Source organism: Suricata suricatta, chromosome 3 (genome assembly GCF_006229205.1).
Source record: "Suricata suricatta isolate VVHF042 chromosome 3, meerkat_22Aug2017_6uvM2_HiC, whole genome shotgun sequence".
NCBI classification, from domain to species: Eukaryota; Metazoa; Chordata; class Mammalia; order Carnivora; family Herpestidae; genus Suricata; species Suricata suricatta.
The window spans coordinates 28,009,037-28,076,951 of NC_043702.1; the positions used below are offsets into that span (position 1 = coordinate 28,009,037).

At 42.0% G+C, this 67,915-nt stretch overlaps 2 protein-coding genes and 1 pseudogene across 7 annotated transcripts; 2 read left to right on the forward strand and 1 right to left on the reverse strand.

Moving 5' to 3' along the window:
• Window positions 1–17,636: 17,636 nt before the first annotated feature.
• FASTKD2 (FAST kinase domains 2) lies at window positions 17,637–32,870 on the reverse strand. 5 transcript variants are annotated; one of them, XM_029933972.1, is made up of 12 exons: window positions 32,819–32,870; window positions 31,114–31,939; window positions 29,230–29,333; window positions 28,435–28,543; window positions 28,016–28,139; window positions 27,596–27,735; window positions 26,306–26,478; window positions 22,944–23,107; window positions 21,795–22,004; window positions 21,328–21,415; window positions 19,536–19,650; window positions 17,637–18,381 (listed from the first exon to the last, which is right to left on the reverse strand). In XM_029933972.1, exons 2-12 carry the CDS (start codon window positions 31,828–31,830, stop codon window positions 18,262–18,264), a joined length of 2,064 nt encoding a protein of 687 aa, XP_029789832.1. In that variant the 5' UTR covers window positions 31,831–31,939; window positions 32,819–32,870; the 3' UTR covers window positions 17,637–18,261. The 5 variants fall into 5 exon arrangements, with proteins under 5 accessions (XP_029789832.1, XP_029789833.1, XP_029789836.1 ...); XM_029933973.1 differs by lacking the exon at window positions 32,819–32,870 and adding an exon at window positions 32,074–32,203; XM_029933974.1 differs by lacking the exon at window positions 17,637–18,381 and adding an exon at window positions 20,406–20,521 and having other exon boundaries at window positions 19,582–19,650.
• Window positions 32,871–33,086: 216 nt separating this feature from the next.
• On the forward strand, window positions 33,087–57,164 carry MDH1B (malate dehydrogenase 1B). 2 transcript variants are annotated; one of them, XM_029933977.1, is made up of 14 exons: window positions 33,097–33,196; window positions 37,070–37,182; window positions 40,344–40,478; window positions 40,673–40,815; window positions 42,447–42,943; window positions 45,683–45,824; window positions 47,245–47,408; window positions 49,547–49,686; window positions 49,989–50,040; window positions 52,446–52,526; window positions 55,178–55,231; window positions 55,530–55,583; window positions 56,393–56,459; window positions 56,730–57,164. In XM_029933977.1, exons 1-13 carry the CDS (start codon window positions 33,175–33,177, stop codon window positions 56,431–56,433), a joined length of 1,638 nt encoding a protein of 545 aa, XP_029789837.1. In that variant the 5' UTR covers window positions 33,097–33,174; the 3' UTR covers window positions 56,434–56,459; window positions 56,730–57,164. The 2 variants fall into 2 exon arrangements, with proteins under 2 accessions (XP_029789838.1, XP_029789837.1); XM_029933978.1 differs by lacking the exons at window positions 55,530–55,583; window positions 56,730–57,164 and having other exon boundaries at window positions 33,087–33,196; window positions 56,393–56,706.
• Window positions 56,904–60,636, forward strand: LOC115286946 (annotated as a pseudogene).
• Window positions 60,637–67,915: the final 7,279 nt, after the last annotated feature.

The window sequence follows — 67,915 nt, forward strand, 5'->3', positions numbered from 1 at the left end:
ACAGTCCCAGTTTAAAACAAAACAAAAATGCACAATCGCACAATCTGTTTTTCCCTCCAAGTCATTTCAGTTGCATTATGCGTGGAACCTTCATTCAAGTGAATGGTCAATGTTCACTGCTGTCCCTTCTCAATCCCATCGTCTCCTGTGCTCGCAATAGACCATGAGAATGACCCAAAGAAGTTCCTTGAGTAGCAAATTCCCAGCATGGATTTTTTTTGTGCTGGGAGGTTAAAGACATGGAAGGTGGAAAGTAGCCCAAAACATTGTGTGACAATGTGAATGCTTTCTCCTTTACAAAGACTTGTAATGAGAGGTGGGGAGCACCAAGAGTCATAATTGGTTTCGATGTTAGCACTGCCATTTTCTTGATATCTGGGTCTGAACAAGTCCTTTATGCTCTCTGAGCTTCAGCTTCCTCATCTTTAAAACAAGGATTTTAACTTTTGTCCTGCCCATTTCACAGATCTGTTGTAAGGATCACATGGGATCATGTATTTGAAAGCCACTATGTCCTATTAAAATATTCGTCTAAATTCTTATGAATTTTTATTCACATAACCAGTACTAAGAATCTCTGAAACATGAATATTCTTTATTTTCTGAATCTCGTCTCAAGAAGATAAATGCTGATTCATGTCTTGGGTATCTCAGGGTTTAGAAAATGGATTGAAAGAAAGGTAAAAACAAAAAGATTAGAATGAAATCCTATTTTATAAACAAAGACCTGAATTATTGCCTCTGATCAGTTTCCAAATTGCAAAGCCTATTTGTTTGCAAGACCATACACAGAAAATGGCTGCATTCAAGGCACATCTCTTAGCCGTGTATCCATCCATATGCTCACCGAGCTCAAGGAGCAGCAGCATTTTGTGAAGACAAGTGAATCTACTGACTTGTTCCTCTCTGTGCCGTTTTGTAGCAACTTCTCAAGGTCAGAGGAATGTTAGTTGTTTTCCTATTCTTGAACAGTAGCTTTCAAAAAGGATTTAAGCATGGCATAACCCCTGTTAGATATGGATGATTATATACAAGACAGACAAATATGGTAGAGAGGTTTTTAAAGACTGAGACCCTATTCGGTTTCCAAGGACTTTCTGTTCATTCCTTCATTTGTTCACTTAACAGACATTTACTGAAGAGTCGATTCTACTCTATTTCAGAAAATAAAGGGAAGAATCAAACATGTTTGCTCTCATGAAGAGCTCTCTAATTTATTGGGGGTGGGGGGGGGTTATACACTTCTTTTTTCTAGCATATGGGCAGGAATGAATGAGGGGAGCCATCACGGAGAATGTGTGTTTGAGCTGCATTGATATAGGAGGTTGCCAGGTAGAGAAGAGATGGCAGGGATTTTGTAGAGTAGCAGGCTTATTGAAATGCTTGGGAAGATGTGATTGGAATGTTGAAGACCCCTGGGTCAAAAGCATAGGACTCAAGGATGGGGAATAATGACCAAAGAATCTCAAACAGCAGGTTCAGCCTGCGTAGAGTATGCATACTGCATGCAGTATGTGCATAAGCACGAAGGAGTCCTGAACATTTTAAATAAGAAAGAGGAACGATGTGTCACACCTGGGTTCTCAGGAGGACTCTTTAGGAGTATCCGAGTCAATCAAAGCAAGTATAAGTGGTCAAAGTCACTGCCATGTCCAACTGGAGAGCCTGCTTTCCTCAGAGCAGGCTTAAAACCCAGTGGCCCTGAGGATACAGAAAGCCTGGGAAAACTGCAGGAAGGAAGTCAAGAGTCACTGATCTTCACAACTTCCCGAAGAGTGAGAAAGAGTTTGGAAGACTGTCGGCATTATCTCAGAAGGTGAGTACACAGATTACACAGTATCACTGCCTTCCCAAGCTTGGCAATGATACAAAAATGCGGTCAATTCCCTTCACTTCAAGTAACTCACACCAGATGCTGATGCCCTTTGACTCTTGCACAGCTACGGTTCCCAAAATCATTTCTTTCCAGAGGTCAGGCATCTGGAGCTCATTAAATCCCACACGCCAACATTTCAACTGTGTAAAACTTTTTATTTGCAGTGCTATTTAATGTTGAATTTGATTTTCGAAGCACTGTGTATTCTTAGTTCTGGGATGACAGCCTGCTTGTCTAAGAGCTTAAATGGTGGTTTGGGGCAATGGGGAAGAGGCCGGAATTGGAAATCTAGGCTTATGCTAATCATTGGTAAAGAATGGAGAGCTTCGTGTCTTAGAGAAGGTCTGTATGACCTCCTTGTTATATACGTAAGGAAAGCAGGACCCCAAAAATTAAATGACAGAGGTAGAGGCTGAAACTCAGGCCTCTTGATTACCAACCCAGTGGCCTTTCTTCGCATTCCCCGGCCTCTCTACAGTTCCAAACATACACACACACACACACACACACACACACACACACACACACACAAAAGAGAGAAAGAAAGGAATTGAAAAGAGATGAAATTCATTAAAAAATGAAAAAAAACATTACCTATGTATAATATACCAGCACATTCATATCTTAGTATAAAAATGAGAGGAAATTGATGAGATTTGTTTGAAAATGACCAGCCTCTGATTGTATAAAGTTATGTAATACGTGCAATATGGCTCTCGAATCAAATCTGAAACATTAAGTAAGTTGCTCAAAGTCACATGGCTCATGAATCTCGGCCTGGGTTTTTTCATCTGTAAAATGGGCATAATAACATATACATCAAAGTTGGACTGTTTTATTGAATTAATCCTTGAGAAAAATGATTAAAAGACAGTGGCTATTATTGTGCTGTATGTATTATATATGTGGGCTTGAATCTAAAATAGTTTCCCTGGGAACTCACCCTATATTCATTCTCATGATGCTGTCCTTGTTCAAAATATTTGGTACATTTTCCCTGTGGAACTGCTTTTATATCTTAGGAGAGAATTATCCCTTTAAGCCTACATTTTGGCCCAAAAGAGTTTTACTCAGTTTTATCAACTTCATTCACCACTGTTAGCTGTAAAGAGGTTTTAACCATTTGTGAAACCACAGCTAAATACAAAAGACAAAGATTTGCCATGACTGAAGATACTCAAAAGAATTTGCTTCCTCGAGGGGAGGGGATGCATTTTTTATTTGCTGGGCCAGGTCCACAAACCCCGGGAAAGACACAAGCTGTGGAACCAAACCTGTTCCAGAGTTGAGAAGGTGGGAAATGGGGGTGTTGATGACTCAAGGTCAGCCCTTGGGAAGCTGGGACTTTTGAGATAGAAATATTGCCTCTCAGAAACGATTACATGTGGATTTTCACAAGCAGGAAAGATCATTGTAGCTCTGGGAATGATTAATTCCAGTTCTCTGTGAGGGATAGAGGGAAGGAGAAGGCTTGTGAGGGCCACTCCTGACCTTGAATGCAAAGCAGCCTGCGGAAGACATAAAAGAACACTTCTACACCATCCTTATTGAGGATAAACTTATCCCCACGCCTCTTCATTGAGACAGACAGACACAGACATAGACACATGCATGCACATACACATGCATGCACACATGTGCACACATACATGCACAATAAGATGCACACATACATGTGCATATATACATGCTTGTGCACATATACATGGGTACACATACATGCATGCACACACATGCACATGTGTGCAAACACACAAATACACGATTACAAATAGACTTCGTGCCTCTGAAACTTTCAGGTTCTAGGGTTAGCATCTTGCCTGAAAATTGCACGTCAAATATTTTCATTCTTCATGTTGTTATCATTATAACCCTATCATTACACTGCTGGTTAATCATGAATAAAACAATAAACATGGAAAAAATCCTTTCCCTGGTGAGCATAAATAATTGCAGATGAATACCTCTTGTTTGGGCCCCGCACCACGTAACGTCACATGATATTATGAAAAATATCAGAGGATGTTTTATTGCAAGGAATAATTTTTTCTAATTGTAATGTTTATTCCCTTCAGACTCCAGCCCCCTCCTGAAGGCCCTGCAAAGTTACTGAGAGCGAGTTTGCAGCTCTTGCCCACAATTTATGGAAATATCCTTTCTCTCTGATAATAATCCTAATGTGAAAATGTGAAACCAAGCAGAAGAGGGCAGACAATTCTTCTTTAACCAGAAGTAAAAGGAAAAGCACATAGGATATGGATTCCGGAGTGAGCTTAGCTCTGGGGGCGAAGGAGCAAGGAAAGGAAATCCAGCATTTCCTTTGAAAATAATCATGCACTTGAAAGCTTTTCCAAGGTGAAACCAGCCTATCATAGGGCCTGGATCAGAAGTTAGGCTGGAAGCAGCTCATTTCTCTTCCCTCCCCTGCCCACCATTCTAGCTCTGCCAGTTCTCCCTCCTCACCCAGCAAGTGTACCTCAGACCCACACCGGAGCTTTGGGTTGGATATTAGAATAGCCTCATGTTCAAGTATTAAAAGTTCATCTACTGACCTATTCTCAAAACATTCTAATCTCTCACTCATTTAAGGTTCCTTTTCTCAGCTTAGTAATGAGCAAGTCTCTGCTTCTGCCATTTGTCCATCCTGTTCTTTCTCCCAGTCCCCCTGCCCCACTGGCTGTGCTGCTTCTGGCTCCTGCAGGGTCAGGATGGAGAGGAGGGACAGGGATACAGAGAGAAGGTCTAGTAACTGATGACCTCGTATTCTGTGAAGATGCTTTTTGTGTGCCATTTTCACAGGTGCTGGCTCCTCCACACATGAGGGATTTTGAGGTCCTTAAGAGACAACTACTGCCCCCTTTCCACTGGCCGCCACCCTCTGACACCACAGTGTCCCTGCTGTGACCCCCACAATGCCCCTGCACGCTGACTGTGAAGACCCACATGGCGGCTCTTTGTTGGGTTTGCTACACCCTGGCAGGGTCCTGTAGGGTGATGGCTCTCTGGACGACTCAAGCAGATATTACACATCCATGCCATCTCCTCCCCAGTGAAACGTGGAAGCCTAAAGGCCTCTCTCATTGCCCTCTGCATTTGCTCAGCCAGTAGGAGCAGCTCCAGGCAGGTGCCTGCCTTTGGGGTCTTCCAGGCAAGAGTCAGGACCCTATCTCCAGGCTTGTTCACAGGACTCACATCAAGCTCTCAAAAGACTTCTGATCAAGATTTCTGGAGCGTCACTCCATGAGTCATGGCTGGACCTCACTGAGTGAACGATGAGTCCAAGACACCAGACATGCCCTCCGTGGTGACAGCCACCCCCCTGCCCCTTTCCCCTCCATACACTGCTCCCTGTGTGGCAGGTGGCTCTGGCTGGGATTACAGATCATATTTCTCTTGAGAATATATCAGCTTTTGATTTAACCAAACATTTTAAGCATAATATCCTTCTCTAGTATCATTTTAGGCAATTTATAGAGATAAACATGATTTCAAAGCTCTAACACATGAAGTATGGATTTTTAGATTAATTTGAGTATATAATTCTGACATATAAAAGTTTATACTCATAAAAAGTATTTCCACAAGGCTCAGGTCAAAGATGGTCTCATATTTGCAGTAAAATTCATCTCTGATCAATTAAAGTGAATCCAGAAAACCTAGCCAAACATACATAAGACACAATTCTTTCATAATTTCTTATGAAATGGATGAATAGGTGGATAGATGGAAAGATGGGTCAATGAAATATTTCTAAAGCACCAAATCTAGGAGGTCAACGTGAAATTAGAGATGGAGTTGGTTTCTGATTCTTCAATATAATCGTTGTGACCTTGGGAAATGCCATTTCACCTCTTCACATCACAATGTCCTTGTCTGTAAGTAGATACAAATGCTGTAATCATCACAAAGACTTACTGGGAGCACCAGATAGGATAACCTTGGGAGCTGGAAAGCTTCATGTAACAGAAAGGTGTTCGTGAGATGGAAGGAGAAGTTCTACAGCTGTTGCCTCCAAATTTCCATGTTTCTGTGACTCACTTTGACTCCCTGCAAAACAGACATGGATGGAAAGACATCTCTCCAGCTTTCTTTACAAGACAGCTCACATAGGGCATAGGGGAGGCCCTTTGATTTCAGGCCCCAGTAAATCTAACTAGCTGTACAGCCATGGACCATTCATTAAAATCTCTGTGCTACCGTTCTCTCCGCTGTTTAAAAGTATAATGATGACCATGTCAGAGAGCGGCTGTGAGAGGCCAATGTCTTAACCAAAGCGCCTAGAACATAGACATCAGTACTCAACGTAGGCAAGTATTAGAATCAACAGTGCCCTGTGAATCTCCGGTGAAAAATACCATGGGCTTACCTCTCCCTTCATTGCCTAGATTCAGTCATTTCTGAATAAGCTCCGTTGCTATGGTTACCTTCCAAAGACACCACATTTGAAAATGTGTTGGGAGATACGGATTGATGGCAGAAGGCTTCAGTGGAGGACACAAAGCAACTTCAGCAACTGAGACATTTTAATACATGTGAATCCTTTCTCTTGGAAACCAAAGTCACATTTTGCCAAAATGGAAATGAACTCAGGAAGTGGAGTTTCAGAAGTTCCACATTTGGCCAGCCTCCTTCTCCCATCACTGGGACCTCAAGGACAGGTATATCTGGCCCTGAACCAACTCCTGAGCCTCTCAGTTTTCTCCCCTAGGATCTGGCAGTCTGAAGGATGTTGGTTGCCAGACAGAATTCATCAGATTCACTTCCCAGATGCTATCGCTTCTGATGCCGAATAAAAAATAGGTTGCCCAGAAATTGAGGTTGGAAAGGACACGTACGGCTGAGAAGTGCACACTGTTATATATGCACAGAACAATGAAGGGCTACTCGTGAAAATTCATTAGCATATATATTTGAATATTCCAGGGGTCTTCATATCCCTCAAATCCCATACTCAGTCCCTGCAGGGACCAGCACTAGCATCCTAGGCTAGACTATCCACCACACCAATGTTGTAAATGGTTTTCGATCTGTCAAAATCAGTCACAGCTCCAACAGGGAATGAATAAAGGTTGGCCTGACTGCGCTTCCTGTTTCTAACTACAGAACCCAAGACCTGACGGGCAAGAGTATTGTACAGTCAATCCTACTAAAAAGGCTCTTTCTTCCTGGTCATTTATTCCCAGACATCCCAGGGAGCTGTCCTGCTCTTATTTGAAATTCAAACTAGAAGGAAGTCACCTCTAAAAATACCAAGGTTCCCTGCTTTCCTTTTCATGATGATGCAGCACCACCTAGGGGACATTTTCATTCATTGCTTGCTATTTGCACCAAAAAATTCCTTTTAAAATGTTCCAGTCCCCGCCTCCTTATCTACATGAGAAAGGGACAGAGGCTTCTCTGAACACATTTTTCTAGATTCAGCTCCAGACTTAAATCAGCTTGAAACCCTGGCGGACTAATTTATTACATGATGGTCACTGCCACGGCTTGTGGTTCACATTTATAATCACCAAGGAAAATGTGCTTTATTACTCCAAGAACTACCAATTAGTAAGCACCCACCACATGACAAGGTATATATATTTATTTCTAATATATACAATAGTCCTTCAAATTGGCCATGAGCATCCCCATTTTACAGAGGAAGACATCAAGGCTTGGGGAACTTTTGAGAAACTTCCCCAGGATCCAAGACCAGGGTTGTCTTACTCTTTCCACTGTAATATGCAATCTCTTTATCCTAACGTGAGTGAGTCGTGCCTCCACGGAAGAGAGGCTGCTCATTTTAATGATTATAAAGCAGAACAGTCAAATAACTATTGTCTTTCAAAGGAGTCACTTTGAAGCCTATACTGTCATTCTAATGACTAAAGCTCCTAACACTTCTGAGAGTATTTTGTGGAAGCTGCCTGAGGAGCTGTGGGCGGCACCACACAGCCCCTGCTTTATGATGTCACATTTTTAATGAAAGTATGGTGGACATTCCATGATGTCAAGCAGTGTAACTGTAAGGCCCATTCCCTGTCGATCTTGATTCAGTACATGTAGGAAAGGGTCCAGGAATTGGTATTTTTATGAGGATTGTAAATAAATGCAATCTTTAGGAAAGTCTTAGAAAAACAAATGTAATGATACCTGCAGGAGCTTTGGGGTGACAATGACTTGGGTTGTGGATCTCCCTCTCTTTTCTAATTGTGTACCCCAAGGAAAGTTCTTGCGTGTTAAGTTTCTCATCTATAAAATGATGTTAATATTTATTAATAGCCACCAAACAGAGTTGTGGTATGGACTGAATGAGATTATAGATGTGAAATGCTCAAGGCTCATAGGAGACACTCATAAATGGTCATTGCTACTGTAACGTAAGCACCTTCTCCATTCACCAGATTTGTTCTATGTGACAAATATTTCCAAATAGTAAGTCCATGGTGAAAGGATATCAGGACACACAAAATATACTACAGTAACATGTGCTTAATTAGAAAATAAGCAACTAAAGACTCATAAGAGAGGAGATGAAAGATAATAGATCGATAAGGACAGAAATATGTAATCTTTAGGATGAGAAAATGCTCAAGAAATGAGAAATCAACATTCAAAACAATTTGACACTCAAGAGAATAACACGTTTCTGGAAGAAAAAAGCTCACACACATTATACAAGAGATGGAAGCAACCAAGTGTCCATGGATGGATGATGTACATACAATGGGATACCATTCAGCCTTAAACAGGGAGGGAATCCTGACTTATGCTACAGCCTAGATAAACATGAAGGATGCTATGCTCAGTGAAATAAGCCATCACACAAAAGGACAAATACTGTATGATTCCACTCATGTGAGGTGCACTTAAAAAATGGTTCCAGGGCCTCCTGGGTGGCTCTGTCGGTTAAGCATCCAACGTCAGCTCAGGTCATCATCTCATGGTTCATGAGCTTGAGCCCCGCATCGGGCTCTGTGCTGACAGTGCAGAGCTTGCTTGGGATTCTCTCTCTCTCCTTCTCTCTCTGGACTCTCTCAAAATAAATAAACTTAAAAACATGGTTCCAAAATATGTGTTTTCTACCACAATTAAGAATATTTTTTGTCCAGTATTTTTATTTTTTTATTTCTTTTTATTAATAGTTTATTACCAAGTTGGTTTCCATATAACACCCAGTGCTCTTCCCCACAAGTGCCCCCCTCCATGGCCATCACCCCCTTCCATTTCCCCCTCCCTCTTTAACCCTTAGTTTGTTCTCAGGATTCAAAGGCTTTCATGATTTGCCTCACTCTCTCTCCCCAACTCTTTTCCCTCCCTTTCCTTTTCCCATGGTCCCGTTAGGTTTCTCCTGTTATACCTGAGTGAAAACATATGGTATCTGTCCTTCTCCGTCTGACTTATTTCGCTTAGCATGACACCCTCGAGGTCCATCCACTTTGTTACAAATGGCCATATGTCATTCTTTCTCATTGCCATGTAGTACTCCATTGTGTATATAAACCACATCTTCTTGATCCACTCATCAGGTGATGGGCATTTAGGCTCTTTCCATGATTTGGCTATTGTTGAAAGTGCCGCTATGAACATTGGGGTACATGTAAGAATATTTTTAAATTTAAAAAAACCCACATGGGGGTCAAAATCAAAATCAAATGTGGCTTAGAATTGTCTTGCTGGGTTTGTGTTTCTTAAACTAAGAGTACCACGTGAGATACTCTGGCTTAGAAATGCATAGAGTACGTTTATTTACTTTTTTTAATGAGCAAGTAAATTCACAAGTACTTTTACATATCCACATTCTAGAAACTGTGACCAGCACCACCTTGCTCGCCTCTGTTTTTCTTTAAAGCCACCGGGTTACCCACGATCACCTGAGAAATATTACTGGGCAAGGCGGCAGGCTGCGCCTGGCAAAGCCTCAGTGTTCTGCCCTGGCCTGAGCGGGGCGTTGAGGAAAATGGCTGTGGAAGGCGGCGCTGCTGCCGAGAGCGCTGAGGGAGCCTCTGTGGCCGCACCGCGTGCGTGCGTCCTGCACGGGGCCGCGGGGCGAAGCGCGGGCACCTCAAAGGCCCAGGGCGCCCAGGACTGGACTGTGTGGGCCCCTCTCAACTACAGTCCCTACAGTGGCTACAGTGATTTGCGCCACACGCTGGAGAGGAGGCCATTGCCCTGTTTCAGTTAACTGATTTTTCCTTGACACGCATTTAATAACATAGATGGGTGTTTTCTGATGAGTTTACGTGACATCGAAGCACTTTAAGGTTCCAAACTATGATAGCATTGGGTTTTTGTCTAATTTAACTTAAAAGTTAAGACAAGATGAAGGCTTCATGTATTTATCAAAGTCCACCTCTTTCTCCATTTGTCGCACTTTGGACAAAAATAGGCATGGATTTACTGAAACAAATGGGCAAAAAGTTCGATGCCACTCTTTCTCTCTTCAGGGTGCCTGGTCCTTGCGGACAGAGATCACCTGAGACGGAACTGTAGAGTTCCCGGGTTGAAAACCAGAGAAGTATGGTGACAACTGGGTGCACAAGTAGAAAATAAAGCCAGGAGGGCCAGTTTTGCCTTTCAACTGCCAAGGAAAATGTATTGCTGCCTGAAAGAGCCTCCTGGGGGTGAGGTTCGTGTAAAACCAGCTGGCAGCGCACTCAGATGGTCCTGGTGGCTCTTAGTCACGTGATGTGTGTCTCTAGCCTTGAGTGAAGTTCTTTAGAGCAAAATTCAGAAAGTGTTTTTAAAAGGTATTCTGGTTTTGGCTCTATGATAGATAGATAGATAGATAGATGATAGATAGATAGATAGATAGATAGATAGATAGATAGATAGATAGATAGATGATAGCTAGATAGATATGTTACAGTATCTTCACCCATCAGCACGCAGGAGCTGTTAACAAAAACCCCTCCATCTAGCTCTATCTAAGCTTAAACCCCATGTGATGAAGTTAACTTCTGGCCATTCACAGAACTTCCTTCCTCTTAGCAAAGGGATCAGAGAGCTAACAGATCAATCAGATCTCTGACTTACGGGTGTGGCTCTCAGACCCCCACCACAGAACTGGCCGTCCGGAAGAACTCCTATCTCTGCTGACAGCACAGTCATTGGAAAATCGTGATGCCGCCGCTTGCTTGTTAGTTCTAGAGCCACAGAACCTACCAGCAGAACGCTGCCCCACGTCCCCCTGCACCACGCCCTATTTGCTATTCCAGAAAAATCAAACGCTCTACAATCGTGGTCAGACATAGCAGAAATCAAGGTTTCCATCTCCTCTGGGCTTCCTAATCTCTAACAGGCACATCTACTTGAAGGAAACCAGGTCACATCCGGAACTCAAGCCAAAGGGGGTGGTTGGGAAATGCATAGACTTCAGTTCCCTGGGCCCAGCAGTGAGCCAGAGCGCATCCCCGTGCCACAAGTGTGTTAAAATTGTATCAAGAGATCTCTATGGCCTCTCAGCCTTGTGGGTAGCCACAAAGGGCTATGGAGCCAAAGCAACTTTTGGCCAGTAACCTCTTCACCTAGTACTCTGTAGAAGGGGTAGCCTGGACAGAATGGGGCCTGATGGCTCACCCCTCGGTTCCTATGGATAAAGAATATGAGCTCTCTGTGCTGTACTGTGCTGCGTTGAAGCCAAGAATGTGTCCACTTACCTGGACAGCTACTTAAAAAGCCTGCTGCTGGGGGAGCTGCTGACCGGCATGGGCAAGGGACCCTCCAACTGCTGGGTAGTTTCCTGGAGAAGTGCAGACAGTGGGGTTTGGGGAAGGCCCCAGGTAGATGCCCCAAATCTCTTATGTTTACTTATTTCTCACTCGCAGGGAGACTAGTCTAACGACACAGACACTCAGAACTTCATCAGTACTTGGAAGTACTTGGTATGAAAAAAATTCTATTGCAATTCAAACCCATTTGTATCATCACAAAATAATCAACATCACATTTGTCAATGACAGAATGAGAGGAGCTGTTAGGCTTTAAATAGAATTTCGATTTTTGAATGGTTTTTTAAAAATGGTTTAAAATTGTTTCATCAGCTACTTATATAAACCAAGCTTCTTGTCAGTGGTGATTACCAAGAATTCGAAGACCTCATCATTAAAATATCTTGATCAGGAATTGGATATAGCCATTTAGAGCATATAACTTGATATTTAACAGCTATGACTGAAAAGCAAGATCAAGTTTCTCATTAAGGTGTTTTTAAAAATGTATTTGGGAATTTTGCACAAAGTCAATATTCTTCTCAAATACTTTGGATTTTTACTGATTTTTAGTTTTTATAGCATATGAAGAAAATACAATATTTTGTTCTACTAAACTCCAAATAAAAATCTCAAAATATTCTTTCGCTTAGTGCTATTAAAACATTATCTTTTTCTTTTTTAAAGTTTCTTGGTTACCACATCTCATTCTTTTTAAAATTTATTTTAATGTTTATTTATTTTTGAGAAAGAGGGAGAGAGAGAGAGAGAGAATGTGAGTAGGGGAGAGGCAGAGAGAGGGAGACACAGAATCCAAAGCAGGCTCCCAGCTCTGAGCTGTCAGCACAGAGCCCGACGCCGGGCTCAAACTCACAAAATGTGAGACCATGACCTGAGCCGAAGAAGGATGCTTAACCGACTGAGCCACTCAGGGTCCTCAACAATATCATCTTCTATGTGCACTATGACGTAAAAAAGGTAGGGCTTGGAACGGAGTAGAATGAGTCATATTCTACAAGATTTCACAGTAAATTTAAGAAAATAATTTACTTGCTACATTAACATTCTAACCAGAGGATCATGCTCTTGGCTCCTTTCCCTTTTAAAATTGAGTTAGCAGAATTTATCCACATGCACCACCATCATCACTATTGTTCCATCTCATAAAAAGCCTGCAAAAAACTTTCAGATTGTATATGGTCTCTTTTTGTACATTATCCACTCTTGTTCATTCTCCTCTGTACAGCCAGCTCTGAAAACCCAACTTGGTGACCCTTTCCCCTCTGACCTCCACTTTCCCGTTCTTTGGATCTTTCACACATCAGGTTATCTGACAATGTGATAATGGCATTATATGGCAATAAATAATAATGGCATCTTATCTCATAAGCAACTTGAGAGGATCCCTGTCTTAAGTTCTTTATACCCCCATTATTCTAGGTATCCACTAAGTAAGCTCCTAGTGGTTATTACTAATTGCTAAAATGCTGTTTGGAGAAATCACACGTTAAGAATGGATTGAGAAGAACTAATGATTTGTTTTCTGATTTTAAGTGTAGTACATACTCATTCTTGAAAATATAAAAAATAAAGTATAAAGAAAATAAAAATCACAAATCTTTTTGAAAATTTTAAATTTTTATTTCTGAAGTTTAATTATTGATTTTGAGTGAGACAGAGGCAGCACAAGTAGGGGAGGGGCAGAGAGAGAGAGAAGAAGAGAGAAGGAATCCCAAGCAGGCTCTGTGCTGCCAGCGCAGAACCTGACACAGGGCTCAAATCCACGAAACTATGAGATCATGACTTGAGCCAAAACCAAGAGAGTCAGACACGCAACTGATTGAACCACTCAGAGAGAGAGAGAGAACATGGATGGGGGCACAGAGAGAGGGAGACAGAGGATCAGCAGTGGGTTCTACACTGACAGCAGAGAGCCTGATGTGGGGCTTGTACCCACAGACTGAGGTCATGACTGAAGTAGGACACTCAACCTACTGAGCCACCCACGCACCCCCCAAATCACAATTCTACTCAGAAATATCACTCTCTCCACCTTTATCCTTTTCCTTCCTTTTTCAGCACTTCTAATGAATTATATAAGCTGCTTGAAAAATTATTTATTTATTTATTTATTTATTTATTTATTTATTTATTTATTTATTTATTTTGAGAGAGAGAGGCGGAGTGAGAAGGAGAGAGAATCCCAAGCAGGCTCTGGGCTGTCAATGCAGAGCCCGATTGAGGGTTCGAACTCATGAACTGTGAGATTATGATCTGGGTTGAAATCAAGAGTTGGACATTGAACTGACTGAGCCTCCTAGGCAACCCTAAGCTGCATGTATTAAAAATAAAATTTGGATGCTAATATATGGAGTTTGGGTTTGTTTTTCCATTTAATATAATTGTAAACTTTCCCCCATGTCAAGTAAATGATACCATATTCAGATATTTTACAAATATTAAAATCGTATCTTAGAATAGCGCTTCTTAAATTTACTGAGCATACAAATAACTTGAAATATTGTTAAAATACAGGTTCTGGTGAGTAGATCTTGTGTTGGGTCCCAAGATTCTGCATTTCTAACAACCTTCCAGATGATGCCAACATTGTGGGTCTGTGAACCACACTGAACAGCAAGGGCTTAGAAAATATATATATTCCAGTAATGATAAACTGGAACATTAGAACATAATTTCTAATGTCTGACTCATATGTGGTGAAATATCACATCAATGGAGCAATAGGAAAGAATCCTTACACACAAGGCAGGAGTAACACAAATATTTATCACATATATACTCTGTATGCACATAGGCACAAAGATCATCAAAAACCTAATGCTGGTCAATTTCAATCCATATCAATATTTCTACGACTCTGGATACACACAGCCAAAGGTCATTCCATATAGTCAAAGCAGATTAGTGGTTTCTAGGGAACAAAGGGAAAAGCAAAGAAGGAAGAAATTTTTAGGGGTGATGGATATGTTCACGATTTTGATTATGGTGATATTTTATGTGTAAAATCTGTTAAAATTTATCAAGTTGTCCCTTGGAAACATATGCAGTTCATTGTCAATTATGCTTCAATAAAGCGATTTCCTTTTTTAAATCTGGGAGGGAAGGCATAAAATGTATTCCACAAAGGTATTTACATTCCACCAGCAGCATACACAAATGCGTGCCTCATTACACCTTATGGAAGCATTCTAATTCTTAAAAGGAAAAAATAACACTGCTAATTTGAAAGGCAAACATACCTTATTTGTTTGAATGTGCATGTCTTTGACTAGTAGTAGACTACAATTTTTTCATGTTGATCAGTTCTTTGCTCTTTTTTCTGTTGTTATGTTAGTGTTTCTTATTGACTTATTGGAGCTCTTTATTTAGATATTTGTCAAAAATATGTCGTCTGCATTTTTCCCTCAGCTTGACATTCACCTTTGTGTATACTTGATGGGATGGTAATAAAGGTAGACATTTTAAAGAAGTTCAAGAATAAAATAATAATAATAATCTTGACACTGCTCCAAACACACGCAAAGCTCAGAGTCTGAATACAGAATCAGACATAAATAAAACTGAAGTCTTTTCTAACCACCTAATTCCTTTCACGAGGTGGCTGACTTATTACCACAGGCTACATCACCAGCAAGCCGTGTATATAAACACATCAACTTCTTTCACATTCACGTTTTCGGTTGGTTGATACAGTAAAATAGATTAGTTTCATCCTTTCTACAATGCAGATACTGGTGCTAAGATATAAAATATTTTGTGACTTGATCAAGAGCAGTCAGAATTTGGATTCATAAACTCCCACTTTTTATTGAACCTCTCTCATTGTATGAGAAATGAGTCCATGAAATCAAACTGGGGTTGTGTGGTTGGGTTTTTTTGCTTTGTTTGTTTTGTTTTTAGTCAGTTGAATACCAGAAAAGGAGAATATGTAAATATTCTCCTGGAATGGAAAGCAAATGTTTCTATCCCGAGAAGACGCACATATTATTACTTAAACTGTTCCCCTTCACCATACCTGGAGTCTCACAAGATTGTTTTAGACCAAAAACCAATGAAGAATGTTGATACTAGTAATACTAATTTAAAGAGGAATGCCTTTTTTATCCACCATGCCAATTGGTACAAACGCAAGAAAATGATTTCCCCAAAAGGTAATTACAAGTCTTCATAAAAATTGTCCAATCCTGGGGCACCTGGGTGACTCAGTCAGCTGAGCGTCCAATTTTGGCTCAGGTCATGATCTCACGGTTTGAGAGTCTGAGCCCTGCATCGGGGCTCCGTGCTGTCAGCACAGAGCCCCTTCAGAGCCTCTGCCCCCTCCCTCAACAACAAAAGGAAAACTGTCCAATCCTTTGACTATGAGCCATAATTAGCCACTAGAAGCAACAGATACATACGTAACATTTAAAGAATGAATTTTAGTTTCTTTAACCAAATATTTGCAACTCTCATTCTGAAGCTTATAAGGGTTAAAATCATGTGGCCAAGGCCACAAAGCTAAATGCTCTCCAATCTGGAACCAGATACCTGAGACCCAAGCTAAAGGGCAGTAGAGGATGAGGTCAGTGATGGGGCTTAGACTCCAGGAAAAGCAAGGTCTTTGAGCTTTAACCTCCTCATCCATAAAATGAGAGTTGATTTAAATGAGTGCTAAATTTCCTTTAGCCCCTAACCCTCCTCAATACCGAGTAGGCGGATAAGACCCCCACGGTTGCCGTCCTGTGCTGGAGATCATCAATCCAGGGTTCCTCAACTCTCTTAAGTGCACATCAGCTCAGACTCCCACCCCAGCCCTGCCCTACAATCTGCACGGCCACGGCAAATCATCTGTCCTCATATGAGATAAGGAAATGAGGGCCCCAGGAGGATCATGATAGCAGCCAGATCTCAGTTAAAATAATGGAAAAGCTGGAATACATGTGAATACTTAGCTGGGTCTGCCCAGAGTAAGATGTCCAGTGATTGCATTATCTGTGTATTGAGGTATATTAGTCCATCCGGGCTGATATTAACAGAACACCATCAGGTGAATGGTTTGTAAACAACAAAAATTTCTCAACAGTTCTGGAGGCGAGAAGTCTCAGATCAAGGCCCTGGCAGACTCAGTCCTGGCGGGGGCCCTCCTCCTGGCTCCCAGATGGTCATCTTCTCCTGTGGCCTCAAGTGGCAGAAACAAGGGAGTTCCCTGTGGTCTCTGTACGAGTACTAAGTACTAATGCAATTCATAAAGGCTCCACCATCACGGATCAATCACTTCCCAATGCTCTACCTCAAATACCACCATGCTGTGGGTTAGGTTTCAACATATGAATTAGGAGGGTGACATAAACATCCAGTCTTTTGCGTTGGGGCAAAATAATTCCCAACTTACACGGCACTTGGCTTTCATAAGTGAAACTCACTATATCCACAGTGAGTCAAACACTAGGTAGACTAGGTAGATAGGTATATTGCAAATTTGAGCAAATGTTCTTTTTTTATTTTTTAACATTTATTCATTTGTGAGAGACAGAGCAGGAGCAGGGGTGGGGCAGAGAGACACACACACACACACACAGAATCTGAAGCAGGCTGCGGCCTCTAAGCTGTCAGCACAGAGTCCAATGTGGGGGTTCAAACCCAAGAACCATGAGATCATGACCTGAGCCAAAGTTGGATGCCTAACCCACTGAGCCACCCAGGCGTCCTTGAACAAATGTTTCAATGAAAGAAACGAGAGAAAGGCTAGAAGGGGGGGTGCACATCCGGGTGGTTTAGTCAGTTAAGTGTCCTCTCGATTTTGGCTCACAGTTGTGAGACTGAGCCCATTGGGCTCCATGCTGGGCGCAGAGCCTGCTTGGGATTCTCTCTTCCTCTCTCTCTGTCCCTCTCCGGCTCACACTCTCTGAGAAAAAAAAAAAAAATGAACAAACAGAACTGAAAAATGGTTCTCAGCTCTGACTTACAACATAGTCCAGCTATATATTTAATTTAAAAGACTTCATGAAATGGTGGGAGGGGAGAGGGAAAGAAACGGAAAAGGAAAGACCTCAATAACGGCAACAAAGTTACATGTCAGCAACCCACAGCTATCAGTTTTAATAATTTGGACTCGTTGCCATCTCTGTACTGTCTTTTCTGTGTACCTCTTTGTGTGGCCCACAAGCCACTTCCACCTAGGACGCCTGTTACAAAAGCAGACGCCTGGCCCGCAGCCATTTGTCACATGCCACTTCATCGTTTCTTCCACATTCTGCCATCTGAGCACCTGGTCCAACTGCGACGGGGCCCGGGCCCGAGTCCTCGAGCAGCGCACGCAGCAGGAGTACAAATGCGCAGCCTGGGACCCGAGGCGCCCACGCCGCCTTGGCTGCCGCCCTTCACAACTACGCGCCGGGGTCCGCGCATCAAAGCTCACGAGCAGACGTGAGACCTCACGAATGGGTCAAGTATCTGTGCACCGGAGCGACAGGTAGGGCTGGAACAGGGACCCTGCTGGGGCTTTCTCAGCGCCTTCTAAAGTGCCAGTAACAACATTTCCCCCGCTCTTAAAGTTAATTCTAACAGTGAACTGAAGTGACGCTTTTTGTTATGGTGAGTAGTCACGGAGATTCCACTGACAACTGAATTGTTGTCTTTATTAAAGTTATTTTACAAATTTCTGTCTCCTAATATGAAAAGGTTGCTTCCATCTCAACACGCGCTTTGCAGATTTACATCAGTTGTAGGAAAGACTTCAGCTGAATAGAGTTCGGTCTTCAGAAATGTGACTATATCCTTCATCTCCAGTTTTTCTATCTCCCAATTATGCACCTTACCAAAGAAAGGAGAAAATAATCAGTTTGCAAGACAACATGTAAAATAAAAGCTAGTTTCGAGATCCAAGCATAGGACATAAAATCAAGCCAACTGCTCTTTAAAAGCAAGTGTTATCTTATAATCACTCATATTATGAAGGGTTAGTAAGAGCATGTGCTAGGTTTGAAGAAAGCTCTACCAGGGAAAATTCTAAAAATTTTAAAGGTCTCCTGGGACACCAGGGTGGCTCAATTGGTTAAGCATCCAACTCTCAATTTAGGCTCAGATCATGATCTCATGGTTTGTGGGGTAGAGCTCCATGTTAGTGGCCCTGCTTGGGATTCTGTCTCCCTCTCTCTCCACCCCTCCCCTCTCCTAAAAGTAAATAAACATTTAAAAAACTAAGGTCCTGTAAAGGGTGCAAAAATCCCTTTCTTGGAATAATCTTCCTTAGAATACATACAATATCCATTATGGGAAAAAAAAGTCTTAAAAGAAATATCTTAAGTAGCCCATTAAAAGAAATGTGGCATCTTAACCTCAGTAATACGCATGTAATCCATTTTTGGATAAAAAGTATCATAATGTAAATGTGAATGTTTACATTTCACATAATACGCAGGGCCAAATAAGTGGCAATTACATAGAAGATCCCAACACTAACGTATATATAAATTCATTCCATCAGGTTCTTGCTCCACACAGACACATCTGGAGAGGGTGGCCGAGCAAAGCTGTGGAGCTGGAATGAAAATGAGGTGTGAACTCCCCTCTTCCATGCATCTAGCTTTTCCTGGGGACACACATCCTACAGTAGCCTCACACCAGCCCATGAAAACAAAGCTTTAATTTTCATCTTTCATTCCCCTAAGAAACTCTGGGAAATGAATATAATTTCATGGGTCTCAAATAAAAAAACATATGATTTACCTTTTTCCTCTTAACAAAAAGGATTAAAGTTGACCAATGTAGCATTTATAAAACTCCTACTAAATGATAGCTATCAGCTGAGTAGAAACCAAATCACGCACAGAAATGTTCTCTGCCCCAGAATTACTGCAGTGCTGCCAACACTCCCCTAGAGCCCTCGTGACCGCCCTCAACCACAGCACCTCCAGCAGAGTGACAGTCAGTCACTGAAGAGTATCTCGTTTGCATTTTTTTCTTACCAAGATTACGTGAAAACCCATTACTTTCAAATGCCGCATTTTCATAGCAAGGAATCCTTTGGGGTGGGTTAAATCCAAACAGTAAGCAGATCTAGGAACACACAGCAGAGCTACTCTGAAAACGAAAACGCACAAAAGGAGACCCATTACTGATGAGACCGCACGTACAACTGTGCCGTGTTCCTGCTCTTTGCAGCCTTCACGGCTGAGCTCTCTGCCGGCCAGTCCTCACCGCGCCCTCCCGGCCCTCCAGCCCTCCGCCTCCCTGGGACTTGGCCTCCGCAAACACTGCCGCACACGAAGGCCAAAAACTTATAATAATGCTTTACACAGCTTTCCCTCAACCACCTTCGAGGACGGCTACGCTCTTGATGAGGAAAATACCCGGATAGGCAAGCACTCCCAGGGGGTCCCATGCAGTATTAAATCTCTGACCTGAATACAATTATTGAAGCTACTAGAAGCAGGGATGTAGACAAACGAATGGCACAGGTCTCCTGGTACATATGGCCTCCCAGAGAGAGAAGCATTTGAAAACCAGAACGGAGAGACCAAATACAAAATAGGAAACACAAAGGGAAAGGCCAAAATTGTTAAAAAGATAAAATCTGAAGAAAAAAAGATAAAATCTGTATGTGTAACAAAATATGGAAGGCATAATTTGTTTTTTCATTGTTCTTGGCCTTTTGGAAAGATTAAGTTGGTTGGGGGAAAAATAAGACATCGGTATCCTTACTCTCTTCTGTTACACTTCGGCTGTTATCTGAGATAACAAGAGAATTTTATCTTTTAAAGGAATGCTCATGTTCCTTACTTCTCCGTACTTCAGGCTGAGAGCTACTACGTTATTAGGCCAGAACAATGGAGTACCTGAAAAAGAAAAATCAGCTTTCGCAGAGGCGCAGAGGTCAGAGAAAGCCACTCCTTCGGGGGAGGTGGGTAACAGCAGAGGGGAGACCACAGTGGAAAAGATGGACAAGGAACAACTAGATGGATTCAGAAAAGGGTAAAGTTTACAGAGTCATACGAGAATGGAGAGGGACGAGCAGATAAGAGTTTGAATCCCTACAGATTTTTTTCCCTAAACCTCTCCCGACTGTATTTATGTGCATGTCCTATAAGCAATGGGAATGCAGGCCCCTTGCAGTCGAGATCCACGTCTCCCTCCACTCTGCGCACCCCGCAGCGCCTCCGAACAAGGCTGACTGAACGCGGGGTGCCACGCCGTGACCTGAGCATCCGCTCCACCGGCCCACGGGACAGCCCCTGGGGCGCAGCGCCGCGCGTCTCCAGAGACACCCAGTTTGAAGCATGCGAGTCAAGGAAACAGCTTATGACTAACTTCAACACGGTTTGACCCACCTACAATACAGCTTCATTAAAAAGCTAAAGTTTCTCGACCTTTAGAAAGATCCTGGTGGTAAAACAAAATATTTACTGGGTATTTAATTTTTGTAGAAGTCTTAATTTTTTATGATGACTATTACATTATCTTGTCAAGAGTTTATACTGCATGGATAGTTTCAATTATGTTGACATTATTTTATTGTAGTATTCAGCTTTAAAACTAATTTTTTAAAAAAGCCTATTAAAAAAAAAACACTGCCTATTTCATTAAATGACTCAACTCCAGTCTACCATCTTTAATCATATTTACACCTACGGAGTAGATTAATGGAGAAGTCTCTTAGTCCATTATAAATTCTACACAAATGTAAGGTGTTAGTAGTGTTATTGCTGCTGAATATGAAGTTTTTGAGAATTAAGATTTACATGAATACACGCAAGCAACCTTTGAATATCTGCAGCAGCCGGTACCACGTCCACACTGGAGAACGGAAGCACTTGACTCCTGTTAACATCCATTCTGACTTCAAAATCTGAAAGAAAAGAGTTAGTTTTTCCAACATGGCTCAAAGTGATTTTCTGCTTCAAAAATGTACCTACGGATAATGGCATCAGCCAAACCCCACGTTGACCGGCCACGTGCCAGACTCTGGTCTGAATCTCACATGTACAACCTCCCTCACTCCCCACAGGAACCCTGGGAGGGGCACCATGTCTACTGCTGTTTTATGGACAAGGGACTGGGGGCAGGGGAGTGCGCGAAAATACGAGTACACACAGAGCGAGAACCCAAACCAGACAGCCCAGTCTGGAGCCAACGCTGTACTAATCTGCCACGGAAAACTCATCTTTATCCAAAATAGAGGAAAATACATCAAATACGAGAGAGGAAAATCATATAAAGCCCCATACCGATATGATAATTATGCGGCAACTGTACGTTTTTTAGGAAGCATCCTTCTCCCAGAAGGCTACTTAGCGCGTCTGCCACCTTCGCATTTGAATAAAACGGGGTGGAAGGCAGCGGCGGCAGCGCCAAGTCTCCGGCCTTGTGACAAGAAATATCAAGTTTTAGGCAAGCAGCCAAAACACGAAGCTTGTGAGTGTTCCTCTCTATGTCACCTAAGAAAAGAGAAAGAAAATATATAGTTAAGAAAAAATATTAGTCATTTTTAAGACACCCTATTAATGTACCTATATTTCTGATAATCTGTTATCGAGAGTCTTTGTGTCTCCCTAGTTCCCACACGGTCTAGATCAGTGCCCTGTATTTGATGATATTTTATAGTTTAAAATCTCCCTCAAGATGATCTAGTCTAAACTCTTCACTGAATGATGAGGGAAAGCCCAGAAATGTTCGAGTGCCTCATGATTCACGAAAGGCAAAGTTGGGACTAGAATCCAGGTTTCCTGGGTTCAAGGCTACTTCCCCCACAGTAACTGCTTAAAAAAAAATCAACACGTGGTGCTCCTTCTTCACAATTCAACTTCAGAATTTCCTAACATTGTTTTTCAAGGAATTTAAACTTCTCTATTCTCAGACACATGATCAAGTTTTGTACATCTAGCCAGATACTGCTTTTCTTTGTTTAATATAAAAGACCCAAAGTCAACAATTAATTTCGTCCTAAGAGTAAATAAATACACTTCTTTGGGAACTCTCTGCTTGATCTAAGGGCGTGTATCCTCATTATAGGCCATGAGTGACAAAGTGTTTAGAGCTGTAAAAGCTGACTGAACTTGGCTTCAAATGTGACACCTAAGGATTAGGAAGTACAAACATCTCTGTCAAGGCAAAAAGAACACCTTGAACACTCAGCCTTTGTACACGTGCAGACAGTATAAATAAAAGGAAATGATGATGTGTTTCCAATCCTTGCCTCCATATCTAGGATTGTCATTAAAGGAGGCTGGTTTGCTGGTTTAAGGCACTGACCTTTGACTTCATCATTTTTGGTTCTCTCCTCAGTAGCAGCTGCTCCACCTATGACCCCATTCGGAATCCCAAGGCAGCTAGCAGTACTGACTTACTGCAGTCACCACTGTACACCGGCACCATACCTGAGGTCAGCAGCTCATTGATGATGTCCTTCTGGAGAAGCTGATTGATAAGGGCCAGGGGAAAATGGTTCATCAAGCAAAATGAACACACAGCATTCAACAGGTTTTCAGAAGAGATGTGGTGAAGATAACCAGTCAGGGAACTAGCCAGAGCTTCCTGTAACCTTCAGGGGAACAAAGAAAAGGCAGCTTTCAAACATAAATAGAACACAAGGTCATGGGAAGGCGAGTAAGCTGCCAGAGAACCGATGGCTTTAAGGAGTCCAAAGAAGGGAAGGAAGAAAATCAGACTGGCAGTAAGGATCCACATGTCCCTCAGGTCAGGTGGCTACCTCATAACAAATACATATTCTCAATAAATGTCATCGGTTAGCTACTGTCATATGTCTTACACAGAGTAAACACTTCCTAGGCTTTAACTCTTCAGTTACTACTAAAGCTGTATGGGGAAGGTAGTATTATTATTCTCATACAAAAGAGAAGTAAACAGGTTCACTGAGGTTGAAGAACTTGACCATGAAAAAAGGGCCAGGAAGTAGCAGAGACAGTGCTGGAACCCAAGCTGTCAGGTTCCAGAGCCTTTTAACCATGATACTGGATTTTTACAATGAGTCTGTCTATAAGGCCTGAAACACCACTGCAGATTCTCTAGCTATCAATATTCTGAATTAAAAATAAAAGAACTGCAAGCCTAATCCTACCATCCAGAACCAATGTTATACAGTTGCAGTTAAACGATGGATGAAGAGAGGAAAGATCAAATTAGGTGAGGTCACTTGCCCAGGGTGACACTGGTGATAAACAGCACAGGCAGGATCTGAACCCAGGTCAGCCAGAGTCTGAGACATAAGCTATCTATCATTACGTAAGAAAAAAATGAAGGACATGCAAAGTACTGAGATAGTACATAGCAAAGTAAGTAGATAGAGTTTTGGGGACAAGGAGAATTACCAGCGGAAAAGACGGGAGAAGGAACGATCATTTGAAACTAGGCAAAGACACGGAGCTCTGAAAGTGCACGCTGTCCGTGCTGCTGTAAGAAGCTGGCGGGGCCCAGGTGCAGAGAAAAGGCACATGCGCCCCAGAGTGTGCCCTTTGCACAGCAAGGCTGTGGGGGGGAAAGGGTCCCAGATCAGCTGGGAGGTCCCACGGGCAGCAGGACGGGGTGAGGGAGGCAGCGGGCTCTATGGCAGGCTGAGCAGGACTATGGGAGTTACAATGGGGCGGGAAGAAGGGAACAGATCCTACAGAAGGCAGAGAGGCGAGAGAGGGCGAGCTGCAGGTGACCACATCTTAAGCCCGGGTGGTAATCACCTCTCGAATCTTCTCATCCCACTCCTGCCATTCCTCACGTTTTAGTAGCACCCAACTGCGTGTCCTTCCCTGCACGTGTTCTGCTGTTTCTTTCCCCCCAGACTGAAAATGGAGTCCCTTCTGCTCAGAATCTTCTTTCCTGCTTACCTCACTCTGGTCACCTCCTACTGCTCCATCTTTTAACATCTGCTTAGGAACCACCTCTCCAGGCAGCACTGCTTGGCATCCATCCTGAGCCTCCAGGTCACCGGGCCAGCTAGTGTCCTGGCACAGCCTTCCTCTATTGCCACTTATCCTGTATAAAACTCGTCACTCAATTTCTATGCTGTATTTAATTGCCAAAATCTATGTATCTACCTTACCCATTACACAGAATCCTGGTAAAAAAAGGATTGTGTCTTGGGGTCCCTGTCTGGCTCAGTGGGTAGAGCATGGGACTCCTGATCTTACGGTTGTGAGCTCAAGTCCCAGGTTGGGTACAGAGAATACTTAAAAATAAAAACATTAAAAAAAGGGGGGACGTGTCAAGGAAGTGTCTTATTCATCTTTGTCCAAAGCGCCCAAGTGCTTAGTATACATTTTCTGGCTAAACAAACAAATTTAGATGAGGAAGAAATGAGAAGAAGAATGTTAGTAGAAAAGGATGAATCAAGAATACGGAGTTAAAAGCTCACCAAGTTGGGTACATTAGACATGTAGTTTTTTACATGTTAATCAGATCTCAATAAAGTGGTTTAAAAAAATCACTTCACATAGTATTTAGTAAACAGTAAATAACTGCTGGAGGAGGAGAGGGGAAGAGGAGGAAGAAGGAGAAAAGGAAGAAGGTATTTGGTGACCACATGCAAGCCACAGAAGTTCCGGGGTCCAGGGGCACACTGAGGACCAGAGACGCAAATCTGAGGTTATTTACAGGGTGGTAAATACAGATCAAGAAAAAACCAAAGGACTGAAATGACAGTTTAAACGTTTTCTTGCTTGGGTTTCATACCCAGGAAGGTTCTCTGGATTTAACCACACCCTCCCTCCCAGAGGCCATCACATAAAATGAATAACGTACAACATGTGGATATACAGTATGCCAAGCCAACTCTTCTACCACTCTCTTCCAGTCAACTTACTTCCCAAATGCTCTGAGCTGGCCTGCTTTTAAAATCTCTGCCACTGCAGCCTTAGACCCCAGCATCCTTTCTCTCTCTTCCGTAGCCTGTGCACTTGGTCCCTACCATTTACTGCCTTCCTCTGGATATCCAAGACTTGGACTAGAACAGGGAACACAATGTAACAATTCAGACCAAGTTGTCTCTTGGGATGCTTACACTAGGCTGAAAAACTCCCTGACCACCCAGTGCTTTTTCTCCCAACACCATGGAATCTGCGGCTGTTTCTGGAGTTTTAACCAACACTCAGCTTGACCGTGTTTGTCAAGAAAGTGCAAGGCGTACATGAGAGCCAGCCTCAAAGACAAGCCGGTGAGCAGAAAAAGACTAAATTTGGGGATACTTTTAAACCTTTATTAGATGCCTACTCTGTGCCAGTGTGCTCTGTACAGAATAACAAGAACCTGGGTCTCACCCTAGAGGGCTTTCCAACTGAGAAGCAGAGTCAGGCTTAGTGATAAGTGGTTACAGCTCTCTGACAAGGCTCCACCAGACATTCACAGACATGACAAGCACAAGGGCTCTGATGGGGACAAGCAGGGAAGGCACGGGCAATGCAGCACTGACTGAGTTTTTCAGTTCAATGGCGGGTACGGCGGGCAGCTACTTTTCAGTGGGCCCAGCACTCCTTGGGTTACGTGTGCCAAAGAGATGGGCATGTGACCCAAACTCGGCCAATCAGGCTTCCTGTTCTAGAAACCCCAAAGTAAAAATACAATGAAGTTCTGTCTAACTTCTCAAATAAAGTATACTTATGTTTTATTTCTTGATATAGATACTGGCCATGGATGTGTTCTCTTGTAATAATACAGTAAGCTTATGATAATATGTAATCTTTTCTTCAAGTATGTTATGCAATAAAAAATTAAAAAAAGAACAAGTACATACTCTTGGGTCTGGCATTTGTGGAAGTGATTGAGAGACGAATACACATGAAGGATAGAGATAATGCTTTTCATGTTTAGAGAGGCAGGATCATCTATCACTTTCTTCATGAACAAGTCCATCAAGTCAGTATGTCGGAAGCCAAGGTTTTCAAGTAAAATGAGGAGAAAGAGAACCTTTAAAAAAGAGTGAATTGAGGAAAAACTTTTTAATAATTATAGTATGCCAGTAATTTTTTTAATCTCAAAAAATTTAAACAGCAATAGAATTGTCTGAAGAGAATATTCCCTACAAAGAAACAATTCTCTCTTCCTCAAAATATTTGTTCCAGTAATTCTTGAATCAGATATTACGTTAATAGTATCTTTTTACAAGCTGAGAACCAGAGGATACAATGGTTTTCGTATTTCCAAATCATTTCCTATAGGTTTTTCATACAACAGATAAGAAAACTACTTTAAATATATCTTTCTGAGGTTTTTCAAAATGACCAACTCATTTTGAATTATTTTCTCTTTCAAACCTAGACACTTCCTACATTCAAAACATGTAAGAGACAACTCAAAAATTTCTGTATTCCATATTGAGCTGTACAAATGAGAACAGAGATGAAATGCTATGATTAAATTAAAATTTCCAGTTCACTTCTCATTTCCCTCTTGGAACTTCTCACAATTAGTGCTTCTCTTTCCAAAAACAATTTCCATGGCAATCTCAATATATACTTTACTCTCCAAAGTAAAGTGAATCTAGTCATCTAATGCAATTACCACTGCTTCGTTACAAAAAGAACTTTTTACCAGCTGCTTCATTAGATATTTATATTACTGACACGGCCCCCAAATTTAAAGGTTCCTACCCTGGAGGAAACAAGACAATTTTCCACAAATAGAAAATAGCCATGATCATTAAATAATATTTTATTCTTCCAAATGCATAAGCCTGTCACATCACCCATTTTATTATGCTAAATCTAAAAAAGTGAAAGCAGAAACAGAAATAATCCTAATTATGCAAAGTACCACATAACTGTTTTTTTGAAAAATAGAAGAGCAAACTTCAGACAATATAATTTTTACTTCAGTAAGATAGTCAAAAGATTGAATAGCATATTAATATGTAACTCCTAGACATAAATGACAAGGAGCTAATTTTTCAAAAGTAAATCCAACACTGGAATATTTTGGTCTTTTAACTGCTATAAAGCTGATAGAGAAATACTCAGAATGTCAAATGAATCGGCAGGCTTCTCAAAAGTTTTTGAGGCTTATTCTAAACTGTCAACAAACTTACTTGTTTTAACTTCCAGATGTCAATAGTGGCAGCCACATAATCTGCTATTCCCTTAAAAAGATCTACATTCCGGTAGCGGAGGTCTCTGCATGCCTGCAATATGCTGATCAATACTCTAAAAGGACACCCATGGATATTGCCTTGAAGAATGAGTTAAATAAACAAACAAAAATTAGCACATCCAAGAACGTAACATCCCAGATACTCTACACTCAATACTTTTGTTTCTTTAGGAAAAAAAAAAATAGCACTGTACTTTGTGAAAAAACCCAAAGAACTACAGGCAAAAACAAAATTCAGATCTAATCGTGTCATCAGATAGTGTTTGTATACCAGCAAAGATTTTAAGACAAACAAAACAAATACAGTCCTCAACAGTAGGTCAGATGCTAAAAATCACAAAAGAAAAGTTCCTCTTACCTAGGACCATCTTACTGCATTCATTCAGAAGTGTAACGGAGCGGTGGTTCATGGCAGCTAGGGCCTCAAACATGTGCTGGCTGTTCAAATCGGAAAATCTGTCTAATTCTCGCAAGGCTTTCATCTAAAGAAAATAAACTTTAATTTATAATTTGTAGCAAAGTAAATTAAACTTTTATCTTTAAGTAAAAACGATAAAGTTTGAGCAAAATGATCAAAGAGATACACAGGTTAAATACATATATTTGTAGATACAAAAAATATACACCTACACCTGTTATTTCACTTTAGCAAAGTTATAATCCAAAAGCATGACAATTGTCCTCCTAAAAAACTGACTTTAGGAACTAATAGCAGGTCATAAGAAAATTTTTTTTTCCAAAACTTGCCCCTCTAGAGAAAATTCAAAATGTGTTTACCTCCAGTTTCCTTTTAAGAGCAATTGGTGCACCTTTTCCAACACATTTCATCACAGCTTGTAATGTGAAAACACGTTCAATTTTCCAGACTTGCTGATCAGCTAGTATCCTGTAATTACACACAATAAATACCACAATCCTAGTACCTGAAAACTAAAATTATTTTAGAAGCCATTTGGTCCTGCTCCTAATTCTAGGCAGGGAAGATGAAGCTCATAAAAATAACCTGCCTACCCCTGGGGCAGTGTCAATACTTAAAGATGCAGGGCCAGCCTAGCACTATGTCCTCTCCCATTATTCTGCTATCATTCTGAATAAACAAATCACATCAGAAGATTATAATAAGATATCCCAATGCACAATGAAAAAGGAAATTAAGTACTATCCTCACAGACCTATGACAATAGATCAGTTGCACCAATTTTATAAATTATAAAACTCAAGCCCCTTTCCAGGCCAGGTCAGCATCATGTAACCTCCTCATAGCGCCCAAATAACCGTGATGAGCTGAACACATGTCAATTCTCTCCCAGCCCACATCGGTACTATGTTTTAGATCAATTTAGAATTACCAGTATTACCCACACTTTTTTCTATGGTGGACCCTAAAAGAAGTATTATTTATAGCTTTACCTGATCCAGAGTCAGGATCTGAAGTTTAAGAAGGTACTGAAGACTACAACAAAGCCTGCCACCCACCCAAAAAAAGGCTGGTCAGCTCTCATCTTGGTTTTTGATTGGAGACGTAGAAGCGACAGAGAACGCCGCATGAAGCAGCAGTAAGAGAGGACTCACCACACTCCTGCTCGAAGAGCATCCACATTCTTGCATGGCTCCATTGCCTCTAAAATAGTTGACAAAACTGAAAGACATTTCTCATCACACTCATTGATACGTTCCTATTGAAATATAATTACAAGAACACTGCAGATGATAAGCCCAGAGCAGACGACCTCATCTAAGCAAAACTACTGAACGGACACTTTCAATTAAATTCCTAACTATCAACCCAACTAATTCACGGTCAGCCCGCAAGAAACAACATCTTGGGGAAGTAAAATGTCTTATACAGCGAATTTTCCAAATAACCAACACACACTTCTCTGCACCTACACTTTTTTTCATTCACATTACCACCGAAAATCCATTTGGTGTTGATTATATTCTTCTGCTTCTGAAATAACTTTTATCAAAGATTTTTACTTCTTAGGACTCAAGTTCAGCATGAAGACAACAGATGCAGTAACGTAAGAGCTACTGAGGTTTACACGGCAATCTGTCCATCCCTAAAGAAACTTAGATAGCTGTTCTCTTATAATTTCTCTCGTCCTCTCCTGGGTATCATACTGAATCTTCCAATCCACATCTGCTATCACATTTTACCACTGGGTCTCAAGGGCAGCGCCAGGCCCCAGATCCCTCTTTCAGATGTCCTGGGTTAGGGCACTAATCTAGATTCTAGAAATGGCAGTGGGCATACTTCAGAAAGTTAATAGTAACAACACAGCTTGCCTAGTACTCTACAGTTTAATCACAACTAGTTCATACACCTCACAAGAGTAGTTGTGATCACATGTGAGAAAACCTAGGCTGAAAGAGGTATGCTCTTCTGTTAAAATGGCATGACTAACAAGGCGCAAAGTCTTAGGTCAGAACCAGGTAATGAGAAGAAACGGATAAGGCTGAAAGAAAAAGAAAGGTCTCCTTCCCATGGGAGGATTTCCATTGCAAGTTACAACATTCCGTCATTATCTGCTGTGAAAGGCAAGACCAAGTAACTGAAGGGCAAATTCTCCAATGACATACTGAGCTTTCATCTCTAGCTAAGGAGGATTATATGAAACAATTCTGCTTTCGAACTTTCTCTGCCTGTATTCTCCTCCCCTGTCTTTTCTTCCCATCAGGAAGGCCTTCTCCTGACTAAGCTGTAAGTCTGTTACACACTGTTACCAGACTCTAATTTTCTTTCACTGCACTCAAAGCTCTATGTGGCCATTATTTTGTTCAGAATTACATTCTCTTGTGCTCAGCACAGTACATATAATGTAGTAAATGTATGACTTATTAAACCAATGTTGGTTAGTTTTGTAATTGCCTACAAAATATTTGTCTTCCCTTCTCCATAGGGACAACAGGAATCATGTCTCTCAAATCTTTCTCTCTAGTAACAGGTGCAGTAACTGATACATTACTGGTACCAAATAAATGTTTATCGTATGAATAAATGAATCCACTAACTGTTTGACTTTGGCCATGTTATTTAACATCACTAAGTCTGTTTCTTCATCTGCCAAACTGAGGTAAACATTGGCCTTGCAGGGCTACTGAGAGGATTAAATAAATAAAAAGTGCAGGTACTCAATAAATATTAGTTCTCCCCTCTTCCCTTCTCCCCTACCTTCAACTAACCAACATTTCCTTGTATGTTGGTATCTCTCCTCATTTAATTACTCACTATTGGTCAACTCTAGAGAAGAAAAGAAGGCACAAGTTTTCATAAATTTCCATAGCAAAAGGAAGGAAAGCCCTTGTCAACTTAAGGTCTCTAAATGAGATCCATGCAAAAACAAATATAAAACTACCATTTCACTGATAAGGAGGATACATCTCTATTTCCCCTCCGTCTTTCAAACCATGCCAAATCGAGTAAGATGATATTTAAGTGTCCTTTGCTTTTACCTGGACCACCCTGAGCAAAGTCTGTACGAGCCGAGTGTTCTGAGGAATTCCCAGCTTCACTACAGCAAGAAGACTGAACAGCAGGTGGTCACAGTGCATGATCTTGGCTTCTCTCATCATTTGTTCGCACAGCTGGCTAAACGCAGGGTGGTTAAACATCAGTTGTTTCTCAGCGCGCTTCTGGTCCTCAGACAGCCTCTTGGCAACTGTCCACATGGCTGAAACATAGTTACTACTGGGAAAAGTAGGTGCTTCTGAAAATGTATCTAACACATCACTCAGAGAACTACACTCCTGAGCCAGTTTTCTATAGTTGACAGGGGTCGGTTTTGTTTCCTTGGTGAGAACATCTTCACTGGAGGCCTCAAGATGAAAGTTTATCTTCAATCCATCGTCAGAGACAAGAGAGCGTTTTGAATCAAAGGACAGTCTTCTAGGACAAAGCACTTTGTTAACTGTAAGGACTGTTTCAGTGCTTATGCCCCTTGTTTTAAAATCTCTTGATTTAAAAATTAAGGCATCCTGAAAAAGATATCTAATAGATGGCTGCACCCTATTGCCAAAGTCACTTAAGAGGTTTCTCTGGTTTGAATTGTTTGAAAAAACAACTTTTAGTCTGGAAAATCCCAAAGGATATAGCCTCATAGTTCTGCTTGTTGGAACAAAAGTACTAAATTGTCCGAGGTTCCATAAAAAGGAACTTGCTCTGTTAATCATTTTGCTATCCACTCAAACACTTTCAAATCGCTTTACAGTACTCTACGGAACACAAATGCCACTTCTATGAGTGAAAGAGAAGACATGCCATTGTTTTCCCGTTGTTTTCCTGTGGGGGAAAGGGTTATAAAGAGAATAAAAATCAATGGAAAATTTTTACTTAAAGAAATGAAATGAATTTAACAGGGACTAAAGTGAGAACCTATGGAGACATTAAAGATTAAAACGATAAAACTACTTTACCAGCACAGGCTTCCTCCACTTCCACCGCAATGTATACACTGTCTTAGAGAAGCCAGGTTACTTTGGAGGTAGTCACCGTATAAATGAGTTTCAAAAACAAATCAAGGGGCGCCTGGGTGGCTCAGTCAGTTAAGCGTCCAACTTCGGCTCAGGTCATGATCTCACGGTTCGTGGGTTCGAGCCCCGCGTCAGGCTCTGTGCTGACAGCTAGCTCAGAGCCTGGAGCCTGTCTTCAGATTGTGTCTCCCTCTCTCTGACCCTCCCCTGATAATAATAAATAAGTGTTAAAAAATTTTTTTAAAAATAAATCAATAAAGTGGGGTTTCTGGTGAAAAGTGTTCCCACAAAGGTTCCTTTTAAGAAAGGGATTTTATGTTACCATTGCCTTGGAGAAATCTTCGGTAAAAAAAGTTTTAACGTTGACGGATACTTTTTAACATGAAGATTTAGCAACTGCCAAAGCCTGACTTTTAACAAGAGGGACTGGGACAAGTAGAACCGCTGAGGGGAGGAAGCAATAGGTCAAAGTGTCGCTTGCATGCGGCCTGCGCTTGGGAGGGGAGACATCAGCCAGGATCACCAGATCTCATAAAATGTTAGGAGCCAGGCTTTTCGAAGCCACCCAGTTTTAATCCACCTCCCTAAACTTAATGCCTGAGCAACTCCTGAGACTTTTCTCCAGAAAGCAAGAAGTCTGAGGTAGAGAACTGCCAACTGTTCCCGCCTGTGCCCGTCGTCCGCTCACCTGAGGTCAGAACCCCGTGGTCCCTGCCGGCGCGGCCATGACGGCTTCCCCGCCAGCGCGCGTATCGCGAGGTTTTACGGATCCTTCATAGGTCAAAAAGCTTGCGTTCGCGGCAGTTGGAGAGGTTGACTCCCTGAGAAGAAAGCCTTCCCAAGAGAATGACTAGTTTTCTTGGGCTTAGGGATAGGGACAGGGGAGGCAGAAAGGTTTAAAAGACAGTATATGGCCGTGCACCCCAACACCTAAGAACCGCGGCAGGGCCTCAGACCCCGCGCTCAGCTTCAAAGTGCGCCTGCGTCGCGGTTGCTTGGAAACCGCTGAGCCGCTCTTTCTGGTCCTAGGTCGCGGCTTTAAACATGGCTAAATTCGTGCTTGCGGGTGAGTGATCCTTAAGTTCCCCCGTAGGTCGCTCAAAACACCCAAACTGCTCACCTCCTTTGGTCGCTTGGCAGCGATATTCTTAACTGTTGCTCTAGCAGCCCCAGCATCTACATAGACCGCCCCCAAGCTCCTTATGCATTCATTTAAAGATGTTAATGGGGCAGCGTGCTGTGCAAAGCACTCCCGGACACCTGAGATTCGGTGGGGGAAGAGATAACACCGGAGCCTCCGAGGGGCTTTCCGTCTCACAGAGTACAGAAGCATGTAAACGAGAAATTTAGATCCACTGGAATTCATGAAATAAGGGAGACGTGCACAGGACCGTGGGAGACGTTACAGGAGCTGATTTGTGAAGATTTGCGTTAGGGAGGCCATTCCAGATAAAGGGCTAAAAGAGGCTAGAAATCTCATGGCCTAATGGAGGAAGTAGATATGGAGGAAGTGTCCTGACCTGGGGCTAGAATAGGAGCAGCAGCCAGATCCTTGCACTTAAAGTCCAACAAACAAAGGTGTTTGTACTGTATTTTGAAAGCAATGAAGAGCACGAGAGTATCCTTAATGGGTTTGCAATCTAGAAAGCCCACCTTTGTAGCAATGGAGGGGAATGATTGAAAACGTCCACTGACATCCAGAAAACCACTAAAGGGTCTCAGGAAAAGCAGCAGCCTCCTGTACCTGCCTCCTTCACTTCTCAGCAAGTTTCTTGAAAGAGCAGACTGCTTTTTTGTCTTCAGGCCCTTCCATTCCATCTGGCTGCTACTTCTACTTCTACCTCCTTTCAGAACTTTTGGTCTTCACCAAAGTCACCAATGACTTTTACAGAAGCTGTCCAGTCTTATTTGAACTTTCTGATGCATTAACACAATTCACATCTCCCATCTGCCTAGAAATCTATTTCCCTTGCTTCTTTATTCATTCAGGAGAACATTTTTGATCACTGACTATATGCTGGGAAGGCAGTGGTACAGAAACTTACAGAAAATGGTGCTTGGGTGCCAGTGGCAGGGCAGGCTCTGTAGAAGCAGTGTGGCAGGGACCTCATTTAGTGGAAGCAAAGACCTCCCAGAGGGAGTAGTTTTTTAAGCCCCAACCTGAAAGATGAGAAGAAGTTACCTGGCAGAAAGGAGGTATGGAAGAAGAGAGGGACTAAGCATAGGTGGCAGGGAGTGGGGTTGGAATGAGGAAAGCTAGTTTGATGATGATCAAGAGTGTACAATAAGCAAAAGATGGAAATTAATTTAGTAGGACTGGAGTAAAAGGTACAAAGGGGAGAGAGTGTCAGGCTGAGGCCAGCATTAGTTAATATAGATTCTTGTGAACAGTTTGTATTTTAAACACTATCCAAAGTACATGGAAAGCTTTTGGAAGGAGAGAACATAATCAAAGTTGCATTTTATCTGAATGTTCTTCTCCTTGGGAAGAGAAAGATTAGATGCCAAGACCCTCGTTAGGTGTGATAATCCAGGAAGGAGATAGTGGTGGCCTGGTCTGGGATGGTAGGCAGTGGAAATGTAAGGAAGTGACTGGACTGGAGAAATATTATGGAGGCATAATTCACAGCACTAAATGTCTAATTAGGTTGAGGAAAGCAAGTAAAGGAGAAGAAAGAGTTCAAATTGTTTCCAACCAATGGTTTGGAAAAAATGGGTAGATGGGGAGTCACTGAAAAAAAAATTGGAAAAGTAGGCTTAACACCCTGGATGCTCTTAATTCTCTTAAAGAACTATTTAGGTCAACATAAAGAACACAAGACAAGGAGCAGATTCAGGGGGTGGGGAGAGTTTGGGCAAAATCTGTCCTAGTCATGTTGAGTGCCTATGAGACATTCAGAAGGAGATGGAAAAGTCCAGAAAGGTATAAACATCTTGGATAGTTCTGACCTGGATATACAGACTTCTACTTGAAACCAGGAGAGTGGAGGAGATTAGCCAGAAAGGATGCATGGAATATGAAGGTAAGGTAAAGTGAAGAATGTTCTCCTTTTAGGGACTTGATAAAGGAATAAGAACCTACAAAGTATAGTGAGAATGGCCAGAGAAGTGGGACGAAAATGTGAAGAGTGATCTGACTGTAGCAGGTGTTTCAGAAAGATAGAAGAGGGCAAAGGCCAACAAGAAAATGCCTACAAGAAAAGGATCAAAAAGTATCCATTGGATGTAATGACACAGAGGGTCCCTGATGCCCCTCCAGAGAGTCATGGTTAAACCCAGATTACAGTGGGATAAGAAATAAATGGAAGTGAAAAACTGGGGACGGCAAATGTAGAGGACTCTTTCAAGAAATTTTCATAGAAAAGGGCATGTAGAATGCACTAGCTAGAGAGGGACATAGGCTTTTTGTTTTTTTAGGACTGGAAAAACTTAAATATCACTTTACTATATTTAAATATGATGGAAGAGGAACATTAAGAACAGAGATAAAATGCTAAAAGAGAGCAATTCTGAAGGCAGAAGAGGGCGGTATTCAAAGCATAAATGGTAACATTAGACCTGGACAGGAGGTAGAAGCCATCCTCCATTGAATAGGAAAAAGAAGGAAAAGATGGGTCCAGATACAGACAGGCTTATAGGTATGAGGGTAGGAGGTTGGGGGATTTACCAACTGCTGCCTTTTTATATCACTTGGGTTTGTTTTTGTAAAGTAGAAAGCAAGGTTGTAATCTTCCAATAGTATGGGAAAATAGGGAGAAGGAAGAGGTTTGTAAGAAGTGGACCTCGTTTAGAAGGGTAAATGTGGAGAGCAGAAGAGAGTGCTGGTCAGGAAAACAGAAGAAGCTCCAGGCAGAGTTGACGGCCAGTTGAGGCTAGTGACCATGAATTTATAATGGCGCCTTTCTGCTTGGTTCCACCATGTTTCTCCAGGGGTGCCTAGCAAATGGAATCCAGAAACAGAAAAGGCAGGTAATTGAGTTCATCCAGGGTAAGCCACTTTTACCAGGCTGATTTGCCAGAAGCGTCGTGGGGCAAGATACTTTAAAATATGAGCCAGAGAATGGTTTGAATTCACGAACCGTGGATTTGAACTAAACAGGGAGGCTAACAGACAGGGAGTGAGTGAAGGTTTGATGATTTAGAAGTCACCCTGAAGTTGAAGAACTCATGATTGGAAGTAAGTGGGGAAGATTGTTGCAGAGGGAGCTCTGCCCTTGGCCCCTGCTCTTCCTCCTCCATCAGACACCCAACCCCATCTACTCTGATGGCTTTAACTTCCTGTGGGTTGATGGCTACAAAATCTGTATCTTAATCCCTCACGTGGGTCTTGTACTTGAGACCTAACACGTGCAACTACTTGTTGGGCAGATCTACTTAGATATAACCTCACATACCTCCAATGCACTTGTCTATAGTAAACTTTTTACCTGTCTAGTAAGTGCAGGATCATCTGGCCACACCAGAAAATAGACGTTATCCCAGACTCGTCTCTCTCCCTTCCGCTTCTCCTCCCCCTAGTCCCACTCCCTGCAACATATATCTAATCTACATGTGATTTTACCACCACTCCTCACCTCATACTTTGCCTTCTATTGGCTCCTAATGAGTAGTTCATTATTAGTAATTCATGCAGTAGTAGCCTGGCAGCCCCTTAGAGAAAGTGAGGTCTAGCATAATACTGGAAGAGAGTAAATATCCAATAGTCTCTTTCTTTTTTCCACATTTTATTACTTAAGATTCTGACCATCTATGAAATAATTTTATTTTTACTTCTGTTATAAAAATCAAAAGTTTATATGGTGGCAGTTATACAATAATTATATGTAATAGAATATATCATAACTATATGATTATTTCTGTAATTATATGCCAGATTCTTATAACTGCATGGTAATTTCTATGGGATGTAAGAAAATGTTGCTATTTTGAACTCTTTTAGGTAGAGCAGATTGCCCATATTATGCTAAAGCAGAACTTCTGGCAGACTACCTACAAAAGAATCTTCCTAATTTTCAGATACATAAAATTGCACAGCATCCTCATGTTTGGGAGGTAAGAAGCTTTTCCATGTGTTTTAATTTAATGAAATATTAGCCAGTGTATCAGGTAGGTTTCCAATAATAAACTTCCATGTACTACTGATATTTTAACACTAATAAAATAAGTTCCTACTTACCAGTCTCAAAACATTATGTATTTTCCCCCCAGCGGCGAATAGAACAAATGAGGCCCTTAACCCATCAGTGGAATAAGTTTGACTGTTTTTTCTCCCAAGAATCCAGATAACTTATATTATCCTTTTTAACGTTTCACTGTCCTTCATCTGATTTCTAACGGCATGAGACACTACCATACTGCTGCATCAGAGGGCTCAGCCAGCCTGAACTCTGCAGCTGGGTGGCCCTTCAGAGACACCCCACGTACAGATGAGGGGGCACAACTAACCATCCTTGGATGCCGGCTGCCCTTGGGGTCCTTGGATGCTGGCTGCCCTTGGGGAAGGGACTTAACTCTAGGCAAGGGAACGTCTCTGAGGTCAGCTCCTGGAGAGACTCGGCACTGAGCAGTCAGCACCCAGTGCACCTGGTGGCCCAGGCAATGAGTGTCTTGGTCATGAAGGGGAAATCTGAAAGACATATGACAGGATCTGCTACAGTTCACCAGCTGTGCCTTTGGGAGCCACATGATCCATATAATAACTTCATACCATCTGAGAACAGCTTTTCTGAGGTTCTGGTTGGCGTCTTTCCCTGAGGAAACTTTACAAGAAGATGGTTAGTCAGAAGAACACAGTCTCCACTGCATATCATTTTAGGGCTGTTACTGACACTCATCACCTTTCTTGTCTGTGATTCAGTGTTGATCCCCCTCCTGCTCTGCTGGTCCAGGTGACCTAGGATGTGTGATGAACTAGAACTGTATCTGTAGGGATCTGAGTCCTGGTCTCTGGCACACGTACTCTGGCTGTCAAAATCGAGCAAAGCATTATCAAGGTTTTGCTAATGGATCACCTAGATGCCAAATATTCTTTCCTACCCATATGTCCCAGAGCAGCAATACCATTTACTTTTTCCAGGATGGTAGCTCCCTTCCTTAACTGCTGTCTCTGGGCACAGGAGCTCACAGTGACCGAGCAGCAGCCACAACTTAAAGTTTAATGGAACTCTTCCCAATAGAAACACCCTTGCACCTCTGGAACTTAGAACGTCCAGACCCATAGAATCTAGAGTAAGTGCATTAGTGGAAGCACAAATTCTCCGTGTGGGTCACTGGGAGTGACAGTAAGCAGGATCACTCTTAATTTTGTCCCTTGGTTCCTGGATTCATATATGTTACCCATTAAGGAAAAGCACTATGTTGATTCGTGGTATATATTGCATCCTGAAAGACCGTGCTTCATCCTTACAAGGTAGCAACCTCTAAGCACCTTCAGTGGGCCGTCCTTTCCCTCTATCAGGCTGCTGTGTGGTGTGATATATGATAGGTCCAGTGCATCCCATGGTTACATGCCCAATTCTATACATGCTTTACTCCAAAGCAGTTCAATGTGATGTTACGCAGGATCCCGTGTTGCTAGGTTGAGTATTTTATATGCTCTTGGGCAGGGTGCTAGCCAAAGCCCTACCAGCAGGAAAAGCAATTCTTTACCCAGAATATATGTTGATTTCAGTCAAGATGAACACTTCCCTTTCTAGGCTGAAATGTAATCACCTCGACACCAAGAAGCTGGTTAGTATCTTTGAGGGAAAGTGCCATTATCATGGGGTCAGTGTTGGTCTCTATGGCCATAGGATAACCTCTGTCTCCTTTGTGAGCCCATCATCCCTTCAACTAAGACATTATCTGCTGGTTGTCTTGTGCTTTTATCTGGTGGGCACTGCCCCTGGCCTCTTTTATTTCAGGATTCCATCATCCCAATCGCCAGGGAGTTCAGCTGTAGAACATCATGTCCTTTAATAGCCCTGGCCAGGAATGGACATCCACACCAGGCTTCTCAGTGGTGGCGAAAACATATCACCAGTGCAGCTCTTATCATTGTGGTGAAAGTAGTGTCATCCAGGCCCTTCTGGAAAGTATAACCGACTGGTAGCTTCCATGCTTCCATAATAGCATATCCACTCCAGCATGCCCACTTTGCTGAGCTTTTTGAATCCTTCTCCCATTGTCCTCCATGGACGTTCTGGCATTTCTGTTTCATTTTATGTGAACCATCACTTTCCCATGCTTCAGAGAGCCATCCTAGCTCTCTGTCTTCTGAGGTTCTTGCCAGGATATACACGGCTGTGTTGCAGAAAAGTGATTCATATTGATAAATACTTCCTTATCCAACTGTATGCTCCACTCTTGATTCTGCACCCTCAGGGTCCAGACCTAGGTGTATTCCTCCATCTCCTACCAAGACATCAACATGTCCCGCTTGGTGATGAAGGTCGTTGAGGTAGAGTCCCTTTCCTCCAGAGGCCCGAGACTTCCCTGGTCAGGCTGTATAATGATTAGGGGAACCGTGACAGAATCCTCACAGCAGCATTATTTGCTTTAAGGGGAGATAAAGGCACATAATCAAGAGAAATTAGTTTCTAAGATTTCTTGTGTAAGGTAGTCTCATGACACATGCCTCCAATGGCAAGAGTGCTATCATGTACTTTACTCACAAGAACATTGCCCTCTGGCTCTACTCAGCCTGGTCTACACAAACCAGATAATTATGATTTAAGCTTTTTCTAATGAATATTATTAGAAATCCATAGATAATTTTTAGTTCATTAATGCAGTCTGAATGAATAAACTGTACCCACATATTTGGAAAGTAGTGTCAAATGTATGTGGTCCAATGGCTGGAAATAATCTCCTATGGAAGAGCAAGGGAAGAATCAGTTGAATTTTTTGGCTATCAGAGGAGTTGGAACACTTGGCTTCTCTTTTAAGCTAACCAGTGTCATTCATGGTCTCCTCAACAAAGAGAGCAACTTTCAGTATTGGTCAGCAAATTTGAAGAAGTGTCTTTCTTTTTTGATTAACTTGTTACTTAACTCACTACTGTTTTCTCTATTGACCTTTTACAGGGTAAAGTTCTCTAAATTTTATTATGTAAAACTTTTACTACTCAGTGGTAGTAAAAAGAAAAAGCTAAGTTTGTATTTGAATTCTGAAGTATTGAACTAAATTCTGATACAGATTCAATGGGTGACTTCTCTTGGAATATCATTCAATAGGAGTGGCTAAAAGATTTGTGTGAGAAGAAGAAGTGGAGTCACAAAAACTCCCCCATCATCTGGAGAGAGCTGTTGGATCGTGGAGGAGAGGGGTTGCTTTTAGGAGGCTATAATGAGTTCCTGGAATATGCCCAGGTATATGAATTAAGTTGATTTATTTGCTCAAAGCATTATCATTCTCTCACACTGTTCTTCAAATGTCTTGCTTTCCAAAGTACTCCCTCAGCCCTCCTTTTACTCTATTCTGACTTTAAATAAGAACTTCCCATTATAATTACTGTCAGCTAATTATGCATTTCAGTGTTGACTTTTTCTTTCTTAATATGTAGCTTTACTATGGTGTCACCTCTAGCATGACTACTGAGCTGATGAAGATAATTGCTCAGGAGAACCTGGAGGCACATATAAAAAAAGAACTGGAGGAAGAAGCTAGGAAAGATCTTGTCAAACCCTTGCAGGTCTGGATCACCAGGTGGGACAGACTCCAGAATTCCTGAGGTTGGGTGTTTATATTTAGAAAGAACAATAATGTGGGATTAAGTCCATGGTGGAAGAACATCTGAATGTCAAGTGTGAGATTTGGATGAATGGATGGATGGATGAATGGATGGATGGTGCATGGATGGATGGATGGATGAATGGATGGATGGATGAATGGATAGATAGATAGATATGGATAGATATGTGTATATATGCATATATCCCTCAATATGGCTTCGTATGTTTTACTTTTTAAAGATTTTTTAAAGTCTGTTTATTTATTTTGAGAGAGAGTGAAAGAGAGAGAGGCCATATGTGCATGAGTCAGGGAGGGACAGAGAGTGGGAGAGAGAGCATCTCAAACAGGCTCTGCACTGAGTGGAACCTGATACAGGGCTCAATCCCACAAACAGTGAGATTGTGACCTGAGTCGATATCAAGAGTTGGATACTAATTGACTAAGCCACCCACAAACCCCCATATTTAAGCTTTAGAATATAGGTATATGCGTGTCCACACACATATGCAATCTAAGAGCAAGTGTATAGCGAAGATAATCACATTGATAGCCCTGTCTCCAGCTCTTGTCCCCTCATTCTGTGTCTCTCATGCCGTCCGCCGTCCTCATTCTTACTTTTTGCCTGGCTGTCCTTTTGCCCTTTCCCTCACTTATTTCTCCTCTCCCCCTCCCATCTCACTGCCTGCTGCCTTCTCCCTCATCCCCACTTGCTGGAGCTGACCTTGGCTCTTCCTCTGTCCCCTCGTGTCGTGTGCCTGCCCCAGTAACCAGTGTCGTGGCTGGACCAGCCTGTGGTTCTTACTGTGACTGCAGGACACCCTCAGCAATAACCATCAGGACACTTTGGTTACTTACGCCTCCCGGAAATTACGTGGACACATCTGGAGCCACACAGTGATGTCACCGGCACAGAGAAAGAGAGAGAGAGAGAGAGGGCATGTGAGCACCCATGGGCTTGGGGCTCTGCTTTACTTGAGGTTGATGGTGGGGGCCTAGGGTTTTGTGGGCTCACTCTGTACTGCTGAATTTAACATCTAAGAGTAGAAATTTAAAGCTTGGAAAGAAAAAATAAACAGCCCAGATAGTCAACTACCCGGGTACTTGCTGAATTTTGGAGACAGACCCATGATACCGAGCCTCTGCTGACCTAGGCTTCATTGCAAGGATTTAGAGAAGATAGCCCTTTCCCAAAACATCATTACTTTGTAGCTAAGAGTATAAAGTAGAAAAGAGCTTTGGTTAAGTAAAACTTATTGTTTCTTTACCTTTTTAAGACAAAATATAAACATGTAATCAGAGTAATATGATGCCATTCTTTTAAATTCTGCCTTCTGCATATTCTATTTTATTTGAAAAGCCTTTGAAAAAGGTACATTTCTTATTTTGGGATTGTTTTCAGGAGTCCTAGAGCAAGGGATTAGTAGTGAGCATTTTTTGGTTCAACTTTTGCTTTCTAGTCTTAAAAAGTCTGTGCAGTTGTGGACGCTTATTTAAGCTATTAGATCACCTTATTGCTGCATGTGCAGAAATATCTATTAAGAATAACAGCTTAACAGGGGCAAAAGATTTAACCATTCATAATCTGGCTTTGCATTTTTCCCCAGTGCATCTGTCCCTGCCTGCTACAGCCTAATCCCCATCTTGGTAAGTGGAGAGGTGTTCGGAATGCAAACGGCAATGAGCATACATCTGTTTGACAGTGAGCCAGCGGTCGAAGATCTCCACCTTCTCATGACTGAGACTCGGGACCTGGTGGCGCCCTTGCTCAGGGAAGTCTCTGTCTGCACCCGAGTGGAGGACGCCTTCCTCCAGGCCCACGTGGTCATCATCCTGGACGAGAGCACCCACCAGGAGGTGCACACTCTAGAAAGCTGCATCCAGAGCAGGCTTCCTCTGTGTAGGCTGTACGGAGGCCTGATCGAGAAAAATGCTCATGACTCCGTCAGAGTTATTGTGGGAGGAAAAACCTTCGTGAATCTGAAAACAGTTTTGCTTATGAGATACGCCCCGAACGCGGCACACAATATCATCGCCGCAGCGCTGGGGGTGGAAGGCCGAGCCAGAGCCGTGCTGGCCAGAAAACTGAAAACCACCCCCTCGAGTGAGTGAGCTTCCGTTTCCGTTTCTGGTTTTAAACAGTGTGATTTCAAAGCAGCTATAGGAAGAACACGGTACTCTTCAGGATTATTCTGGATAAACTTACTGTGTGATCTGACTATTGTGCAAACATTTTCTTTTTCTTACTGTTTTTCATGACTGGCTGACTTTGTCCATTATTATAAAAATTAATAAACAGGGGCGCCTGGGTGGCTCAGTCAGTGAAGCGACCAACTTGGGCTTAGGTGATGAGTTCGAGCCCCACATCAGGCTCTGAGCTGTCAGCACTGCTCTGGATTCTGTGTCTCCCTCTTTCTCTGCCCCTCCCTTTCTCTTACTCTCTTTCTCTCTCAAAAATAAATAAGCATTAAAAAATTATTAAATAAAAATTAGTTAACAAATGTTTCATATAATAAGACATTTTTCAAGTTATAATTTGAAACCTAATATTCCAATTCTCCATTATAATAGCCAACTAAGTAATCAGTGTTTTTAAAAAATTAATCAGGGGTATATTTAAGTGGCTCTACCCCACTTTCCACCTTTGTGACCTTGAGCAATCACTTGACCTTGTCATGCCTCAGTTTCCTCATCTGTAAAATGAGGATATTAACAGCACTTACCTCCTGGAACTGATGTGAGGTTTCAAAGGAATAATATTTCCAAAGTGCTTGGAATAGTGCCTGGTGTGTGGTAGACATTTGCGAGGGCCTTCACTTGTCCACAGGATCATATGAGCCATTTGTGCTTCTATTGGTCTTTGGACTGGTAGGCATCAGAATCCCAAGAGGATGAGACCTATCAGAAAACGGATTGGTGTATTTAAAAGGGGAGTGCTGTATTTAAAATATTTATTGTATTTGACAAATTGCAGCTACTGGGTAAAGGAAAGAGTGACATGAGAAGGATGGGAGGCAGTTGGAATTGTCAGCAGAGTAGCAACAAAAAACTCAGCACCAGCAAAAACATTGAAGCAATGGAACCTGAAATCAGGAAAACATTGGGGAGAATCATTCAGCGAAGAGTCCAGATGCCAAGGGGGTAGCAGACCTTTTCAGAATATCCCTGGAGTTCAGTTCACACATAACCGTGTCTCATACCACGAACATTGGCTTAGCTGGAACTCTTTCTGTTGCAAGTGACCAGAAGTCCACTCAAAGCGACTGAAGTCAGAAAGCTTTTTGTCAGGCACAGATGGATGCTGGGGCTCAAATGATGATGTCAGGCCTGGCTGGTTCTCTCTCTTGACCTATCCCTGAGCCCTGCTTTCCTCAGCATTGGTTTGCTTCTCAGGCAGGCTCTCTGTGAAAAGTGGTAAAGTGGCCACTGGTGTCTCCAGACTCACGCATTCATAGCTTAGCCGCCCAGTAGAAAGAGTTCTTGCTTTCTCAAATGTACATAAGTAGGAGGATGATACCTCATTGGCCAGGCTTGGACCACTTGCCCATCTCCAAAACAGTTGTTGTGGCCAGAAATCTGGAATCTGGGTCTCATGCCTATTGATAGACCTGAGGGGTGAGGACAGCCCCACCCAAACCATATGGACTGAAATTGAGAAAGGGTAGTTATTTAAAGGAAAACCAGGATGCTGTTAAAGAAAAACATTAGGAAGAAATGTTAGGAGGGAAAACAGCAGATGTCCACTATGGTTTTCTCTAACAGCTATAAAGAGCCTTCGCTCTGATAAGCGACTCTTCCTACCGCCTGCCTCTGCACACAACCGGTGAGGGTCTGATTCCTGGGGCTGCTGCTTGAGGACCACGGAGGGCAGGCCGGGAGAGGAGCGTCTTCAGAGCGGCTGAGCAAGGCCCGGTGCCACTGCCCACCCCAACCTGTTATTATAGAAGTGAATTCCTTCTAGTTAGGCCAAGGCACAAGGGCATTCTGTTACTTGAAGCCAAACAGCAATCTTACCTCATGCAGCACAGTAAAGAGTTTAATCTCCACAATAGGAAGTGGTGTGAACTTAGAATGAAGTCTCTAAGCAAATAAATAAGTTAATGAGTAAGTCAATAAAATTACTTATTTTTCACTTTGGATACAATATTCCTAAGAGATCCATGGTTTTGGAATCCTATTAAATAATCTTATTAAATCTTAATCACTATTTATCTCTGACCCCCCCATCCTCTTATTTTTCTTTGTAGTACCTATCACTTTGTACAGTAGTGGCTTTGTCACCCACTCCCCTCCACCCCCAGAATGTTGCAAGGATTTGGGCTGATGTGTTTTCTTCCAAATGTACCATCTAAAAGTGCCTCACACATGGCTAATTCACTCATTTGTCGATTAGGGCGTTCCTGGGGTCCTCTTGTTACAACACCCTCACTCTGCAGAAAATGAAATCCACCCAGGAGCTAAGTGATTTGCCCAAATTTCAATTCAAGGACTCATTGTCAGAACCAAAGCAGATAAAAAGTCCTCTTGACGGCAAGCAGAGTGGTAAAAATATCACACCAGTGGTATAATTTTCAGTAGCAATTCTCTGAGGGAGCCATTCCAGTGCTTGAATTCAATCGTATGCCCACGCCCTACACAGAGCATGATTAGGAATTGCCAAACACTGATATTTAAGGAAATTATCCACACCATTTTCACATTTTGAGGGGCCATAAACTAAGATCATTTTATAGCAAAAAGATCAATCCTAGGACAAACGCACGGACAAAAAATAGACTGCAGGCAACTTTTTTTATATTAATGCTCATTACTATGTTAACTTTAAATTTCTTTTTCTTCACAGGCATCAAAAATGTGATAGTCTGGGGCAATATTACTGGAAATAACTACATCGATCTGAGAAAAGCCAGGGTTTACAGATATGAAAGTGCTATTTGGGGACCTCCTAACTATTCACGTCCTGTTTTGAGCTTGATATTTGATAGGTATGGTTTTAAGTGAAGTATACTAACAATGTTGGATAAATATATAATAGTTGTTAAAATCCTTTAAATCATCTTAGAAATCATTGTACAAAAGTATCTTGGCATTATTCACACTCACCTTTGTTAATGCACTCTATTCAAGAAACAGAATCTCAACTCGTCAATCCCCACACCCAATTTATTTGACTTTGCAATTGTGAATTTTTATGTTAGACTATCCTTAAAGTAGCTCACATACTCCTTTAAATTTATCTCTAAACCAAGCATATGTAAAGTAAGTCTTATTTAACACAGAGACAGAGACATGTATCCAAATAGAAATTGGTGGAACCATTTCCGAGAATAAGGAATTAAGATGGTGAGCAGGCCCAGGCCCGGGCTGGGTGCTCTGTCCCAGGAGAGGCAGAACCCAGAAGGGGTGAAGAGCACAGCCTCTAGAACCGAGCCACTTGGATTGGAATTCCCAAGCAGCCAGCCACCTAGGAGCTGTGTGACTTCAGAGAAGTTCCTTAACCACTCTAGGCCTCAGTTTTTTCATCTGCAAAGTGTAAATGGTCACATAGCATGAACCTTATAGGGCCGTTGGGAAGATGAAAGGGATTATTAGTACAGGCAAAGCCCTTAGAAGCAAGCCTGCCACAGTCAGCACTGCCATTATGACGGGGTGGGGGAGGGAGGGGGAAGGAGGAGTGTCCCTGAAGCGTTTTTTTCTAAGGTTTGCAGCCCTTTTCCAGTTGTAGCATTTCCTTCCCATTGCCCCTTCCTCAGACCAGAGGCACTGCCTCCATGCCCGGAAATGATGTGTCCCCGAGCCCACTCTCCTGGAGCGTGCTTCCTTCCTCTGGGTAGGAGCAGAATCTCAGGAGCCATGTCATGCCGGCTTAGTGGGGGCAGCCATTCAGTGCTTGTTCTAGTCTGGCTGGACTACGCCCTGAACTCAAACTTTACAGATTCTGACAACTGAGTGATTTCCCCAGTCTCAGTGTGAATCGCTCAATATCTTATGATATCATTTTATTTAGAATGAAGGATACCACCTGTTCCAAAGATAACATCTACATAGAATAAATTCTTTGTAATGAAAGTAATTGTTCCTGCAGCCCTTGACCACGTTTCTGTGTTTCCTATGTGTTGTCATGTTTTTCATTTGACACTTTGGGATTCCTTTCTGCTATATTTCATTACCTTTCCATTGACTTTTTTTTAATAGTTTATTGTCAAATTGGTTTCCATATAATACCCAGTGCTTCTCCCCACAAGTGCTGCCCACCATGACCATCACCCCCTCCCTTTCTCCCCCTCCATTGACTTTTTATGGGATTGAAGAAGCTTGAATATTTAGATCTATTGATCCAAGGAACATGCTTTTTCATTTGCATTCTTCCCTCCATTGTAAAATTGTTTCTTTGTCTCCTTATAGTGAGTGGGTTAACAGACAGTTTGTGGCGACTCTTAAAAAGTTGACGGAGACAGGAAGACAATTTGGAAGCATCTTAGCTGCACACAGTATAGCCACTACGTTGAAATACTGGTACCAGGGCTCACCTCCCGGGGAGATCGTATCTTTAGGAGTGCTAAGTGAAGGTAAATCTGGTTTGTTTGTTTTAATCTTGTGTTATTTTCACACTTCCATGTATGCTCTGTGCTCCTGCTTCCGTGTCCCCACCTTCTGCCTTACGTATAAACTGTCTGGACCTCCAGAGTTCCATGCCATTTATTCACCATGCATTCCTTCAGCTATCCACTCAGAAATCCAGGAGAGTTTGTGTGAATGCGTAGGGAGCACACGGGGCTCAGACCTGGCCTCTGCCTTCAGGAGACCTGGAGCAAAGTAAAGAAGAGCCAGCTAACAGAAACTAAACCATTCCCTCAAGTGTCTCTCCCTGCATCCCAGCTGAGGAGGGGAAGCAAGGTTGATTTTAGGCAGATGGCAGGAAGAATCAGGACAGACTTCAATAAGGAGGTGACACTCCAGGAAGTCTTCAAGCTTGAGTGGTGCTGACGTGGTGGGCGAGTGTGAGAAGAACATCCTGCAGATGTCACAGGAGCAAAGTCACAGCAGGGGCAGGACCCAGAGGGCCCAGCAGGACACAGGACTCCGGTTCCAGTGGAAACGTGGAAAGCTGCTCTCTACCCACAAATGCCAGACATGCATTTTTACAGCCTCACTGCTTTCATCTGCTAAAACCCATTTCAGAGAACTTTGCAAAGTAGGAAAGAGCCAACAGTTGATGTTCTGTGTTCTGTGGGTTCTACCTAAAGCACCTCTTTTCTTTGTGTTTTACTTTCTCCCTGTGCAAACTCATTCATGCCTAAAGCTTCAGGCCTCAGTCTCTGCTGAGCTGCAGCCTATGAAAACATTGCCACCTGGATGTCATGCTGTCACGTCAAGCCAAAATACACCAAACGAACTTACTGTCTTCCTCTCCCATGTGATCTACTTCTTATATTCCTTATGTTATTAGGAGAGTCACCATCTTCCTTGTTATTCCAGACTATAATGCAGCTCAAGGTAACCCCCCAAGTCCCCCAAGTCAGAACTAATCTGTTTCTCCTGTGTACGCACACACCATTTTGTTCCTCTGTCTGAGAGCGTATCCCAGCCCGCCCTCACCGTGGAATGGTTGACCACGTGTGTCCCCACCATCAGAGCAGGGCTGTGGCTGGCTCTTCTCTGTGCTGCTTCATGGTCAGACACTCAGTGAAACTTGTTTCAATTGCAGTTAAGGTGATGAACACCCTTTTACTGAACGAGGTGAATTCAAATCAGCATGTGACCTTTTTAGTGTAATAGGCATTTAAAACCTTATTGTTATTTGTAAACAGTTTGATTAAGCTCTGTAGGAATTCACCAATAAGCAATGCAATCAATAATGGAGGTGAGGAGCATGCAATCATTGTCTCCCTGAAACCATTTAGGTCAACTCTCTCATGTTGTCTGCTGGTAAGGCTGGCTCTTTACAAACAAAAAAAAGAGGGTGAACAGAGAACCTCGGATGCTCTCTAAGGAAAGGCCTTTTAGATCCCGGTTTCTTGACTGTCCTCTCATTTTTGTTCTACTGACAACATTTTTGATGACCAGGTGGTAAGAATAAGTTTCTCATTTGATTAAGTTTCAAAAAGAGGGGGCAGTTTTATCTGTATGTTGTTCAATTAGTGGTAAGTATTGTTGATCTTTTTATTTGGAACACACCCAAACTGGGCCCTGGGAGCTGCAGGGAAAATCAATCAACTTTCCCGCTGAAGACCCCACCCCGGTCCTCACACCATAGCTACAGACCAGCCACAGCAGGCTAGCAGAGCGAGGCCAGGTGGACAGATGCCTTAGGGTCTTGGGCTACTGAGGCATCAAGGAAAGGCCACAGGGAGCAGACAAAACGTATTCAGACAAAATGGAGGAGAGAGACTGCATTCGTCCCTGAGGCAGAAGCAGGGGATTCAAACCAAGCCAGAGGGGACAGAAGGGACAACAAGAGGAACAGTAGTTCTTTTTTCAGAGAGAAACACTGAGGACAGAGTTGTCAAAACTTGGAGAGGTGCTCAGCCAATACTTCTGGAGTAAATGTTTCAATCCTCCCAGAAGAGGAATTGCCAGAAATTTAGTTCCACCATTATCATTAGAAATCATGTGCAATGTCTGTTCTTTTCTACAATGCTTAACATGAAGGGTTTATTGTTCTGAGTGCTTTTGCTTTGTTTTGCTTTGTGTTTACTCACTACAGGCCAGTTTGGTATTCCTGAAGGGATCGTCTTTTCTATGCCTGTAAAATTTGAGAATGGAACTTGGGTGGTTCTTACAGATCTCAAAGATATTGAAATCAGTAAACGAAAAATGACCAGAATGGCAACTGATCTAATTCAGGTAATGTCGAAATAAATACGAGAGCGCCAACTCTGATACTGACTAGAAACTGACTCCTCTGGGCCAAGGCAAATACTGATCTTGGATTCAATTTGCATCTTCTTCTTAAAAATAGTAAGGAGGCAGTAAGAGTTGGAAGAAATCAACAGAAGAACACTACTCATTAGGTTATATAATTTCTGGCTTGTTAAAAATATTTTTTGGTTACCTAAAAATCAAGACTCAAAGTGTTTTTCTATTGAAGAATGATTAAACTAGCAGTTGTGGCCATTTACTTCTCTGATTATAAAATTTTTCAACAGGAGAAACTTGTTGCACTTGGAGAGGTGATCAGTTTTCAGCCCTATCAATCAGGTAATTTTTTAGATATGACCTTTTATCATGCTGTTATTAAAAGACTACTAAAATAGGTGTTGAAACAATATTATTCAGCCATCAAAAAGGATAGAATCTCACCATTTGCAATGATGTGGATGGAGCTAGGATGTATTATGCTAAACAAAGTAAGTCAACCAGAGAAATACAAATACCACATGATTTCACGCATATGTGGAATTTTAAGAAACAAAACAGATGAACATATGAGAAGATGAGGGAAAAAAGAAAAGAGAAGAGAGGGAAATAATCACAGAGAATCTTTTTGGGTTTTTTAATGTATATTTACTTAAGAGAAAGTGTGCCCATGTGAGCAGGGGAGGGGTATTGAGAGAGAAGGAGAGAGAATCCCAAGCAGACTCCTGTCAGCACAGAGCCTCATATGGGTCTTGAACCCACGAACCATGAGATCATGACCTGAGCCCAAACCAAGAGTTGGATGCTCAACAGACTAAGCCACTCAGGCGCCCCATGAGAGACTCTTAATGACAGACAACAAACTGTGGGTTGATGGAGGAAGGGGGGTAGGGGATGGGCTAGATGGGTGATGGCTGTTAAAGAGGGCAATTGTGATGAGCACTGGGTGTTGCATGTGAGTGATGAATCACTAAATTCTACTCTGAAACCAGTGTTGCACTGTATGTTACCTAACTAAAATTTAAATATAAAAAAATAAATAAAATAAGATCACCCTAATCTTCCACTAAGCAATAAAATAAAATATTTGTTGAAACTGAATCACTATTTAATATTGATAACTATAATCCACATTTTATCACTTTTAAATGAAATTATTGACAAAATAAACTACCAAGTTTGGTGTATCCTTTGAAATAAAATATCTCATAAAAATGCTAAAGAAATTACATCTTAAAAACCATATGACCTTGGGGCACCTGGGTGGCTCAGTTGGTTGAGCTTCTGACTTTGGCTTAGGCTGTGATCTCACAGTTCATGGGTTCAGGCCCCATATTGGGACTTCGTGCTGATAGCACAGAGCCTGCTTTAGATTCTCTGTCTCTCTGTCCCTCTCTCTCTGCTCCTCCTCCACTCAAGCCCTCTCTCAAAAACAAATAAACATTTAAAAATCTTTTAAAAAAACACTATGACCTTTAAAATGTGTATAACATATGTATTCATTTCCCAGGGCTGCCATAACAAATTACCATAAACTGGGTGGCTTAAACAATGGAAACTCATTCTCTAGTGAATAAATGAGACTAGAAGACCTACATCAAAGTGTTGGCAGGGCATGGGCCCTTTGAAGTCTCTGGGGAAGTGCCCTTTCCCGCCTTTGGAGCTTCTAGGGACAGTGTTTGGCAGTCTGGGCTAGAGCTGCATCACTCCAGTCTCTGGCTCTGTCTTCACATGTCAGTCTTGTGTGTGTGTGTGTGTGTGTGTGTGTGTATTTCTTCTTCTCAAATGGACACTTGTCATTGCAATCCAATAAGACCCCATGTTAGCTTGAATAAATCTGCTGACACCCTATTTCCAAATAAGGTCACATTCACAAGTATTAGAGATTGGGACTTCAGCCTATCTTCTTGGGAACACAACCCAACCCACAACATTCCATTACTTTTAGAACACTAAAAAAAAACCTAATAAATTCTAATAAGCTTATTTTTCTCATTGGCAGTTTCTCTAGTCCTAAATTCACAAGAAAGTGCTATCATCTTTCTTTAATCTCTAACTATTGAAAATATTTAACAACCGGTATGGCACAGATTACACCCAGTCTGCCTCTCAGAATGAATAAACTGGTAAAAGAACTGGCAGGGGACAGAGGACTATTCTTGGTCCATATCAGAGGAGTTTTAGTGATGTCAAAGCATTGCAGTAGGAGAAGAAGAAGTCCAAAGAGCAGTTGGTTTTCACTGGAACTCTTTTATTCGCAGAGTTTTGAGGCCCTCGGTGAGGTTTCTTGCCTTTGCGGGGCGGAGCTACCCAAATTCCTTTCCTGAGAATGGGCTCTCAAGCAGTCAGTCTCAATTCTACTCCTGTGACGAGTCGTTAGTCCTAAATTTTCCATAACACTTGTATTATAGAGGGTTTGTGAAAAAAGAATAATCTGATTTTATGTTATTTTCATTAACAAAGGTCAAAGCATGTGTGTGTATGCACGCGCGCGCACACACACACACACACACACACACACACACACACTGTATGTGTATATGTATGTATTTGATTGATCTTGACTCTGTCACCTTCAGACCTTGCCCAAAATACTGTTCCAGAGATTCCAGGATCAGAGCATTGAATAGAATCAGAATTTTGCACAGTTTGGAGGTCTCTGCTTTTAACATATCAAGGAGATGATTCATGTATGAGGCTTATTTAATCTTTTTGATTAAATTAATACATAATTTCTTGACTTTTAGAAACTGACTTAGCTGAAAGAGATGAAAAGACCAACTTACCCACCACATATACCAGCCAGGAAAATCAAAGCATCTCAGATGGTAGGTATATCAATTGAAATAAAAAGTCCTTTTTATCCAAGGTTTAACACTAAATTTCAAAGAGAGAAATGTGATCACCTATTAACCATAAAGGGGAAGTCAGTCTTTCATCACCCTCATCCTGTATTCAAAAATCAGATCATATTTAAAATCTATTAAAACCTGCGAAGTAAATTACCAGATATCCATTGAGCACCTTCTGTATGCTGCTCACTGTGAGAGACCGCGGGGGACACAGTAACAGAGTTATGGCCACACAAACAGGTCTTGGGAAAGGAGCGATAAGAATATGAAAAAGTAAATGTCAAGATGCACAATGAATTAAAAAGCTCAATAAAACAAAGCAAGACAGGTCAAAAGTAAAGAGTATACAAAAACTAATCTGGAAACCCACAAGAAAAAGAGGGGTCCTTGTAATATATGAAGGAGGAAATTTAGTCATATCTTAAAATTTAGTTGGGACTTACAGTAACTGAAGATAATCAAATGCCCGTATATTTAGTTAGAAACTGTGATAGTTCTGTCACAAAAGCTGAAAATATTCTTGAGATCTATCGTACAACAATGTGTACATAGTTAATATGGTAGTGTACATTAAAAAACATGTTTAAAAGGTAGATTTCATGTTACATGTGTTTAGCATAATACAAAAAGAAAAAAGAAAGAAATCATACTAGGTACTAGAGACGTGAATGTAAATCAAATGTTGTTCTTGCTCTCAAGGTGTTCACCATCTAGCATGGGAAACAGCAAAGCCAATTAAAAACTACCCAATTGAGGGGCGCCTGGGTGGCTCAGTCAGTTAAGCATCTGAGTTCTGCTCAGGTCATGATCTCACAGCTTGTGAATTCAAGCCCTGCATTGGGCTGTGTGCTGACAACTCAGAGCCTGGAGCCTGCTGCAGATTCTGTGTCAACCTGTCTCTGTATGCCTCTCCTGCTCTCTCTAAAAAAAAAAAAATACTACCCAACTGAGAAGGAAGTGGTATGCAGAGAGAGGCCTGAGCGTAATGGAACCACACTGGGGGTGGGGGTGGGGGGGGGTCTCCTGACATAGATAGGAGCATTAGTAAAGGCTTTCAAGAAGAAACAAAATGGGAGTGGAGTCTATAAGGATAAGTAGGAATTACTCATGTTATGTACTGAAAAAGAAGCATGCAAAAGGAAGGGTAAAAGAGGCTGTGAAAGGTGTACCACCAGAAGGAGACACATGAGCAAATGAGACATTTCAAGTGACCAAGGTATGACAAGAAGTCATGATGAAGGTGACTGGCAGCTTTCCAGCATAGATGGAGAAAAGCCAAATTGTAGGGTATCTATTCCTGAGTTTCAGCATCAGACCAATCTAAGTTGTTAATTAAAATGGTAGTTTCTTAGAGGTACATCGGGTGTCGTAACCCGAAGGCCGGGTCCGGGAGCGCTCGTCCCCAGCGTTCGGCGGTACCTGTCTCGTCCACCCCGACCGGCAGGGTGGAGAGTCCTCGTGGGTTCTTTTCCTGAGGGAGGGAGAATAAGGGCAGGAAAAGGGACGCACAGAGAGTAAAGACACAACTCACGGTTTCCGATCAGGCGAAAGAGAGAGTTTATTGAGAAAACTGTTTCTTATAAAGCCTTCAAGGCAGGGAAAACAAGGCAGCTGACCCAGGTCAGTTGATAGGAAACAGGGTCAAGGGATTAAGACTGGAGTAAAAGAGGAACCAGACTAGAGTGTTCTAGCACAGCGCCTGAGGGGCTGATGCTACCCTGCCTGCAGGCGGTTGATCTTTGATCTTCTGGCTTCTCCTCTGGCAGGGAGTGGCGCTCCCCTGCCTATTTTGCAACTCCCCTCAGGGAGTGATATATCCGGCTAGCAAATGGCCAAGCAGCTGAGATCTTTGCTGCTCCCCACAATCGGGGACTCGGTTAATTAAGCGTCCAACTCTTGAGTTTAGCTCAGGCCGTGATCTCACGGTTCATGAGTTTGAGCCCTGAATTGGGCTCTGCACTGGCAGTGAGGAGCCTGCTTGGGATTCTTTCTCTCCTTCTCTTACTGCCCTTCTCCTGCTCACTCACTTGCTCGCTCTCGCTCTCTCTCTCTCTCTCTCTCTCTCTCAAAGTAAATAAACTAAAAAAAAATTTAATGGTAGATCCTTAGATCCTCTACTAAGTCATAATCCTACACAGACTGAAGAATATTAGTGGTGATAACATAAGGAAAATGGGGTTCATTTCAGGTTGTTTTGGGGCTATTTGTTGAATGAGCATCAAGAGTCAAATATCACTTGATAGTGCTTTCCACAGTGTGAGTTTGGTGAGTCATAAAAAAATTTTGCGGGTGACAAAATCAGTTTAGCAACTGGCATTTTTTCCCTTGAACTGGAATGAAATTGAAAAGAAAAGAATAGTGAAAAGACCAGATTTTTTTCCCCAATGCACTTGAATAGAATAGAAAAACAAAGATGAATAGTAAAGATTAGAAAAGGGTAAGTACTGTTTCATGTAACTTTTTTTGTTTTATTAAAAGCACACAAGTGCACATACTGGAGTATAATGTAACATACATTTTAACTGTGAGTCCTAGTCAACAAAATTGAAAAAACACTGACCTAGAATATTTTATAGATTGTTAGTTATATTCTACATCCAATATGTTTTATTTATTTTTGGTTTCAGAATATAAAGACAGAAAGTATTCTGATCTAACCCAAGATGAAGAAAATGATCCAGGTATGTCAGACAGTAAGTCAGTCGAGTTATAAACAATCTCTGTAGTGCTAATGGTCATGACTCACGTGGTCCAGTCTTAGACAATGACATTGCAGCCAGAAGAACATAGGCTGGCTCTTGAGATGCCATATAAAAATGATCTGGATTCTGGCAGCTCCCAAAGAGCAAGGCATCCAGAGAAACTTGGTGTGTAATGAACAATACAGTAGAAAATGAGAAGAACTGCAAAAATTGATGTGCTTTAGATACTAAAATCTCTATTCTTTTCATTCTCTGTTAACTCTGGTGGGTTTTTCAGATGTGACTCCTGTAACCATCTCTGAAAAGCCATACAGTCAAACACCCATAAACGGTAGGTGGGAAACAAAACATTAATTAGTCTTTTTCTTATTCTATAAATAGGACTGGGTAGAAGCAATTAAGTGTCCCCCAGATACAGTTCTCTCCAAATCCTTTCCCCATCCCTCATCCCCAGGTACTCAGCTTTGCTTGCTGATGCTTCTGGAACCTACCTTCCTGCATTTATAACCAGGCTATGTCAATGACAACTGAATCCTTCCCTTAGAATGATTATGTAAGGAAATGGACACAGATAGATCTGTGAGTCCAGATTTTCAAAATCTGTAACTTAGTTGCCATGGTATTTTATGAAAACAAGGCTGATGTAGACTTCTTTGTGGTTGACCAGTCAGGATATTCATCCACATCTCCATGCTTTTATTTAAATATCCAATAAAATAAACAAATCCATTGTACCTTCCATTCTAAAAATGTACAGTATGATGAGCTTTGGAGTGGGGCTCACTACAGGGAATTAGAACTTGTGCATAGACGAGAAGCAGGACCAAGAGAACAAATGGAACTGACAATATAGGTGCAAATAAAATTGAGAATGGGAGGCAAAGGAGCCAAGGGGCACTGCATATAGAAATAGATTAAGGTGAGGAGGGAGTTTAGAATTTAGTTTTACTGTATAAAAATACCTAATGATGGTCTTGTGATTCGATGTCCCTCATGCACATACTCTACCTCAATCAAATCAGATGGAATACATGAGTCCAGGGAACAGAGGAAAGAGGAAAGCAAACCAAAGCTAATAAAAATATAGGTTATTAATATATTTTTAAATAGTTATACCTTTTTATTCTCTTCCTTTTACAGATTCTGCAGGCAAAACTACAGAACAGCAAAAGATCATATGAGACCAACTATAAAGTTATTTAGTAATGTAATAAATATGAAAAGATCCATGAATGTCTGTATTTAGGGGGGAAGAATTTGAAAAGATTGACTTTTCTCTTAGATAGTTTTATGCTAGACAAGGATAGTGACAGCACACACAAAAAAAGTGAGTTCAGTCATTTTGTGTTACCTAAATCCACTCATAGGTTTGCTTATTGTCCCATTTTCTCATATAGTTTGGGGTTGATTGCTATTTTTTTAAACAACATTAAAATACAGTTTCAGTCATTGCATCCTTGCCCGTATATTCTTCTAGGAAAACCTGCTTCCTCCCACAGTCCATCCCTAAGCCACGGACATAAGCAGCCATGTTTGCTCAACGAGTCTCACCACCTTGGCTTCATCTGATTGCACCAGAAGAAACATGCCTTACTCAAAGAGAACCAATTCGATCTTTTTTCACTGTGTCCAAAAACTCACACTGAGAAAAATGGATAAGAAGGTTGGTGTCTGGGTGATGGTAATGCTGGTGAACTATGGAAGGCACACGGTTCTGCTGTGAGGTCTTCAGAGTTAGTTGGGCTGACCACCTTCCTAAGGGCTGGCTGTGTATCCTTTCTCCTTGGATTTGCTTGGGATAATTATCCTTACAATAAATCACACTTTTACTTTAGCTTAGATTGAATAGGTTTCTGTTTCCTCACACCAGATGTGGCCTGAAAATAAATAAAGTTGTGAAAAGAAAGCCTAATATTTTTACCATATAATTGCATGGTTTAAGTAAAAATTACAGTCTTTATTAAAGCAATAGTAGTCAAACCAATACGCCCATATATTTTCAAGCTAATAGAACCCTTTACAAATGCCAATTAGGAGCTTTTGAAAGCCCAGGAGTCATATTAAAAACTGCTGATATCTGTGCTTTCTCTGTAGTTTAAATAGCTCTTACAGTACAAATTACTTTCTGAAAATTCAGGGAAATTTCAGATACTTCTTCATTGCTTCTACACCATTATGATTCAAGGCTCTGACTAACTTCTGCTTGTTTCCTAAGTCAGCACCTCACTTGATGTTATTGTAAAGAAAACTTAACGTCTGTCCGTGTTAAGGACTCTGGGTGAGATTTTGTGCCCTAATCCTACCATTTCCCCTGCCTCTCTTTGTGGTATTCTCAACCAAAGGAGAGTGACCACAAAGGAAGTCACGTGGTGCTGTCCACGAGTCTCACCACCGGGCAGGTATGTGGCGGTTCTTCCTCAATATACAGGGTTCTTCATGGTAAAACTATGCTGGACTGGAAAATGGGGCTCAGACCAAGACACCTAAGCAAAGCTTCCTGTTCCATTCCCCTTGAATCGGGTATACTGGTCACTTATCGGTGGGAACCAGCTGGAAAAGTTGGAATAGAGAATATAACCAGGAAGATCCATCACCTTTCAAGGCAGTGGTCCTGACCTTTAGTGATATGCTTTCCAGGGGGTGAAGCCCTGACCATTCAGACAACCAGCTGCTTCTCTATTAGGTGGACATCTATAAGGGGCTAGAGAGAGACAGGGGCACAGTTTCCCCTTTTCAGGGATACTGTAGGACACATCCAGTCCCATCCCCGGCAGGCTATTTTTTCTAGCCCGAATATAAGCTATTACATGTTTGAAGCGCTATAGAATGACCAGGATACTGTAGGATAGACTCCCATCGGAGCACAGAAAAAATGGATATTAATCATTACACATAGTATCACACATTTATCCCAGATTGGTATAAGCTATGGAATTACACCAGAAAGAAAATATTAGTGTTTGCTATTTGTTTAACAATGATGCCAGGGCCATTTCAAAAACATCTCTCAGAGAGTCTTGTTTTATTTCAGCTAATGCACTAGCTGTCACAGTAGCCTGACAGGTATATAATCAACCAACTTGGGAAATCTCAAGTCTGGTTTTCCCATTAGAAGTAACTTCCATATGAAGTTATTAAAAATAATTTCTTTATGTTATTAAAACTGTCACAATAAAGTCATGTGGGAGAACTATTCAGTAGGAAATTTAGAATATTACTTGAACAGCAGCATTATGTGAATAAAGTAATTATTGGTCACAGAAATATAGGTTAAGTATATGTCCTTATAACTATAGCGTGCACTGTTACTTGCTCCCCCTACAAGGCCTGTCCCCCTTCCTTTGACTAACAGAACTCCAATTTTATTGGGATGTACAATAGGCCCAAGCCTAGGGCATGTGTCTTGCTAGATGTCATCTACTCTCATGTCCTGGTGACTGGTCTGGGGGCAGACATGTGATCCGGTGTTGTGCAGTGATATGTAAGTCTTCTGGAGGTGTGCAGGAGGCAGCAAGGTTGGAGATGGGAACATGGCATCTGAAAAGAAAGCACTTGGGCTCCCACCTACTTCCTTCCTGCTTAAAATGCTCTTCTACCAGGATATAATGCTGGGGGGTGGGGGGCGGGAGCTCCAGTGAACCACCCAGGGAATGGCAGGGAGGCCAACAGGGATGGAATAACAGGAAAGAGGCCTCATCGGGAGGAGACTGGGAGAAATGCTGTGGGCCATGTTCCAGCTACTCTGAGTTCTTTGAACAGAAGAAAACTTGCACTGAACATCCACCTGTTCTCATCATGATCAACAGTGAGGGGCCGATGCCTTCAGAAGACTTCTCCAGGGCAGTGCTGAGCCACCAGCCCAAGCAGTAAGGATGGGGGGGATGGGGGGGAGGGGGGGCGGGGCGGGGGGGGGCGGCGGCTCGGTGGCTGAGAAGGAGAAGCTGGGTGCCCAGTCTGTCGTGCACTGACCGAGACCACCCGCCGCCCACACCCGGGACATCAGCTATTTACCCAAAGGCAAAGTGGCCAACACCAGAGTCACTCTTCAAGTACTGTGGGGCCCAGGGTGGCAGTGAGTCAGTGGAGCCCGGATGCGCCACCAGCCGCCTGACCCGGTGACCGCAGCAGCCCCGAGGGTCCTCGCGCGGATCCAGCGCACTGGGCAGGTCCTCGTGCAGGTGAACACACGGGCCTCCACACCCCCCACTCCCGCGTGGCGGAAGCTGATTCCCTCATGACCTTGGCCAGCCACCTGTCCCAGCAGGTGTCTGCGGCCATGGCTTTGCTCAGCTGGAGGGCAGGGCCTGGCTCTGGACGCCTTGAAATAAGCCAAGCCAACTCCCGCAAATGTCCCTTTCGCGACCATCTCGGTGTCCCAGGGGCTGGCGCCCTTCCCTCTGAAGTGGGAGGGGACAAGGGTGCTGCTGAACCTCATGTCGCTCCTTCCCGGTGCTCTGCTACCTCAGGCCCTGTGGCATTAGACCCGTCCAAGAAAGGGAAGGTGAAGCCACCGCGAGTGTCCCCTCAGGAGGTCCAACCCAAAGACGAGCCAGTCCTCTGTAGGCACAAGTGTCAAGGCAGTCTGCATCCACGTTTATCTGAGCCCAGCCAACTAGGTCAATTTGAAGTTCCTGGTGCAAGTGTTGGACACGTGTCCACGTCCCCAAGCATCACACATTTGTTAGCGGTGCAGCCCTGGTGACAGGCCAAACAGCAGGTCGCACATCAGGCGGGGAAAAACTCCGCGAACACTCTTCAGATTCATGAGCAGACTCACACGGGGAGAAGCCTTTTGTGTGGAATATTCTCCAGTGAGTTCTGACCACCAAAGATATCCTGGAGGTGGACACAGGATGCATGGGGCCAAGAATCGCTCCGGATGTCTGTGGGGGAAGGAAGCTGACCATCCAGGATCCCCCGGCTCTGTTAGGAAGTGATGAGAAGAGAGTCCCCGAGATGTTTTCCATGGAAATCTTGGCCCCTTCGTGGTACGTGGACCCTGTTGTGTGGAACCAGTACAGCACCATGCTCAGAGAGGGTCTGGCCGTGAAGACCAATGAAACCTGGTGATCCAGAGTGGTGGCATCCCTACCTACACGGGGCTTGCTGCCTGGTGAACAACACCACTGTCCCCAAGATGGATGGCTCCCAGCCGGCTATCTCTGCTCAAGTGGAAAGCCCAGGTGCTGCTGACCGCATTCCCAAACCCCAGTTCCCTCACTTTCCAGAAGAAAACAAGATTGTAGTCAGGGGAATCCTTGTTGGAGGAGAAATGCCAGCAGAATGACCTCTCTAGAACCGTACTCCTTTTCCTTTTTTAAAAGAACCCATCTCCTCCTGTTTGTTTTCTTACTAATGTGCAAATTTTACAGTTATGATCACAACCTCAGACATTGAAGTCTTACAATCAGATGGTATGTTGCTTTGCAAAAAAAAAAAAAAAGAAAAGAAAAGAAAAGAAAAAAATTGAAAAATATTGAAAAACATACCAAAAAACATACCTCCAAATGAAAAAACACAAACTAAAACAAAAACAGACTAGAATTTTTTTTAAGGATAGAATTTTTTTTTTTAAGTTTGGAAAGAAGCAGGTCTTGCAAAGTAAGCTTTGTTACTTTGAACAAACTGCATACATAAAACCTCTGTACAACCTAGAGTAACTATTTCCAAAGACTGTTCCCTTATTTCAAGTTGGAATTACTGAATCACAATGGAAATGACAACTGTTAGACTAACTGGGGGGGCAGGGGGTTCTATAAACTTCCCTAATGACTGTATGTGCATCCATGGATCTTTTAGGGACCTATTTTGTAAGACCCTTAACCCTGCACCCATCCTTTTTTTATTTTTTAGCTAAGGTTGTAGAATTTCAAAATTCCTTTAACCTTGGAACCTTAAGTAGGATGCCCTCAAATGGAGTTTATTTATTTTTGAGAGAGAGACAGAGGGAGTGAGTGGAGGAGGGGCAGAGAAAGAGAGGGAGAGAGAGAATGCCAAGCAGGCTCTGCACTGTCAGCATGGAGGGGCTTGAACTCACAAACCATGAGATCATGACCTGAGCTGAAACCAAGAGTCGGATGCTTAATTGACTGAGCCGCTGAAATGCCCCTGGACTGATTTTAGTCCGTAGGGAGTCAATGTGTGTTGCCGCTTATTGAAACACAGTTCAGTTGGAGGCCCAATGGATTCCCCAGACTTTCCATTTGCCTCCTTCCTGAGCCACCAGGAGAGGACCCTCAGGTGACATAATTTGGTTCACCTGTGCCTACCCCTTTGAGGAACTGGGTTTTCATTCTTGATGAAACTCATGAAATAGCATGTTTCTTATAGGTTCACATACTAATTTGTACCAAAATATCCCTGGTGCAACTTAAGCCCCACAAATAGGAAGATTGTTTTGAGTATTTCATGAAAGCTACAAAGTTGGAACAGGTAAGTCATGGGTGTGAAAGCTTTAATTTCTCTACCTCATTTATTTTTATTTTTTGTAGCCATCAGCTCTATTTTCCTATTTTATGACTGCTAAAGTGTTCCAACGCCCTGTCTTCAACCTGAGTTGATGCGTGGTGGGAGTGACTGGGCATTTAAGATATCTCTATGGTTCTTTGTTTTCACACACACACACACACACACACACACACACACACACACACACACCTTTTTGTATATGTAATATGAAGCAAATGAGGACACATTGCTCTAATGGTTCAACAAGAGAGAAGAAAGAAAGACCTTAATTTATCAGTGGAAAATTTATCTTTTTTTTTATAATAGTTTATTGTCAAATTGGTTTCCATATAACACACAGTGCTTCTCCCCACAAGTGCCCCCCACCATGACCATCACCCCCTTCCCTCCTCCTTCTATGTGGAAAAACAGAAAAAGACTATTATCAAAAGTTTGTCTGTGTTCTTGCACTTGACTTTAGGATCCAAAAAAATTTTTTTCCATGTTGTGCCTTTCCTCCTGGAACTGTAAGTTGAATACAATACTAGTACCTGTTTACACTGTGAAGTAGATATTGTCATATTGAATGTATGATCTATGGAGAAACCTCTGTAGTTTTACTACTAATGCTGTCTTGTTGGAGAATACATTTTGGATGATTTTCTCCCTTCCCTCCTCTCTCCCCCAAATGCTTTTGATCCCTGTCTTCTAAATTCTGACAATATTCATTATTATTCTTTTGAAGTATAAAAGAGAAGGAAAACCAGTGAGTCTCCAAGGAAGTGGGAAGGTCACTACAAGGGAAATATTACCTTGGTAGATTCCACCACCAAAGCCTAGCCTTCATCTTTGCAGGATTAGGAGTATAGTTTGTAGGCACGGTTAGTGATCTTCACATAACCAAGAACAAGACTAATGGAACAAGAATGTCACTTTATAAGTCTTAGATTCAAAATAGAATTACCAAGGATACCAGATGGCCACAGCTCTAACAATGAATTCACTTCCTGTGCAAGCTAGATGGAGGCAAGATTACAATCAGAAGGCTTAGAGGCAGAACAAGGAAAAGAAGTATTTGATGATTTGGAAATTGGATAATCTCAGACTCTAACTTTCATCTCTGTAATAAAGCCATATACAGTATAGACTGGTTGAGATGGGCAAAGTACCCTCTTCCTGCTTAATGCCAATTAATCTCTCCTGATTTATTTTTTTCTTCAGTGTTGGATAGGTCGTGCAGTGTGGGAAGCAAGCACTGAGGATACAAAGCATAATTCTGCTCCCAGTTCTGAGCTGCGGGGGCTTCCCCAGCACAGAGCAAGACTCCTACACCAACTGGATGTCCCACAATTCAGCTCAATTCTGACACTATCTACCTGGAGATAAGATCAGATCCCACCGGTTAAGAGCTCAGTCTTACAAGACTGCCCCCCCACCCCCCCACCCCACTTCAGATAGCAAACAAGTTGTCATCTGTGCTTCTGACCAACTGCTTACAGATCAGAGGTCACAACAACCCTCTCCCTGGGTTCACTTAATTTGCTAGAGGGGCCCTCAGAATTCTGAGAATCATTTTACCTACCAGATTACTAGTTTATTACAAAAGGATATAAATCAGGAGCCAAATGGAAGGGGTGCATAGGGCAGGGTATGGGGAAAGGGCACAAATCTTCTGCACTCTCTCCAGTGCACCACTCACCCCAACTCTCCACATGTTCACTCATCCATGAGCTCTCTGAACCCCACCATGTTGGGATTTTATGGAGGCTTTACTGCACAGAACGAGTGATTAAATCACTAGTAGTTGATGATTGATTCAACCACTATCTCCTCTCCCCTCCCTGGAAACCAGGGGTAAGGCTTAAAATTTGGTTCCCTTGACAACCAGCCCCCTTTTTTACATCAGGGCAAAAGTTGCTTCATTTGTATAACAAAAGATATGTTAGTGCTCTCATCCCTTAGGAAATTTCAAGGGTTTTAAAAGCTCATTGTGCCAGAAAGACAAAGACCAAGTATATATTACTTATTATAAATCATAATGTCACACAGGGACAAACAAGAGAAAAAAGCTCTTGTTCATGCCTTTAAAGAACTTGCTTTCTATTAGAGAAGAGAAATAATAAACCAGTTAACCAATTAATATAAAAAGCTAAGAAGACCAGTTTGTGCTTATAAGCTATGAATCAAGTAGAGTGATGTATTGAAGCTACTTCAGATAGGGGGGTCATGGAAGACCTCAACCGAAGCCTAAAGGATGAGTTTGTAGCCTTTGATCAGTATCTCACCTTCCATCCACGCCCCCATCTATCTCTGGAAAACACAATTCTACCCTCTGTTACTATGAGGTAAACATTTCTCCTTTAAAAAAAAAAAAAAGCCCACATGTAAGTGAGATTGTATGATATTTGTCTTTGTGCCTGGCTTATGTCACTTAGCACAATATCATCCAGGTTTATCCATCTCATTGCAAATGGCAGGATTTCCTTCTTTTTTAAGGCTGAATAATACTCTATTGTATATACATACCACCTACTCTTTATTCATTTATCCACTAATGAACACTTAAGTTGTTTCCATATCTTGGTTACTGTGAATAATGCTGCAATGAACATATGAGTGCAGATATCTCTTTGAGATACTGATTTTATTTCCTTTGGATATATACTCAGAAGTAGGATTGCCGGATCATATGGTAGATCTATTTTTAATTTTTTGAGGGATCTCCGTATTGTTTTCCATAATGGCAGCACCAATTTACATTCCCACCAACAGTGCACAAATGTTCTCTTTTCTCCATTCTATCTTGAGTCAATTTCAGTAAGTTAATTTTTCCTTGAAATTGTTCATACATATGTGAATATGTATATAAGATCATCCTGTAATTTATGCAAGGGACTACCTACGCCTGTTAGGCTGCAAGGTGTCAAGTCTCTTCTTTCTCTCATGGGACTTAGCATCTTCAAATGTGTGTGTAAAGAGCTATCAGATGGAGGTGAACAGAACACTGGCTGCCTCAAAACACACTCCCCGCGCACAACAAGCAATGGTCACCCAATTCCTGGTTGGCGCGGAGCCTGCTGTGTCCAAACCCGGGCATGCTGTGATTGTGCGGGAAGTCTGAACCCTCTGCCTACCTGCTCCCTCAGGGTGGGGCTGCTCTGCTTCAGGAGGTAAAGAGTATCAATTATAAATTATGATTTATGGGACCTACTGCCATGCCAGTGAAAAATGCCCCCTCACTGGGGATCCACGGTGTAGTAAAATTGCAGTAACTGGTTTTGATTTATTACCCAAAACATCCAATGAAAAAGAAAAGTCCCAATGTGACTAAGTCCACCTGAGCCTGAACCAGGGGGTGCAACAGGCACCAAAAGTTGCCAGAAGTAAGTGAAACCCAAACAGTCCAGAGAGCTTTTATCTCAGCCTGTCCCAAACCAGCCAGACTCACAGCTCAGACTTTCACTTGCTCATGCCCATGTGCTTAAATTACTTTCCAACAAACCCTAGTTCACTTGTATGTACTTAAATATTTGTCTGTTTAATTATGTAATTTTGACTGAAACTATTTAAAATTTTTTTTAATGTTTTTTATTTTATTTTATTTTTGAGAGAGAGAGAGAGTCAGTGCAAGCAGGGGAAGGTCAGAGAGAGAGGGAGACACAGAATCTGAAGCAGGCTCCAGGCTCTGAGCTAGCTGTCAGCACAGAGCCCGACGCGGGGCTTGAACCCACCAACCATAAAATCATGACCTGAGCCGAAGCCAGACGCTTAACCGACTGAGCCACCCAGGCGCCCCTATTTATTTTTGACTGGAACTTTAGACAACTTTTTTTTGTTGGTGGTGCTATGATTCTTGAGCCACATAACTAATCAGCACCAGAGGGCTGCTCAGATCTCAACAAGGCAGCGTTCAGTAAAACATCTCAACCTCCCTCTATTGCCAATACCTCGGATGTATTTCTTGATGCAGATACAATAGAACATTACCTTGTAAGTACGATTTCAACTTTGAGTCTACAACACTCAAAGGACAGGGATTTCCTGTGAGATAAACTTATCTCTTCCCGCATCATCTTATCTGTTGTTTCCAAAAAATCAAAATAATTTATCTATGGAAAGGCAAATGATGGGCTGTTTTCTCCCCTCCTCTTGATCCATGCTAGCTAGCCCCATTATTAATCCATTTTTCATTCTTATTTTTTATAAACATAGAGTCAATTTTATTCTTTTTTTTTAGACATTCATTTATTTTGAGAGAGAGAGAGAGCACAAGTGAGGGAAGGGTAAAAAGAGAGGGAGACAGAGGACCTGAAGTAGGCTGATACCGCAGAGCCCAATGCAGGGCTCAAATTCTTGAACCAAATTGTGAGATCATGACCTGAGCCAAAGTGGGAGGCTTAATCAACTGAGTCACCCAGGTGCCCCCATTTTTCATTCTTTAAGTGTCCCAGGTTTTATTTTTAAGAAACCAATAGTGTAACACTAATACTTTTAAAAAAGACAGGAATACATTGGTTATCCTTGGATATCATACTTTTGAAAACTGATATTTATTATGAGATGTTCTGGAATGGACTCATGACCACTTATCATAATTGTTTTAAGTGCCTCAGTTGGGACCATGGTCTCCCAGACATTCTGGCTCTCCAGCACAGAGAAATAATACACTGATGAAGTAATGTACCCATGTTTTGGGTTCTGACCCTTTTGAAGGAATGTTAAAACAGCTCTTTACTTCCCCAGCAGTCTGGACACATTAGCGGTAAAGTTCTAATACATTGGGACTCTGAGACATCATATTTTTAAAGTCTTTTTTTTTTTTAAATGTTTTATTTATTTTTGATACAGAGAGAGACAGAGCATGAGAGGGGGAGGGGCAGAGAGAGAAGGAGACACAGAATCTGAAGCAGGCTCCAGGCTCTGAGCTAGCTGTCAGCACAGAGCCCGACGCGGGACTCGAACCCACGAATGTGTGATCTGACCTGAGCTGAAGTCGGAGGCTTAACCAACTGAGCCACCCAGGCGCCCCAAGACATCATATTTTTAAAATTTATAAAACCCTATTAGGACTTCAACAGGTTTATTTTTAATCTGAATAGCTTAAAAAATAAAGACATTTTCAGGTGATACTTGAAACTTCAGAAGAAATGTGTACTTATAACAAATTATTCCCATTTTGAAGATCTGTGTTATATTTGGTGACTTTTTTTTTTTTGGTGGCTTTTAAAATGTGTAGCAATACCTTTGTATTTGTAAAAGAATTAATCAAGTGAATTAGATTTCATTCGTAGGTTACTCTATCCAGAATGGTTAGTCAGGTGGCCATCACCTGGGATATGGAGAACTTTTACTGGTTCATAATCTCTATGGCAACCCCTGCTCTCCATGGTACCCAGAAGATGCTTTACTTGCCTCTCCTACACATGGAAGTAATACAGAAATAGCCCTTGAAACAGAGATGTAGGAGAAGCCTTAAATTATTCAAGCTCTTTATTACTAATGAATGCACTTTTGTGAGGCCTTAAAAAGGGTGCAACCTCAATGTCACTGTTTTACATGCACTTGCTGCAACGTCAGAACAAGGCATCAACTCTCCATAGGAACGCCACGTCTGGAAATCTGTTATTACTCAGCTTTGCCCTCTTCCAAAACTGTTGAGTAACCTATACGGGCTGTGTGGCTAAACTGCTTTCTTCAATAAAGTAAGAAAAGTAAGGAGCTGACGGGACAGGGGATCATTTCATCTTGGTGCACTTTGATGGGACAGGAGGCTGAGCCCTTCGGCACCTACCTGGGGCTTTAGGAAGAGCTCAGGGAAGCAGTTCTATGCCCCAAAGAGTTCTAATCCGATTGCCCTTGCTATACGGTTTCAAAACAAATCTTACTTGAATATATTTGAAACTTCCCTCGTTTGGGGCAAGTCAGGGATTATCACTATTGCTATCATTTTTAAATAACTTATGTAATCAGTTTTTGTTTGTAAAGCTGTGTCAGTAAATAACTCATTTATTAGAAGAGAAGAAAAGTGCCATTTAAATTTAATTGTCATATAACTTTAAAAAACAGCTCTCAACTGCTTATGTTATAAAATGTTTTTTTTTCTTAGAACTGTATAAGGTTTCTTATAGCATAATCCATTAACCCATTCTTTTCATTGCAAGTTTATATATATATATATATATATATATATATATATATATATATATATATATATAT

Bases quoted from the DNA above. Each gene is read 5' to 3' on its own strand.
- FASTKD2 (XM_029933972.1), bottom strand. From the start codon at position 31,830: ATGATTAACAGAGCAAGTTCCTTTTTATGGAACCTCGGACAATTTAGT. The intron at 28,140-28,434 runs GTAAACACATTT...TATTTTCTTTAG, and splicing joins CTCTTAAAAGGAAACTGGAG to ATGAAAGCCTTGCGAGAATT. The intron at 22,005-22,943 runs GTATGGTGCCGG...CTCTTTTCTTAG, and splicing joins CAATGAGCTGCTGACCTCAG to GTGACATAGAGAGGAACACT.
- MDH1B (XM_029933977.1), top strand. From the start codon at position 33,175: ATGGCTAAATTCGTGCTTGCGG. The intron at 42,944-45,682 runs GTGAGTGAGCTT...TTTTCTTCACAG, and splicing joins ACTGAAAACCACCCCCTCGA to GCATCAAAAATGTGATAGTC. The intron at 49,687-49,988 runs GTAATGTCGAAA...ATTTTTCAACAG, and splicing joins TGGCAACTGATCTAATTCAG to GAGAAACTTGTTGCACTTGG.